Source organism: Polyodon spathula, chromosome 1 (genome assembly GCF_017654505.1).
Source record: "Polyodon spathula isolate WHYD16114869_AA chromosome 1, ASM1765450v1, whole genome shotgun sequence".
Taxonomy (NCBI): domain Eukaryota; kingdom Metazoa; phylum Chordata; class Actinopteri; order Acipenseriformes; family Polyodontidae; genus Polyodon; species Polyodon spathula.
The window spans coordinates 424,759-496,596 of record NC_054534.1 but is presented as its reverse complement, the minus strand read 5'-3'; the positions used below and the strand labels follow the sequence as shown (position 1 = coordinate 496,596).

Genomic DNA, 71,838 nt, shown 5'->3' with positions numbered 1-71,838 from the left:
GGATCAATAAGCTACTAACAACCAAACGAGCAAGATGGGCCGAATGGCCTCCTCTCGTTTGTAAACTTTCTTATGTTCTTATGTTCTTATGTTCTTATGTTAAATGAGTGAAAAACCTCCCAAAACATAAATTGAACCGTGAAAAAATGACTAAGTGATGACTGAAACAGAAAATTATTAATTTGAAAGAAACAAGAAGCATACATTAGTCAAGATAACTGTTATACTCCATTCCTGTACCATGTTGATTTTTAAATTAAAATTGATGAGCATTTCCGATTTAGCTAAAAACGCATGTCCAGATAGCTCTGCCAAGTGTCTGACCTCAGAGTTAAGTGGAATGGGTTTCCCAGCCTGGGTTCAATCTCAATGAATTCAAACTGTACACAATATGGCTGTGATTCTAGTGAGGAGTAGTGACCACAACCACAAAGCTTGATTTACACACAATATATAATTTCAGGCTTATTGCTGTATAATAGTGTGGGTAGTTTGTTCTAATTAGTGGAACATGTTTACAAATGTTTACAAATGCCAGTAAATGTCTGTGGAAAATAAGTAACCCTTTCTTGCGATGCCTGTACATCAGAAGGCACTGACAGCACCTCAGGAGCTCCCCCTACCTGAAAGAGAATTGATTGCATCAGCCAGGTTTGTACCTGTCTGTGAATGTCTGTGAGTGAGTGTGGGTGTGTGTGTCTGTTTGTGTGTGTTTTGGTATGTGTGTGTGCGTGTGTGTGTGCGTGTGTGTGTGTGTGTGTGTGTGTGGAGGATAAGGATTTTGACTTGTTCTAACATGTATTATGACTGTTTTCTTTTAAAATGACACAGAAGATACTTTTGAAAGAAGCTGTATTAAAAAGCTGTTTTTTTTTAAGCAGCTGGCTCCCTTCCAGGCAACAATCCCTCAGCCCTGTTTTAAGAAACCTTTTTTTTCTCATATGGTCCTACCTTATAAATATGTTTCTTTTTAGCTTTGATCAGTGAGTTTTCTCTTTCAAAAGATTCCCATAGTAAAAGCATGGCAAAGTGCAATAAAGGGTTGTTAAAGCAGGATAAAGCACTGGCCAGCATTGTAAAGCTCAGAAAGGGACGGTGAAGAATTTTGAAAAACATGGCAAAGCATGGGAACTGTGGTAGATGCAAAGTAAACTACAAAATTATTGGGAAATATCACCATGGTAAACTTTTATAAGGGTTACATTTATGGATTAATATTACATTGGCTATCCTGACCGATTTAATTGCAACTCTATCTCCAATATTATTATTTTACCGTATGTGGTTTCCACTGTATAACATAGAATTGGCAAAATAGTTTAGCGGATCTGTATTTACTAGTTTACAGAAAAGACCTCAAGCGCTGGTTCACTTCTCACACTACTGTTTACGAGATTTACAGCACTTGAGGGATCAACTTCTGACAAAGAAATTCAATTCACATACCCTTCTGCTGCAAGTTACAGCACAAATATAGAAGAGCAGCTTTCATCGGCTGCCACACCTACAGCTCTGGATAAAAGTTTAAGAACATAAGAAGAACATAAGAAAGTTTACAAACGAGAGGAGGCCATTCGGCCCATCTTGCTCGTTTGGTTGTTAGTAGCTTATTGATCCCAGAATCTCATCAAGCAGCTTCTTGAAGGATCCCAGGGTGTCAGCTTCAATAACATTACTGGGGAGTTGATTCCAGGCCCTCACAATTCTCTTCTCACAGCGAATGGGAGAAGTACAGGCGTGGGAAAAGTACAGAGCATTACCTAGAATTTAAAAATAATTTTAAAAGCTATATGTAATCAAAGAAACTACAAAATGATTTTGCAAAACTATACCGGAAGCCATAATAGTATATATATATCAGATTTTGACCTCTTTTGTTTCGTTTCTGGCTGCATGCAAAAAAATATGTGGAAAAAGTGTTTTTTTAACTTTTCAATTGAGTCGCATGTTCTACGCACAGGATGATATCGGCACACAGGGTAAGATGCCCTGGAAGTTTGACAAACCCCTAACAGTGATTGGTTGATTTCTCATATGTGATGTATAGTACATTATACACCATCACAGCCAATCAGATCTCTCCGATCTGTCACGATACCCCAGAGCTTTTCATTTCTGTAGTGTGTGAAATCGATCACATCCAGTTTAAGATAAAAAAAAAATCCATCACTGCAGAGCAATTTGTCTTTGAACCGTGAGGTTAGCATTCGATTCAATGAGCCGAGACAATATTACTACCACTGCAGTGAACTTGGAGGGAAACACTCCAAACTCTAAAAAAAACAACTCTGGGGCCTCATCGTTTATTACAAGTCCAAATGTTTACTTCCTCAAACACTGCACTGAAAAACATATTATCGCTTAAGGGCATCGCATTGAACTATAAAGATCACATTGCAGTATGACAGGAAGCACTGAAAACTCAAAAACATTTTTGAGTCACCTGTTATCTCATAAGAGCTTGAAGACCAGCTGATGCAACATGTCTCTCAGCCGTGGGAGTGGGAGTGAAGAGGAATAACCTGCGCCCGCTCAGAGCCATCTGTTAATACTTTGTTAAGTCTTGTTTCTTCTTGCTTGAAAACAATGGTATAGTTCAGAAAAACACCGGCACCTGAAATCTGAACTTGGGTCTGGTTTGAATCTGTGGGTGTGTGATTTGTTTTCAAACGTAAAGCCAGTGTGAGCTGCAGTTTATGAAAAACAAGTCTGCATGCCACCTGTTCAGAACAGACCTGCAGGGCAAACTATTTCAAAGGAGACAAGAACAATCCTGTAGTTTAATTTCTGAATAAAGCTTCTGTAGCTGAAAGAACTGAAAACTGATATGTGTAAGTTATTATAAATCAATCAATCAATCCGCCTTTATTTTATATAGCGCCTTTCATAGTGCTCCACCATCACAAAGCACTTTACAAGATGCAGTAACAATGAGAAAATCCATAATACTTTAAATACAGAGAAATGCATAATACATGATGTACAGCAAAAAAATAAAGAATAATACATTCAATATAACAGATGGATTGGAAAAACTTGTTTTTTTGTATTAGATATTTCTCATTACAAAACAAAGACCAACAGAAGAGCTTGAGTCTAGTGCATGCAAGGAAAACATATGATACTGGATAGCTAGCTAAGCGAGACAAAAACATGCTGAACTGAGGCTTCGAAAAATACGATGTATAGATTGATTGATTGTTGCATCTGTTACATCTGGGTTCTTCTGGGCCAGGAGGCTGCTGGAGACAGAACCTCTGAGCTGGAATTCATTTTGCCATGTGTTTCTAATGGAGCCCCGTGAGGTCGTGCGCTGCACATGCTGCCTTCCCTCCACTCCATCACACACATCTGTGTGAGTTCAACAGATACACCTCCCATCTCTGGCTGCTATGGAAAAAGAGGGATATCAGGACACACTTGCATTCTGGATTGGGAATACTGCCTGAGAGAACAGTGTTCTTTTGCCTCATCTCCAATAGGACTTTTATGTTCAGGAACATCTACACATAAAGTCATGTCAGCTTCAATCATGTTGCAAATCTTAATTCTTGACCCAGATCTTTCATTTGAACCTCACATTAGGAATGTAACCAAAGTGGGGTTTTATCATCTAAGGAATTGTGTCATCCAGAATTGATTACTGCAATGCCCTGTTTACTGATGTTTCAAGTCGTGTCTTACCCTGATTGCAGCTTGTGCAAAATGCAAAAACAAAAAAATACAAAAAACAAAACAATATGACCATATCACGCCTGTCTTAGCATCCCTGCACTGGCTTCCAGTTCGGTTCAGGATTGATTTTAAAGTCCTGCTAATAACCTACAAAACCACAAATACTTCAGTCCCATCTCATTTGAATGACTTGCTGGTGCCATATATTCCCAGATGGCCACTGTGATCACAGGACGCTGTATTTCTCACTACCACAAAGATTTAAAAAAATACAGGCGGTAGAGCTTTCAGCTATAGAGCACCTAAACTTTGGAATAAACTGCCTCGCTCCATAAGGGAAGTACCAGCCATTGCTATTTGAAAAACAAGATAAAGACACATTTTTATAGTCTCACCTATTTATCCTCATTACTTGTCCACACGTTTTATTGTTCTGTTCTTACTGTTTTATTGAATTAACTTTTTATTCCTGTTGTCTGATGGATTGTGTTCTAAACTAACAATCAACCTAGTGTTGATGGGTATGAAGGAAGCTCGGTTATTTCCCTGATGACAGTTAGGGAGAGCCAGTCAGATCTCCCTCATGCCTCTGCATGCCTGCTTTTTCCCCCACAGTGTTTACAGTATAAACCGGATAGATCCAACTCAGAAACAAACAAAAAAACATTCCTGCCCCACCCCACCCCGCTTATCTTTGAGTCTCCAAACATTCCCAGTCTGGAAACGTGTGCCTTTGTAACTCTCTTTGAACTGAGTGTACTGGGCTGTAGATTAAAGATATTCCCCTGATAAAAGTTTCCTGTAGTAAAAGCGTAGCAAAGTGTAATAAGCACAGTGAAAGCAAAGCTGAGCATTGTAAAGCCAAGAGAAGGATGGTAACAAATATTTAAAAAAACAGGGCAAACCATGCGAAACTATGGGAAATGCTTCTATAACTATGGGAAAAGCATGGAGAAACTACGAAAACTACGTGGTAAACTTTTATAAGGGTCTAACAAGTGAAGCAGCTTCCTGCTACTGTATGAGCATATTGTAGTGTTACTGAATTGTTTTTGAATTGCAGAGCTGATGTACAGACAGGGAGGTGTCAGAGTGCACACTCAATACAAGTCCTGATTCTCCCTGCTGGGACTATGATTCCAGTTGTGTTAATATATAGCTCATGAAACTTGACCACCATGCACAGCTTGCAGTACTGATGCCAATTGGCAGCTTTTACCTTTCAACCTTTATTCAAGATTGCAGGGATCTCCGGGAGATCAAGGTGCCGTTCAAACACAGTTCTTACTGTCTCCCTGGAGGTAATCAGTGCTTGCAGGGATCCCTGGGAAATCCAGATGCAGTTCAAACACAGTTCTTACTGCCTCACTGGAGGTAATCAGTGCTTGCAGGGATCTCCGGGAGATCAAGGTGCCGTTCAAACACAGTTCTTACTGTCTCCCTGGAGGTAATCAGTGCTTGCAGGGATCCCTGGGAAATCCAGATGCAGTTCAAACACAGTTCTTACTGTCTCCCTGGAGGTAATCAGTGCTTGCAGGGATCCCTGGGAAATCCAGATGCAGTTCAAACACAGTTCTGGCTGCAGTGCTGGAGGTACTCAGTGCTTGCAGGGATCCCTGGGAAATCCAGATGCAGTTCAAACACAGTTCTGGCTGCAGTGCTGGAGGTACTCAGTGCTTGCAGGGATCCCTGGGAAATCCAGATGCAGTTCAAACACAGTTCTTACTGTCTCGCTGGAGGTAATCAGTGCTTGCAGGGATCCCTGGGAAATCCAGATGCAGTTCAAACACAGTTCTGGCTGCAGTGCTGGAGGTACTCAGTGCTTGCAGGGATCCCTGGGAAATCCAGATGCAGTTCAAACACAGTTCTGGCTGCAGTGCTGGAGGTACTCAGTGCTTGCAGGGATCCGTGGGAAATCCAGATGCAGTTCAAACACAGTTCTGGCTGCAGTGCTGGAGGTACTCAGTGCTTGCAGGGATCCCTGGGAAATCCAGATGCAGTTCAAACACAGTTCTTACTGCCTCACTGGAAGTACTCAGTGCTTGCAGGGATCCGTGGGAAATCCAGATGCAGTTCAAACACAGTTCTGGCTGCAGTGCTGGAGGTAATCAATGCTTGCAGGGATCCCTGGGAAATCCAGATGCAGTTCAAACACAGTTCTTATTGCCTTGCTGGAGGTACTCAATGCTTGCAGGGATACCCGGTAGTATTTTTAAAGTGCAGCGGGCCACAGCTACAGAAGTCTGACTCGCTGGATTATATAAAATCCTGGCTAGTAAAAGGAAGTGTTGACGAGAGAGCATGAACAAACAGAAATACACATTAATATCACTGGCTAATTACAAATTTCATTTTAAATTACCCTATGTATTTGTTGCTATAGTACAGCAATATTCACATTCTTTTATCTATCGTCATACTGTCGAATATATCCGATCTACTTATTAATATAAATTATATTTACAAAATTAATTTAAATTTTTTTTTTGTTTTTAGGCTAATATTTCTGATCTACAGCAATATTCACATTCTCTTATCTAGCGTCATACTCTAGACGACATCCGATCTACTCATTTACATAAATTATACTTACAAAATTCATTGATAAGTATTCATTGTTTGTTAATATATCCAATCAATTTCTTAAGCTTGATCCACTTATTTCCCAGCCTAAGCTTGTAGACATTAGAAACAATGGAACCTCCCCTTTAAATTGTAGAGCTTGATCAACTTATTTCAATATCAACTTATTTCCTAGAACACCTGCACTGTTTTTTTTCCCATTTCAAGCACTGCCTATACACTATATAAAGTTGCATCCTAGAGTGGTACAGTGCTAATTGCTGTGTACTAACAGTTACATTCAATTCAGTTTGACCTAGAGTAACCTTGCCACTCTCTCCAGCTGCAGTTTGTCCCAAGATGCCTTCCAAGAGTAGGAGTCAGACAATTAGGGATATAATCATTTTCTTCTTGGGTTTTGACTAAAATGTCAATCACAAACACATGACAAAAAACACAAAACCACTTAGGCAAGCGCAGGCACGGGCATAAGCACAAGCACAGGCACAAGCACAGGCACAAGCACAGGCACAGGCACAAGCACAAGCACAAGCACAGGCACTAGCACGGGCACTAGCACGGGCACGGGCACAGGCACAGGCACAGGCACAGGCACAGGCACAGACACAGACACAGGCACAGGCACAGGAACAGACACGGGCACTAGCACGGGCACGGGCACGGGCACGGGCACAGGCACAGGCACAGGCACAAGCACAGGCACAGAGGCACAGGCACAGGCACAGGCACAGGCACAGGCACAGGCACAGGCACAGGCACAGGCACAGGCACAGGCACAGGCACATGAACAAGCACAAGCAGAGATTTCTTTCTTTCTTTCTTTCTTTCTTTCTTTCTTTCTTTCTTTCTTTCTTTCTTTCTTTCTTTCGTTATATACACAGTTACCAGTAAAACTTTACTTGGATGTAGTCTTTTTGTCCTTTTTTCTTGCCTGGACTCTACACCTGTGTAACCCATCTGTTTTTTTTTTACTTGTCAGGTATACTGGCAGTCTGCACCGAGCACGTGTTTTCATGTTAGCACATACATTTCGTTTTTGAAACCGTCGGTTTACTGTAAAGCAATCATCCCACACTGTCGCTAATGAACTGTTCATGGCATTTTCCAGTGGTTTGTGCTCATAAATGTGCATTGTGTTTTTGAGACACATAAGATATCAATACATGTGCTAGCTATAGTTTGTGAAAGGTGAGACAGTTATCTGTATGAGTGGGTGTGGCAGGGCAGAAGCCCTGCTGCTGAAAATGGTGTGCGTGTGGGAATGTAAGGTTGGCAGGGATGGAGTTAAATCTATCCCTGTCACAATTAGGTAATTAGTGCTAACTGGGGAGTGACCACGTGTATAAAAGGGGCCAGAGGTCGTTTGTTGATGGGAGGTGTTTGTGCTGAGTTGGTCTTTTGTTGATGGGAGGAGTTTGTGCTGAGTTGGTCGTTTGTTGATGGGAGGAGTTTGTGCTGAGTTGGTCGTTTGTTGATGGGAGGTGTTTGTGCTGAGTTGGTCGTTTGTTGATGGGAGGAGTTTGTGCTGAGTTGGTCGTTTGTTGATGGGAGGTGTTTGTGCTGAGTTGGTCGTTTGTTGATGGGAGGAGTTTGTGCTGAGTTGGTCGTTTGTTGATGGGAGGAGTTTGTGCTGTGAGCTTTGTGTTGTTTTGTGTCTGTAGTGAAGGCTAAGTCCCAGCCTACAAGTGATTATTCTTTTGTTTGAACATTTTATTTTGGCCCTCGTGCCAGTTTATTTTGCTCCTGTTTTTGTGTTGGTTTTGTTAATAAGCTTGCGCACCGGCTCTTAAACTGCATCTCTATGTCTCTGGGTCTCTTTCCTGCCAGTAACTTCTTAGGCAGTGACACTACCCCATCACAGTGGCTTTGAGAGAAAATAATAAGTCAGGTTGAGCCTAGTAGCTTAGGACATCAGGGACTCTCTTCACTGTGGTGTTTTTGCTGGGAGTGCACTGATACTCCTACATGTAATTGCCTTTACAAGTATTTATTAGCAGGTATTAATCCATTCAATAATGTGCTGATTTCGAAACAAGAAGAGCTGTCCTTTCCTGTCCTTTACAACTGAGCACCAATCAAAGGTAATTAACTTCTGCACTTCTGCAAGTGAACTGTCCTTTTATCTGGGGTGCTGGCATTTCTACTGCTGTACTACCGTGCCGAAAATAGTCATTGCCAGTAAAGTGAATTGCCATTGATTGGTACTCAGTTGTAAAGGTGAGGGAAGGACCTTTTCCTTGCTTTGAAATGAACACATTTATAAATGAAAGTATTTAATGCTTGCCAATAAATACTTATCATACTCATGCCTTTAAGCTTTAGATTAGTATTTGCTTATTTAGCAGACACCTTTATCCAAGGCAACTCACAGAAACTAGGGTGTGTGAACTATGCATCAGCTGCAGAGTCACTTACAACAACGTCTCACCCAACAGATGCAGCACAAGGAGGTTAAGTGACTCACTCAGTCACACAATGAGTCAGTGGCTGAGTTGGGATTTGAACCAGGTTTGATTACAAGCCTGTTTCTCTAAAAAAAACGGTTTCAGAGGACAGCGTGTGTTCATCTTCACAGCTGTGTAATAATATTTGTCTAAATGAATGCTAGTATATATTTGATGGCTATGTCACATTCTGCTGTTAAATACTATTTTGTAAACGATTAACCATGGAGTTCGGTGAACCTGTTCGATGATCTTGTGTTTTATTTTGGATGCTCTTGTGTTTTATTTTGGATGACCTTGTGGTGTTTTATTTTGCATGCTCTTATGTTTTATTTTGGATGATCTTGTGATGTTTTATTTTGGATGATCTTGTGTTTTATTTTGGATGATTTTGTGATGTTTTATTTTGGATGATCTTGTGTTTTATTTTGGATGATCTTGTGGTGTTTTATTTTGGATGGTCTTGTGCTTTATTTTGGATGATCTTGTGGTGTTTTATTTTTGATGATTTTGTGATGTTTTATTTTGGATGATCTTGTGTTTTATTTTGGATGCTCTTGTGCTTTATATTGGATGATCTTGTGGTGTTTTATTTTGGATGATCTTGTGTTTTATTTTGGATGATCTTGTGATGTTTTATTTTGGATGCTCTTGTGTTTTATTTTGGATGATCTTGTGGTGTTTTATTTTGGATGATCTTGTGTTTTATTTTGGATGATCTTGTGGTGTTTTATTTTGGATGACCTTGTGATGTTTTATTTTGGATGCTCTTGTGTTTTATATTGGATGATCTTGTGGTGTTTTATTTTGGATGATCTTGTGTTTTATTTTGGATGATCTTGTGATGTTTATTTTGGATGCTCTTGTGTTTTATATTGGATGATCTTGTGCTGTTTTATTTTGGATGATCTTGTGATGTTTATTTTGGATGCTCTTGTGTTTTATATTGGATGATCTTGTGTGTTTTATTTTGGATGATCTTGTGGTGTTTTATTTTGGATGATCTTGTGATGTTTTATTTTGGATGATCTTGTGTTTTATTTTGGATGATCTTGTGATGTTTTATTTTGGATGATCTTGTGATGTTTTATTTTGGATGATCTTGTGTTTTATTTTGGATGATCTTGTGGTGTTTTATTTTGGATGATTTTGTGATGTTTTATTTTGGATGATCTTGTGTTTTATTTTGGATGCTCTTGTGTTTTATTTTGGATGATCTTGTGGTGTTTTATTTTGGATGATCTTGTGTTTTATTTTGGATGATCTTGTGATGTTTTATTTTGGATGCTCTTGTGTTTTATTTTGGATGATCTTGTGGTGTTTTATTTTGGATGCTCTTGTGTTTTATTTTGGATGATCTTGTGGTGTTTTATTTTGGATGATCTTGTGTTTTATTTTGGATGATCTTGTGTGTTTTATTTTGGATGATCTTGTGATGTTTTATTTTGGATGCTCTTGTGTTTTATTTTGGATGATCTTGTGGTGTTTTATTTTGGATGATCTTGTGTTTTATTTTGGATGATTTTGTGATGTTTTATTTTGGATGATCTTGTGTTTTATTTTGGATGATCTTGTGGTGTTTTATTTTGGATGATCTTGTGTTTTATTTTGGATGATCTTGTGGTGTTTTATTTTGGATGCTCTTGTGTTTTATTTTGGATGATCTTGTGTGTTTTATTTTGGATGATCTTGTGTTTTATTTTGGATGATTTTGTGATGTTTTATTTTGGATGATCTTGTGTTTTATTTTGGATGCTCTTGTGTTTTATATTGGATGATCTTGTGGTGTTTTATTTTGCATGCTCTTGTGTTTTATTTTGGATGATCTTGTGATGTTTTATTTTTGGATGATCTTGTGTTTTATTTTGGATGATCTTGTGGTGTTTTATTTTGGATGATCTTGTGTTTTATTTTGGATGGTCTTGTGGTGTTTTATTTTGGATGATCTTGTGTTTTATTTTGGATGATCTTGTGGTGTTTTATTTTGAATAATCTTGTGATGTTTTATTTTGGATGCTCTTGTGTTTTATTTTGGATGATCTTGTGTTTTATTTTGGATGATCTTGTAATGTTTTATTTTGGATGATCTTGTGATGGTTTATTTTGGATGATCTTATGCATTATTTTGGATGATCTTGTGGTGTTTTATTTTGGATGATCTTGTGGTGTTTTATTTTGGATAATCTTGTGGTGTTTTATTTTGGACCAGCACCTTTTTGCTTATATCTGCCTGGAAATGTTAATAGGGGGTTGGCGGTCTGTTCTCCAGAATGGTGCATAATGTACCTCCATACCCTGGGTCCTTGTGAGATATCAGTTATTTGTGCAGCTGGATACAGAAGCACCAGTCAACCAAACACCCAGTGTCAGCCTTCTATCAGTATCTGCCAGAGCTTATGCTGTTTAGCCCATCATGACGGACGCAGTCGTGCAATCGGGAGATGCAGTTTTTATATTTTTTTGGAGAGGAGGGGGATTGTCAATAGGGGGCAGTGTGGTAGAGAGGAGAGGGGGTGGAGTGGAGGGGGATTGTCAATAGGGGGCAGTGTGGTAGAGAGGAGAGGGGGTGGAGAGGAGGGGGATTGTCAATGGGGGCAGTGTGGTAGAGAGGAGAGGGGGTGGAGAGGAGGGGGATTGTCAATAGGGGCACTGTGGTAGAGAGGAGAGGGGGTGGAGAGGAGGGGGATTGTCAATAGGGGCACTGTGGTAGAGAGGAGAGGGGGTGGAGAGGAAGGGGATTGTCAATAGGGGGCACTGTGGTAGAGAGGAGAGGGGGTGGAGAGGAGGGGTATTGTCAATAGGGGGCACTGTGGTAGAGAGGAGAGGGGGTGGAGAGGAGGGGGATTGTCAATAGGGGACACTGTGGTAGAGAGGAGAGGGGGTGGAGAGGAGGGGGATTGTCAATAGGGGGCACTGTGGTAGAGAGGAGAGATGGTGGAGAGGAGGGGGATTGTCAATAGGGGCACTGTGGTAGAGAGGAGAGGGGGTGGAGAGAAAGGGGATTGTTAATAGGGGACACTGCGGTAGAGAGGAGAGGGGGTGGAGAGGAAGGGAATTGTCAATATGGGCAGTGTGGTAGAGAGGAAAGGGGGTGGAGAGGAGGGGGATTGTCAATATGGGGCAGTGTGGTAGAGAGGAGAGGGGGTGGAGAGGAAGAGGATTGTCAATAGGGGGCAGTGTGGTAGAGAGGAGAGGGGGTGGAGAGGAGGGGGATTGTCAATAGGGGCAGTGCGGTAGAGAGGAGAGGGGGTGGAGAGGAAGGGGATTGTCAATAGGGGCACTGTGGTAGAGAGGAGAAGGGGTGGAGAGGAAGGGGATTGTCAATAGGGGGCACTGTGGTAGCGAGGAGAGGGGGTGGAGAGGAGGGGGATTGTCAGTAGGGGGCACTGTGGTAGAGACGGGGCAGAGAGGCGAGGGATTGTCAATAGGGGCTACTGAGATCACTAGAACCGTGGTAGAGAGGAGAGGGAAAGGAGAAGGGGCAGAGAGGAGGGGGATCAAAGGCATGGAAAGAATTCTCCACTCATCTGGAATGACTTTATGCAGTAACAGCTTCCAGGGCCTGCATGCATATAAAATATCTCCAGAATGGTGGTGGTAGGTGTGCAGTTTGATGTGATCCAGTGGCAGACACAGGCAGTTCCAGGCTGAGGCATTATATGAAGCTTGACTGGGGGCAGACTGATGTGTAAATGTTGAGAGTGATGGGCTGTAGTGTGGAAGGCAGTGGGTTTGAGTAGCTCAGTGGTTAGAGTGCAGGGCTGCAGTGTGGAAGGCAGTGGGTTTGAGTAGCTCAGTGGTTAGAGTGCAGGGCTGCAGTGTGGAAGGCAATGGGGTTGAGTAGCTCAGTGGTTATAGTGCTGGGCTGCAGTGTGGAAGATAGTGGGTTTGAGTAGCTCAGTGGTTAGAGTGCAGGGCTGCAGTGTGGAAGGCAGTGGGTTTGAGTAGCTCAGTGGTTATAGTGCTGGGCTGCAGTGTGGAAGGCAGTGGGTTTGAGTAGCTCAGTGGTTAGAGTGCAGGGCTGCAGTGTAGAAGGCAGTGGGTTTGAGTAGCTCAGTGGTTATAGTGCTGGGCTGCAGTGTGGAAGGCAATGGGTTTGAGTAGCTCAGTGGTTATAGTGCTCGGCTGCAGTGTGGAAGGCAATGGGTTTGAGTAGCTCAGTGGTTAGAGTGCTGGGCTGCAATGTGGAAGGTAATATGTTTCGGTTGCCTAGTTGGAAAAGTCTTCATTCTGACAGGTGAATGAGAGTACCAGGTACTAATGTGCACCCCGAGTGTCTGCATTACAACTTAGTCACAACAGTGTTTAAGTTTATGATCATGTACTGAGAAAGACTCCATTGACTCGGTGAGCAATATCCTGTTTTACTCTCTGGCGAAAACAAACATAGACAAATAGTTCAGATACTTGTGGTGTAAATGACAATTTGCCACAGGTTAGGGACACATACCATAAAGAAGCATGCAATACTTCCCTTGCCCGGGCTTGCCTGTTTTCCTCCATGAGCAGAGCTGGATTAACAGGGAAACATACAATTCTGAGCCCCTATCTTCTTCTATGAATACCAACAAATATATCTATAGATTAGCTAAAGCAAGTTTTTAAATTCTATATGTGGTTTTGATCAGAAATGGTCAATTATGCTCAATTCTAGTTATTAATTATGACTAAAGATTCTTTTGATATTTGTCACTACTATCACATAAGGTGTAGACATATGGCATTCAAGATGGAATTGGAAAGCCGCAAGCAATAAAAAAAATACCATTTTGAAGGAAAGCCAGACACTCATGCCCTTACTACACCTGTACACTCATGAGCTACTGTTTTGTGTAAACTGACAATATTAATAACAAAACAAATTAAAACTATTCTGAAGGTTGAGTTAGTGAATTTTTAATGACGTGGTTCTCGTTGGATTTGCAGCTACTAAGTTTAACTTATCAAGCAGCCCAAGTGGTGCATGTATAGGCAGGGATGACAATAAGCCTCATATTGCACAGCAGCTTCAAAAGCTTCGTTAATACACCTTTAGAAAGCCTATTTGTTGAAAAGCATGACCTGCTTGTGCCCTCTAGTGGCAGACAAATGCCTAACATTCTATTTATTCACTGGAGCTGTTCCTCATAACAAAAGCATAGCGAGGTGTAATAAAGCACAGTGAAAGCAGGGTAAAGCATAGTGATATAAGGGATAGAAGACGATCTGTTTCTTGTTGGGTGTGTGAGTTGTTCTATTTTGAGTCAGCACTGAGGAAGGTCTCATGAGGGACCTCTGCATTGTGCTTTGCACTGAGCAATGCTGCGTTGTATCCTGTGTATACAGGAGGCACAAATACACACTGGAAACAAAGAAAAGCTGAAATCATATTTTATAGCATTGCCACAACTACAATATTGTAATTGTATATATAATAATATAGATATTCATTTTAAATAGCTGACTAACAACTACAAGGCTTCTTATTCATTTTAAACTGTTATATTTTAATCGTATTTGCTCTGCTGAATGTGTTCAGCGCTTTGACACGACCTGTGCACTGACTAGATCTGCTCCCACTGATCTCGCTAGTGCTGAAACGAGCCCTGTCGCCTTTGCTCTCTAGTGCCACGGCAGGGTGATTACACCGTGTAACAATGTTTTTTATTTTATTTTTTTTTGTTCCTGGGTAGTAAGTGCTTTTGTGACCAGGACAGTGATATTTCAAAATATCACTATTTCCAATGGGAAAACGGGCAAATGTGTGTCTTTTCGTTCACATAAAGTAAAAAAAAAAAACAACAACATATGAATCCAAATTAACATGTATTTATACTAAAGTAATACAAAAATGACTACAAAAGATTTAGAAGTGAGTAGTTTTCGAGATGTACGATCATACTGTAAATTTACAATCTGATTAAAGAGTCCTGATATTCAGCTTCAGATAAGATGTGCTTTGAGAAGAATTAAAACAAATGTCATGGTAATCACATGAGACCTGGTGGGATCATGGATATCAACACCGCAGTCTGGAAACAAACAGACACGCTCTCCACCAGACTGTGTGAAGCAATGCCTGTTCAATTTAAACACAAGGGCTGGCTTCACACACCCCGATCAGCACTAATCTTGGACTGCTTGATGTTATTTTTGGTGAGATAGCCCAAGATTCGTTCTGACTGGGGTCTATCAAACCTGCCCTTGTGTTTAAATTGCCCTGAGGTCATTTTTGAAGAATTGGATAATTTGGCTCAAAGCCAATGAAATAAAGCGCAGGCTAAGTGACCAGCCGTGTTTCTGTATAGCGGCATTTGTTTATAAAAAGGTCAAATCTGTTTTTGCCTTCAAAGGTTTTTTTGGCCTATAAAAATAAGTAAACTTGTAGTGGTAGGGTATCAGGGTTATATAAGTTATATTATATATAAGTTTAATACTTGTTTTAAATTATGTGTATGTTGTTACTATGAAGGGCACTCACACATGATTCCATAGTATGTCTTGTCATTATTATTATTATTATTATTAATAATTCTTCAGACATCTTAAGTTAAAACTGAAACGCAAACCCTTCAAACTACAGTGAAAACGTATATCCTGTTCCAGAGCGTGTCTCCTGAGAGCCAGCAGGGGGCGCTCCCGTGTCTCCTCCTCCTTCACTGCACTGCGCTCTGGAAGCACTTCACCTCGCTTCTGACAGTCTCTTGATATGAAGGCAAAGTCCACGCAGCAGCAAAGTGCTGGTCAGAGTGCTGCTGTCCGCACGGCCGTAACCCTTGCTGCAGACACACACACACAGAATCGGTGCCTTGTTTTTCATTGTTTGCTTTGAGCGTACGAAAAGCTTTGATACATACATGAGCATCAAGTAAGTGTATCGGATTTAAACGAGGATCGCAGCATCTCTTACGGCTTTTTCAAACTTAACACAGAAAACGTACCATCATGTCTTTTTGCACAGCACAGCAGTGAAACGTTTTTTTAACTAAAACTACTAATAATACAACATTAGGGTCCGTATAGTTATATATATATATATATATATATATATATATATATATATATATATATATATATATATATATATATATATATATATATATAAAGGACATAATTAGATATGAATTAGATATGTATTATGAAGATTATTATTAGTTATTTATTATTATTATTATTATTATTATATTATTAGTATTATTATTATTATATTATTGTTAGTAGTAGTATTTATTATTATTTGTTATTATTGACATTGAACTAAGCCTTGTTCAGGAGTATTCTGCAGAGTTTAAATATTGTTATAATAGTTCACATACATACAAACATACATACATAAATAAATACATACACACATGCATTCATTAATAAATAAGCACTTTGTACATATGCATTGTCTGTACTGTGTCCTCTCTCTATATTTCGTTTTTTACGGATTTGTCAGTCAATATGAATATGAATGATCTCGTATTGATCTGATTCATTGATGTGACCCAGCATTCTCCTGTCCAGGTCCAGCATGCTTTACTGTAGCACACGGGGAGGGGTGGTGGGCTGGGACTTCCAGGCGGTGCTGTTCTCTGGCTTTGCTCCGGACGGAGGACTCTTCATGCCTGAGGAGATCCCGGTGCTGGACTCTGCCACCCTGCAAAGCTGGAGCCACCTGTCCTACACAGAGCTGGTGCTGGAGGTCTGCTCTCTCTTCATCCCTCAGCACCTGATCCCCAGAGCTCATCTGACCAGTAAGCCTGCCTCGCATCTCACACAGCTCTCCTTTGCAATATTTCACCAGCTCAGCAGGTCAGAAATAACTGAAAATGGTGAAAACTGGTATAATTATGGCGTTTAAATGAACCAGCCATTTCTTTAATGTTCTGTAGATTTCTATAAAAATATGAAGATTGTGTTTGCAGCAGTGTAGTTAAACAGTGAGTGATTCCTGTGCTCTCTCTGTTCAGTGAGTGATTCCTGTGCTCTCTCTGCTCAGTGAGTGATTCCTGTGCTCTCTCTGCTCAGTGAGTGGTTCCTGTGCTCTCTCTGCTCAGTGAGTGGTTCCTGTGCTCTCTCTGCTCAGTGAGTGGTTCCTGTGCTCTCTCTGCTCAGTGAGTGATTCCTGTGCTCTCTCTGTTCAGTGAGTGGTTCCTGTGCTCTCTCTGCTCAGTGAGTGGTTCCTGTGCTCTCTCTGCTCAGTGAGTGGTTCCTGTGCTCTCTCTGCTCAGTGAGTGGTTCCTGTGCTCTCTCTGCTCAGTGAGTGATTCCTGTGCTCTCTCTGCTCAGTGAGTGATTCCTGTGCTCTCTCTGTTCAGTGAGTGGTTCCTGTGCTCTCTCTGTTCAGTGAGTGGTTCCTGTGCTCTCTCTGCTCAGTGAGTGGTTCCTGTGCTCTCTCTGCTCAGTGAGTGATTCCTGTGCTCTCTCTGCTCAGTGAGTGATTCCTGTGCTCTCTCTGTTCAGTGAGTGATTCCTGTGCTCTCTCTGCTCAGTGAGTGATTCCTGTGCTCTCTCTGTTCAGTGAGTGATTCCTGTGCTCTCTCTGCTCAGTGAGTGATTCCTGTGCTCTCTCTGTTCAGTGAGTGGTTCCTGTGCTCTCTCTGTTCAGTGAGTGATTCCTGTGCTCTCTCTGCTCAGTGAGTGATTCCTGTGCTCTCTCTGTTCAGTGAGTGTTCCTGTGCTCTCTCTGTTCAGTGAGTGATTCCTGTGCTCTCTCTGTTCAGTGAGTGGTTCCTGTGCTCTCTCTGTTCAGTGAGTGGTTCCTGTGCTCTCTCTGTTCAGTGAGTGGTTCTTGTGCTCTCTCTGCTCAGTGAGTGGTTCCTGTGCTCTCTCTGTTCAGTGAGTGGTTCCTGTGCTCTCTCTGTTCAGTGAGTGGTTCCTGTGCTCTCTCTGTTCAGTGAGTGATTCCTGTGCTCTCTCTGCTCAGTGAGTGATTCCTGTGCTCTCTCTGTTCAGTGAGTGATTCCTGTGCTCTCTCTGCTCAGTGAGTGATTCCTGTGCTCTCTCTGTTCAGTGAGTGATTCCTGTGCTCTCTCTGCTCAGTGAGTGATTCCTGTGCTCTCTCTGTTCAGTGAGTGGTTCCTGTGCTCTCTCTGTTCAGTGAGTGGTTCTTGTGCTCTCTCTGTTCAGTGAGTGGTTCTTGTGCTCTCTCTGTTCAGTGAGTGGTTCCTGTGCCCTGTGCTCTCTCTGCTCAGTGAATGATTCCTGTGCCCTGTGCTCTCTCTGCTCAGTAAGTAATTTCTATGCTCTCAGCTCTCCTGGGCGCAGCGTTCAGCCGGTTCCCGCTGGCAGGGGTGGTGCGCGTGGCCAAGCTGAAGGACGGACTTCGTGTGGTGGAGTTGTGGCATGGGGCTACGCTGGCCTTCAAGGACCTGGCCATGTCCTGCGTGGGGCAGTTCCTGCGCTACTTCCTGAGCAAGCTCAACAGACACGCCACCATCGTGGTCGGTAAGTAGAGATCTTCGACAGCCGGGTTTCCTTCCCCGGATCCTGCTGTCCTATACTACTGGCTTATAGGTGCTCCGAATATTGATGTTGTATTTTCCTGTCCAAAATGAAATGTCTGCAAACTCCCCTTGCTTTTAAACTAGCTGCCTGGTATACTAGGTGGGACCAGACCCAATCCTGCTTCGATTCCAGCATCTGTCTGTGTTTCAGGCAAGAGCTGTGGATAGGAGGAGACCTCATAAACACATTAAGCCAGGAAGAGTTAAACAACATATTGTTCAGGAATATCCACCCATATATTATATCAGAAAAGTTTACTGTGTTGCACAAAGACAAAAGAACAGCAAAGTGCAGCGTAGTGAAAGCATTTTGAAGCACAGGAAAGACAAGTCTGGAAAGGGATTGCAAAACATGGTAAACACTTTTATAGGAAACTGCAAAAATACTGCGGTGGACTTTTCGAAGGGCAGGTACAGAGAAGCAGGGATGCCAGCACTCACTCCCACAGCTTCTCTTCATGCAGGGACATCCGGAGACACAGGGAGCTCTGCTATCGAGAGCGTGCGCGGGATGAAGGGGGTCGACATTATCGTAACCTTCCCAAAGGGACGTTGCACCCCTGTGCAGGAGCTGCAGATGACCACCGTCAAGGAGGACAACGTGCACGTGTTTGCAGGTCAGTCCTTGAGCAACTCTGAGGTCAGAGCCCTGCACTGGGCACCAGAGCAAAAAAAGATGGGTTTTAATTTAAAAATATTACATCTGATTCTAAACTAGGCTTAAGAAAGTTGTGTTTGCTCGCCTTGCCTTCCCAGTTGTCTGTTACTATTTTACTAAGTCATTTCAACCCAGCAGTGTTTTGGGGTATCTTGCTGGCTGTTATTGACAGGAAAGAAGCCATCGAAGAGGTGGACACAACTTCACCCACCGGGTGTAGCGACCAGGCCAGTGCAATACTAAGTGAAAAGCATGGCTTGCAAACTGAGATTTCTTTACCCTTGTGTAGTACCAGGTGTTCACTTGGGTTTGAGCTCATTAAAAAACAAAATCACAGTTGTAGTGAAAAACCCTTTTTATTTTTTATTCTGTAAAATCTAATGGTCAACATTGATTCCGGTATTCTTACTGCATTCCAGGATACAGGGTTACCAGACTTCACTGGAACTTGTGGGAAAAGCCCATGTAAAACAGTACCATCAGGTGCTTAGTTATTACAGATGAGGGTTAGGGGGTTAGATTTCTTCAAACATGTAAAAAATATATTTTAGAAGATACTGGGCTAAATTCTCAAAGCTATTTGCTCCAAACAGGCATTAGAACAAAGGAGAAACACACCCAATCATGTTACCAAACCAGCTACAAACAACCAAGACTTTTAGCTAAATAACATTTAAGTAGTCTTAGTTGTTTCTTGTCTGTTTTAGAACTGGTGTTTTATTTTCCTTTCAGGTAAGAATTGCTCTAATGACAATTTGGAGTAAATAGCTTTGAGAATCTAGCCCACTGCATTATGTTGGTTAGCTGCAATGTTACAGAACACCCCTTCCTCTGGGATTCTTAAACAAGGTGAATTCATGAATTAGTGTTACAGGTGCAAAGATACACTGGAAATTGGTAGAAAAGCCCATGTCACCCAATGCCATCAGGTGGTTAGTAGTGGTACTGCACTGAAAATGACAAGGTCAGGGGAGAATGGCTGTTTTTTCTCTCCCCCGCAGCTGAAGGCACCTCTGATGACATCGACGTGCCAATCCGGAAACTGTTCTCCGATGCTGGGTTTGTGGAGCAGCACGGGCTGATGAGTCTGAACTCTGTGAACTGGGCTCGGATCATGGTGCAGGTGGCACACTTCTTCTACGCCTACTTTCAGTGCGCACCGTCACTGGAGAACTCGCCACTGCCTGAAGTGGAGATAGTGGTGCCCACCGGGGGAGCTGGGAACATCACAGGTACACAGGGAGAATCCAGAGCAGAGGAATGGGAGGGAGGCAGTGTGTCTGGTGGTCAGAGCTGAGGGACTGGGAGGGAGGCAGTGTGTCTAGTGGTTAGAGCTGAGGGACTGGGAGGGAGGCAGTGTGGTCTAGTGGTTAGAGCTGAGGGACTGGGAGGGAGGCAGTGTGTCTAGTGGTTAGAGCTGAGGGACTGGGAGGGAGGCAGTGTGTCTAGTGGTTAGAGCTGAGGGACTGGGAGGGAGGCAGTGTGTCTAGTGGTTAGAGCTGAGGGACTGGGAGGGAGGCAGTGTGTCTAGTGGTTAGAGCTGAGGGACTGGGAGGGAGGCAGTGTGGTCTAGTGGTTAGAGCTGAGGGACTGGGAGGGCTAGAGGTTAGAGCTGAAGGAGGGACTGGGAGGGAGGCAGTGTGGTCTAGTGGTTAGAGCTGAGGGACTGGGAGGGAGGCAGTGTGGTCTAGTGGTTAGAGCTGAGGGACTGGGAGGGAGGCAGTGTGGTCTAGTGGTTAGAGCTGAGGGACTGGGAGGGAGGCAGTGTGTCTGGTGGTTAGAGCTGAGGGACTGGGAGGGAGGCAGTGTGTCTAGTGGTTAGAGCTGAGGGACTGGGAGGGAGGCAGTGTGGTCTAGTGGTTAGAGCTGAGAGACCGGGAGGGAGGCAGTGTGTCTAGTGGTTAGAGCTGAGGGACTGGGAGGGAGGCAGTGTGGTCTAGTGGTTAGAGCGGAGGGATTGGGAGGGAGGCAGTGTGGTCTAGTGGTTAGAGCGGAGGGACTGGGAGGGAGGCAGTGTGTCTGGTGGTCAGAGCTGAGGGACTGGGAGGGAGGCAGTGTGTCTAGTGGTTAGAGTTGAGGGACTGGGAGGGAGGCAGTGTGTCTGGTGGTTAGAGCTGAGGGACTGGGAGAGAGGCAGTGTGTCTTGTGGTTAGAGCTGGGGGATTGGATCAGAGTGGTGTAGTGGTTAGAGCTGAGAGATTGGGAGGCAGTGTGGTTCATGGATAATGAAATGGAAATGAAATGCTGATGAGCTGAAGCTATGCACATACTTGTTATTAAGTCCCCACTCCACTCTAATATTAAGTGACTCCTTGCAGCTGGGTGTGTGGCAGTGAAGATGGGCCTTCCTGTGCGCCTCGTTGCCGTCGTGAATGAGAATGACATCATTCACAGGGCTGTTCAGCTTGGGGATTTCTCCCTATCTCAGTCTGTGAAGCACACGCTGGCTCCAGCCATCGATATCCAGGTGAGGTTCTTACACAGAGAACGGCAGCCTCTGTTCATCCTTACACGCCGCTGTAGTATCATTTAATCATCAAACTTCTTCACCAGAAAAAAATGACACTAATACTAATGACAAAGCAGCGTAAGAAACGGACCGTTTTCATGGAATGGCACAGTATGGTAAAAAGTGATATTGTCCCCAAATATCAAGCTCGAGTGAATCATCTGAACAGACTGGCGCTACAAAAACTGTCAAAGTATCCACGTTTGGACTTTTCTTAACAGAAATTTGAAGTTGAAACCCTTCTGCCGAGGTTCATGGCCCGCAGTGGTGTCCCAGTGATTCTGCATCAACAACGGAGCTTGGCAACCCATTCCACACTCTACACCTTCATAGCTCTTTTCTTTAAGCTCCTGGACCGAAGTGAATAGAGCAGTGTTCTGAATGCAGTCTCACCAGTGCATTACCTCTGTTCTGCACCTGCGTGTTGGTTACACACTTCACAGATCTCTGCTGCAGGAACAGGATTCTTCTCTATTGCTGTAACCGCCCACGCTGTGTGGCTCAGTGTTCCATGCTGTGAGGGGCTCAGTGTTCCACGGTGAGGGGCTCAGTGTTCCATGCTGTGTGAGAGGCTCAGTGTTCCACGCTGTATGAGGGGCTCAGTGTTCCACGCTGTGTGAGGGGCTCAGTGTTCCATGCTGTGTGAGGGGCTTAGTGTTCTGTGTGAGAGGCTCAGTGTTCTGTGTGTGAGGGGCTCAGTGTTCCACGCTGTGTGAGGGGCTCAGTGTTGTGCTGTGTGAGAGGCTCAGTGTTCCACGCTGTGTGAGGGGCTCAGTGTTCCACGCTGTGAGGGGCTCAGTGTTCCGCGCTGTGTGAGGGGCTCAGTGTTCCACGCTGTGTGAGGGGCTCAGTGTTCCACGCTGTGTGAGGGGCTCAGTGTTCCGTACTGTGTGAGGGGCTCAGTGTTCCACGCTGTGAGGGGCTCAGTGTTCCATGCTGTGTGAGAGGCTCAGTGTTCCGTGCTGTGTGAGGGGCTCAGTGTTCCGTGCTGTGTGAGGGGCTCAGTTCCATGCTGTGAGGGGCTCAGTGTTCCATCCTGTGTGAGGGGCTCAGTGTTCCGTGCTGTGTGAGGGGCTCAGTGTTCCGCGCTGTGTGAGGGGCTCAGTGTTCCGTGCTGTGTGAGGGGCTCAGTGTTCCGTGCTGTGTGAGGGGCTCAGTGTTCCACGCTGTGTGAGGGGCTCAGTGTTCCACGCTGTGAGGGGCTCAGTGTTCCACCCTGTGTGAGGGGCTCAGTGTTCCACGCTGTGTGAGGGGCTCAGTGTTCCGCGCTGTGTGAGAGGCTCAGTGTTCCGTGCTGTGTGAGGGGCTCAGTGTTCCACGCTGTGTGAGAGGCTCAGTGTTCCGTGCTGTGTGAGGGGCTCAGTGTTCCGCGCTGTGTGAGAGGCTCAGTGTTCCGTGCTGTGTGAGGGGCTCAGTGTTCCAGTGTTCTGTGTGAGAGGCGCTGTGTGAGGAGCTCAGTGTTCCACGCTGTGTGAGGGGCTCAGTGTTCCACCCTTGCTTGGTGTTTTCCAGGACCCCTACAATATGGAACGGCTGTTCTGGCTGCTGTCTGGAATGGATAGCAGCTTGATAAAAGGGCTGATGGAGGACTTCTACTCCACAAGGAAGCTGAGATTACCACCATGTTTGCACAAGACGGTCAGTATCATGTTTTTAAATAAATGAAAATACATATTTGATAAAACGTATTTTTCTTTCAAAACTGCACATTTACAACCTACAGTGCTCCCTTGTGATAAGTGGCTCTTTCTACCATGGAAAGCCCCACAGTGGCCTCACACCAGCACGTGTTCTTGTTATAAGGTGGAACACACATTGCAGGGTCTCTTAGCTATGGCTCCTGACTACAGCCTTATCAAGAGGGAGCCCTGTACTGTATATAGTGAATGGGTGTGCAATCAAAATATCAGGCTGTGCACTATACGGTGCTGGTACTTACTAATATAAAGACTGGCTGATCTAGCAGCTTCTGTACCCATACTCAAAGCACCTTAACACAAATGAAAAACAAAATGAAAACGACATTTCAGTAACTGCAACAAGACCCACTCTGCAGGATTGCAGACATCAAGGTAAAGGAACAGTAGAACTGAATGAACTTAGTTTGAGACTGGCTCTGTAAAAAGATCCACGTGCCTCAAGTCAGTCCGTGCTGCTTCCTGACCTGGGGATGACCCCAGTGTGTTGCTATGCCCCAGATCTCAGAGGTGGTGTCCTCCCGGTCAGTGACGGACAGAGACATCGTGGAGACTATGAGGAGATGCTGGGAGGAGAACCGTTACCTGCTGTGCCCCCACTCTGCGGTCGCAGTGCAACACCATTACCAGCAGCAGCAGCTCAAACACGCCAGGTACAGCTTTACTTACAGCAGGAACTGGGGCGTCTTACCACTTAAACAAGCAACTAACAATAAAACAAACAATATTAATATTGTTGTTCAGTCTTTCCAGGTGTTGCCTAGCAACTGCCTCTGCGGCGAAGTTCCAGGATGCAGTGCTGAAGGCGGGACTAACCCCCGAGATCCCTGCTGAAATCCGAGCCCTGGAAACCATGGCAACACACTCCACCCCGATGAGGAGAGGGGAATGCTGGGAAGGAATCCTGAGAGAGAAGATTGAACTCATCTCCAGCACCTGGGAAGGAGGGAACTCTGTGTAGCTCACCTTACACATATGGGCAATAATCCAGCACTGAAAATATGTGTTTTTCAGAAATGTAAATATGACCCTTGCTTCTTAGAAAATCTGGCAACAAAAAAATGAAATAAAAACAACAACATTGTTACTGCTACTCTACTGCTTTTATTTCATCTTTTGTTTCAAAAGACAATATTGAAAAACTTTTTTTTATTATAGATTCAATTGTAGCCAAAACCTGCTGTGTTTTAACTGTCAATTAGGGGAACAGGGTAATTGTGCAAGTGGAGATCAAGGATCCAGTCTATCTTGAGGATGATACATCTGCAGGCTACTCTGTGAATATCTTAGTTCTCAGTGAAATCTGTCTGGGATTTCCCTCACACACCTGTCACAGCCAGTCATTTCTGATTTGTGCCTTTACAAGGGACCATTTCATTATCCATGAACCACACTGCCTCCCAATCTCTCAGCTCTAACCACTACACCACTCTGATCCAATCCCTCTGCTCTAACCACAAGACACACTGCCTCCCTCCCAGTCCCTCAGCTCTAACCACTACACCACTCTGATCCAATCACTCAGCTCTAACCACAAGACACACTGCCTCCCTCCCAATCTCTCAGCTCTAACCATCAGACATACTGCCTCCCTCCCAGTCCCTCAGCTCTAACCACTACACCACTCTGATCCAATCCCTCTGCTCTAACCACAAGACACACTGCCTCCCTCCCAATCCCTCAGCTCTAACCACCAGACCACTGCCTCCCTCCCAGTCCCTCAGCTCTAACCACCAGACACACTGCCTCCCTCCCAGTCCCTCAGCTCTAACCACCAGACACACTGCCTCCCTCCCAGTCCCTCAGCTCTAACCACCACACCACACTGCCTCCCTCCCAGTCCCTCAGCTCTAACCACTAGACCACACTGCCTCCCTCCCAGTCCCTCAGCTCTAACCACTAGACCACACTCCCTCCCAGTCCCTCAGCTCTAACCACTAGACCACACTGCCTCCCTCCCAGTCCCTCAGCTCTAACCACCAGACACACTGCCTCCCTCCCAATCTCTCAGCTCTAACCACCAGACACACTGCCTCCCTCCCAATCTCTCAGCTCTAACCACTACACCACTCTGATCCAATCCCTCTGCTCTAACCAACACACTGCCTCCCTCCCAATCCCTCGGCTCTAACCACTACACCACTCTGATCCAATCACTCAGCTCTAACCACCAGACACACTGCCTCCCTCCCAATCTCTCAGCTCTAACCACTACACCACTCTGATCCCTCCCATCTCAGCTCTAACCACAAGACACACTGCCTCCCTCCCAATCTCTCAGCTCTAACCACCAGACACACTGCCTCCCTCCCAATCCCTCAGCTCTAACCACCAGACCACACTGCCTCCCAGTCCCTCAGCTCTAACCACCAGACACACTGCCTCCCTCCCAGTCCCTCAGCTCTAACCACCAGACACACTGCCTCCCTCCCAGTCCCTCCGCTCTAACCACCAGACACACTGCCTCCCTCCCAGTCCCTCAGCTCTAACCACTAGACCACACTGCCTCCCTCCCAGTCCCTCTGCTCTAACCACCAGACACACTGCCTCCCTCCCAGTCTCTCAGCTCTAACCACCAGACACACTGCCTCCCTCCCAGTCCCTCAGCTCTAACCACCAGACACACTGCCTCCCTCCCAGTCCCTCAGCTCTAACCACTACACCACTCTGATCCAATCCCTCTGCTCTAACTGCCTCCCAATCCCTCTGCTCTAACCACTAGACCTCGCTGCCTCCTAGTCTCTCAGCTCTAACCCTCTGCTAAATCAAGTACAATAAACAAACACACACACACACATTCCATTCAACAAGTGTTCAATAAGACACTTCAAGACTTTATTTGGTTGACAAAATAAGACATTTGACAGATAAATACACTGATCCATTATCAGCACTTACATTGATGGCTTATCAGAAGCAGCAACACATTTTTTTTTGTTTCAAGCAGAAGTCAGGCTCCAGTTTAACTGGCCTTAAAGCTTCTGTGGGGAAACGACCGATTCCACAGCAGATCGAGCCATTCCGGGCTTCAGTTTCTAAATCAGACACTGCTTAAATTTGGGAACTCCTCTGTTTAAGACTCATAGTAAAACCTGTTATGGCTCAAACTGCAATTCAACCGGAGTTGCATTGCTCCCCCTGTGCAGCAGCAAGATGATTAAAAGGAGTGCTGTCTGAAGGAATAAGAACCCCTCTCTCAGTGCAGGTTCTTTCCAGTTGAAATGTACTGCCACTTTCTTGAAGTCCCTCAAACCTGAGGGCTATTAGTGCTCCCTGCTGATAGTGAACAGTGGGACAGCTTAAGGCTGCCCCAATGCTGCTGCTACGAAAATACAAGCCAAGGAGCTCCATGCAACACTTAACAAAAAACTAGGACATGGGGAGGGGAATGACATAAAAAAAAACGTTATGTTGCGATCACAAGACAAGTATAACAGTTCCTGAGATAATTTGTCTAGTGATCTCAACAAATGTTTCTTGTTCTTATTTTCAGATTATACTGAGATTGTAAATGAATATAGAATCTGGTAGAGAGTGGGCTGCAGTAGTAAGGTGCAGGAGGTCACGTTCAGCAGCCCAGGTTGCCGATGACGGCACGTGTGAACTCATCACAGGAAGCATAGCCCCCCAGATCTCCGGTCCGGACCTGCCACACACACACACGGGAAGAGAGAGGAACAAGCACATCTCCGTCAGCAAGGTACAGAACTGACATTTATTTTCACAGCAAGTGAAAAACAACCATATTCACCCCAAGAACAGGTCGAAAACCAAATCATTCACTGTGGTCCTGTGTACGAAACGGTACACATCGTCCATACAAGTGACATACAAGTTCATGTAGTAACCATACAGGTGATGCACAAGTTCATGCAGTAACCAGTGAACTGATTGATCCACTAAAGTATAAATCCACTTGCCCTTTTTCTAGTACTGAGGCTGTATTTCAGTAACTGGATTCAGATTCCCCTAGTGGAGAGCTGCACTGCCTGCAGATTCAGAGTCTCTGGTCACACACTAACAGTTAACCAGATCTATGTAAAAATGCAAGCAGGACATACCTACATATAGACGGCTAGTCACTTCCACATACACCTATACACTGACAGTATCTTCTTACCCAGTTAATCGATCTGGGTTTAGTAAAATTGCACAATGGTGGATGTAGTACATGAGTTTCCCTAAGCGATCCCGTAGCTGGATAACAACACTCCACAGCGCAGAGCGGCAGGAGGAGGCCCGTCACATCATGTCATTGAAGAAGCACCACAGCAAGTTGTTTTGCTTCCCTTTACAGTCAATGTGCTCTATTGTTTGTGTTCATTACAGGTCTTCTCTTGGATTTCCACCTCTGAAGTGTGCTGCTATTGAGATGCTGAACAACGTGTTCTTTCTGGATTTCTTTTTGGTTCTTTAATGTGGTTTATACTGTGCCTCATACGATGCAAACACTGGGATAAAGAAACCCTTTAAATGTGCTTCTCAGGCAGCAGAGGATCAACCTAACCCAGCCTTCCTGGAGCCCTGGAGGCTGTGAAAGTTAAAACTGTAAACAGAAATCCTAAACGACACAGTGCTTTACTAAACGTTTCGGATCTTACATTCATCTTTTCAAAGGGATGCGTCATTTAAAGCATTTTGATGCATTGCAAAATACTGCAATTGAGTACTTAAACAATGTATGTAAAAATCTGTGTAAAACTAAATAAATTCAGACTACTTTTTCCACTGAAAATGTGCACGATGGTTTAAAACCGTCTGAACACATCCTTACAGCCTTCATTTGAAATCGACACTGCTTATGTAAAATACAGTGCTGACACCCACTGACACTTTAGAATGGGCTCAACACAAACACATCAGACAGGAGAGGCACAGTGAAATGCACTGACACAGCCGCTGGAGAACCAGAGAACGAGACACCAACTGATATGAGCAACAGGAGCATGTGAGTGACCGAGAGCAGCTGGAGTGTATTAATGAATGAGAACCTCAGGAATCAACGCCTACCCGGTGAGCCGGCGCCACACCGGCAATAATTAAATACAGAAATGACCAGCATGGATTTTTCTGATGGCTTCAACTCCGTTTGGCATCTGTTGGCTGTTCCGCACAGACAGCACACACACATAGTTGTGTCACGGTAACCCTTGTTCAGATTATCCAAAACGAATCTCTTCCATTTTCACAAGTCTCTATTTTAATGTTGGACCTGGAGTAGCTGTCCCACTTTTAAACCCTGACGCTTCATTTCCTTGTCCTGTAACGAGGTGCTTCCTCAGTCACAAAGCAGCAAACAAGTGAGGTAATGAAGGGGCGGGGTTTAGAAAGGAGGTGCAACATCACCTTCCTGTCTGGCTAGCACACGCGAGGCTAGAGAAAACAAACACAATCTATTCCTACTTCTCTCTATCTCCATGTCTGGGAAACAGCACCCAAACCCCTTCAGAATAACTGAAAGCCTGACAAACACAGGGGCACGGTTTTACAGGCGGGACATGAAAGAGTTTCTAAAACACAGGGGCTTGGTTTTACAGGCGGGAGATGAAAGCATTTCTAAAACACAGGGGCTTGGTGGGAGATGAAAGCGTTTCTAAAACACACTGGCATGGTTTTACAGGTGGGAGATGAAAGCGTTTCTAAAACACAGGGGCTTGGTTTTACAGGCGGGAGATGTAATGTTCGCATTGCTTTTTTCATTCTATTGCACTCATCAGCTGTGAGGCAGTTGTCGGGGCCGCTGTCATTTTTATAAAACACCCAGAAGCTGCTGTACCAGTCCAGTGATTTCTAATGTACCAATCCAGCCAATCACAAAGCAGGAAACACGAACAGCGTAGCGGCTATCCATTCTTCCAGGAGGCAGTTAAAGGGCCATCGTTTCGGTACGTTTAACATGCCTGTCAAGGGAAAGTGTGCTTGGAAACAAAACTGCAGAGGTACTTACAGGCTTTTGATGCCATGGCAACTACACATGTATTTCTATTTAAAACTGATGTGCTTGTGATGTCAATTACCACAGTTAATGATGTAACGATCTACTGTTCCTTTATTTAAACCTTCAGGCATCGTGGTACTGAGTCTATGTATCTGTTTATTTCTCTTTATTCTTCTATAAAGAATCAAAGAAAGCGAATAGCAGCTCCTGTAATAAATGGAAGCACACTGCGAGTTGCCAGGGAAGCGTGGAGAGCAATGGGAATCCAAGCACTCTTCATCAGCAACGCTGCTCAGGCAGCACCTCGGAACACCTTCCACAGCAAACACTGTGCCACAAAAGGCTGCTAAAAGGAAGCGTCTTACTACTTTACTATTAACACATTCCAATCTATTCAAGGCTGTAAAGGTTAAACAGCAAACGGAATTAGAAAATGGATCAAAGATCTCCCTTAACCTGATTGGTCAATCTCAGGTAAAGGCCCTTGATTATTATCTTTCAAACTATGTTTAATCTCTGCTCCAAATCAATCTGCCAGTAAGTATCTAAATATAGTATAACAGTTATGTAATTTACCTTTTTTCTGCTTGATAAAAGAACATGCCCCCTGAATAGTGTCTTTCAAAGTAGACTAAAGTCTGCTTCCTCACTGTCCTCTTTATTAAAAAATTCAGTATAGCAAATAAATACACAAATAGACAAACGTGTACTCGAACTCTAATTCAAAAATAAAGTTCCAGGTCCTTGTTTTCTTTCAAACGTTTTACATTAAAGAGGTAGATAAAAACCAAACCACAGTTTACAAACCGCGTTCGCTTTTGTGTTCGAGGCACCTGAACTGAAGAACCTCTCCACGGAAGCAGAAGATTGTTTTTTGTATTAAGTTATTATTTAGGATTCTGAAAATACCGGCAATGTGACATCGTCCACCGCTGGTAATTTAAAGCTTTAAAAGACACAGCCACGACCCCGAGATTATCAGTCTAGAAAAAATATAGGTCAAATTCAGAGGAGGTCAATTTTAATATTGTAAAGCACTTTGAAGTAACAATTTAAAGTGAGATATTGAAGCCTGAAGGCTACCAGAGCACACGTGTAATTCTGAGACTGTGTGTGACAGTTTACATGGTAAACGCCAGCAGAAGGGTTAAACAGAGCTTTAGTCTGACAGTTTAAGCACTTGAAAGTCTGGACTGGCAGCTGTGCATCTGAGTGGAAAGCGGTCAGGTTTGAGAGGCGTCAGAAGAGTCAGCACAGGCAGAGGATTCAGCAGGCATGAGCGGAGAGCAGCTCCGGGGGTCCTTAGGGCAGGCGCCGGGGGTGCAGGTTGTCAATAACAGACTTGACGAAATCGCTGGTGGTGCCGTAACCGCCCAGGTCTCGGGTTTTCACCTGGTACACATGCAAGGAGGGGAGAGGAAATGAGCAAGACTCAAAACAGAGAAGAAAAAAGTAACTAAAAACGAGAGCCAGTCTCACACTCGCAGGAGAGCGATGAGAGGGAGGAGTACAGGGCTTACAGTGATGGGGGTGCACATCTACAGACTGGCCAAGCAAGCAAACTGGCCTGCTAACACACAGACACAGCTCAGCCAACCAGCTAACACACAGACACAGCTCAGCCAACCAGCTAACACACAGACACAGCTCAGCCAACCAGCGAACACACAGACACAACTCAGCCAACCAGCTAACCAGCTAACACACAGACACAGCTCAGCCAGCCAACCAGCACACACACACAGCTCAGCCAACCAGCTAACACACAGACACAGCTCAGCCAACCAGCTAACACACAGACACAGCTCAGCCAACCAGCTAAACACACAGACACAGCTCAGCCAACCAGCTAAACACACAGACACAGCTCCACCAACCAGCTAACACACAGACACAGCTCAACCAACTAAACACAGAGACACAGCTCAGCCAACCAGCTAACACACAGACACAGCTCAGCCAACCAGCTAAACACACAGATACAGCTCAGCCAACCACAGCTCAGCCAACCAGCTAACACACAGACACAGCTCCACCAACCAGCTAACACACAGACACAGCTCAGCCAACCAGCTAACACACAGACACAGCTCAGCCAACCAGCTAAACACACAGACACAGCTCAGCCAACCAGCTAACACACAGACACAGCTCAGCCAACCAGCTAACACACAGACACAGCTCAGCCAACCAGCTAACACACAGACACAGCTCAGCCAACCAGCTAACACACAGACACAGCTCAGCCAACCAGCTAACACACAGACACAGCTCAGCCAACCAGCTAAACACAACACAGCTACCAGCTAAACACAGACACAGCTCAGCCAACCAGCTAACACACAGACACAGCTCAGCCAACCAGCTAACACACAGACACAGCTCAGCCAACCAGCTAACACACAGACACAGCTCAGCCAACACAGCCAACCAGCTAACACACAGAACACACAGACACAGCTCAGCCAACCAGCTAACACACAGACACAGCTCAGCCAACCAGCTAACACACAGACACAGCTCAGCCAACCAGCTAACACACAGACACAGCTCAGCCAACCAGCTAACACACAGACACAGCTCCACCAACCAGCTAACACACAGACACAGCTCAGCCAACCAGCTAACACACAGACACAGCTCAGCCAACCAGCTAAACACACAGACACAGCTCAAGCCAACCACAGCTCAGCCAACCAGCTAACACACAGACACAGCTCAGCCAACCAGCTAAACACACAGATACAGCTCCACCAACCAGCTAACACACAGACACAGCTCAGCCAACCAGCAAACAGACACACAGCCACAGACACAGCTCAGCCAACCAGCTAACACACAGACACAGCTCAGCCAACCACAGCTCAGCCAACCAGCTAACACACAGACACAGCTCAGCCAACCAGCCACACACACACACACAGCTAACACACAGACACAGCTCAGCAGCTAACACACAGACACAGCTCAGCCAACCAGCTAACACACAGACACAGCTCAGCCAACCAGCTAACACACAGACACAGCTCAGCCAACCAGCTAACACACAGACACAGCTCAACCAACCAGCTAAACACACAGATACACCTCAGCCAACCACAGCTCAGCCAACCAGCCAACCACAGCTCAGCCAACCAGCTAAACACACAGACACAGCTCAGCTCACCAGCTAACACACAGACACAGCTCAGCTCAGCCAACCAGCTAACACACAGACACAGCTCAGCCAACCAACAAGGCCATAGATCCAAAGCAAATGAGAAAGCATGGATACCTGCAGAGATGGCAGGTCACTAGCAGTGGTGTCACATGTTTTCTCCTGATTTGAAGAGACTTAGGAAGCGGGGCTTTGGGGAAAGCATTAGCTGATTGTGTTAGAGCAACAATAAAGGTATGTAGCATGTCAGTACCAAGAGAAACAACCCAGCCCTGATCTGGGTCTGACAGAGTGCAGCAGGGAATCTCAGAACACAAACGAGACCATGAGAGCCACAGCTCTGCTCCATTTCAACAAAGACCTTCATTTAAAACTATCTTCACTTGAAAGTTGTGATTGAGCAGGTTAAAGAAAGGGGAACAGAGACAGAAAGAACGAAGCAGCAGAAAGCAACAGCGCGGTTATGTTTGGAGGTAGGTAAAGCTACAGGACTAGGCACTTGTTCTGGTTCCTGCCATTTCCAATGAAGGCTGTGGCCTGAAACCTTTGTTTACTCGACTTGATTTGACAGTTTCTCCTCCAGAGATTTACAGCAGGTTTAGAGCACCCATATCCCACGTTAACACAAGAGTCAGACAGACAAACAGTGAAACAGAGAAGAGTTAGTGTGTGAATCTACTGGGTTTGGAAGGGATACAGGGCATCTGCAGAGAAACAGGAATGCCTCATTGAGACAGCAGTGTTGGACAGCAGCAGCGAATCAAGATGCACGTTTCCATTGGGACTCCATTGAAACACTGAAGCACTAAGATCAGCACGGTGTTCATCCTCTCTGTGGATCACGAAACAGCCATACAGCAAATCAACCCTACAGCCTCCTCCAGCCCCGACCACAACACTCAGGGCAAGCACACTGCATGCCAAGGTACCAGCAGGAACAGAAAACAAACGCTTCCAACTGAAGTCTTTCACAATGTCTTCAACTGAAGACAACGAGAGAAACTTGCAGTTGAAACGTTTGTCACAGAATGTATTCAGTTTCTTTAAAGATCTCTAAAAGAACAGAAAACAACCTTTTCAACGACCCACCTCACACTCATACTGGGGGGGGGGGCAGATTCTGTTTAAGTTCGTTTGAACTACAGACCTAAACACGTTTCAACTCATTAGGAATTACTCAAGTTCAGCTTGTGGGTATATATTGTAGGCTGCAGACTTTGAATTAATATTGAATAAATAGCCTTACACAGCACACACCCTACTATATAAACACTACAGCTGACCTGTATATTTGACACAGGGGAACTGTTTAATGGCTTAAATTCTAAACTATTAACAATGCAAACTCGCACTCTCCAGAGATGGAAACAAGACTACCATTGCATAGCCATTTCATCCATTCCTGGTTTTACTATGAGTTTAATAAGACACACCTGAGCTTGACATCTACACACAAGGCTAATCAAGCTCGTAGTAAAACCTGGCACGGGTAAAACTGCTTTGCAACAGGAGTCTTATTTCCATCCCTGCTCACACTCACACTCAGAGGGTTGTTACCTTGCCCAGTTTGATCACTCTCTTCACTGCCTCAGAGATCAGGTTGGAGTGATAGTCCAGGCTGCAAACAACAAACACGAAGAGATCAGTCCAGGGTGGGGGGGTCTTGGGTGACACGCTTGCTATCTACTACCTGACAATTTGACTATTTTTCATAAAGCAAAAAATATTTGTAATATTTCTTGCATTTTTTTTTAAAGCTTTTTAAATCTTAACTTGAAATCATTTTTTTGTAAGATTGCACCTTTAATAAAGTAAATACTAAACACAAAGACACTTCGAAATTCGAAAAACTATCACATACATTTTCATGGTATTGCTTAAAAATGTCATTCAATAATATAATAAAATACAAATGTATCCCTTTTAAACCACTTTAAAAACACATTTACTAAAACAGCTGTCCTTCAACGGGTATTTTAAAAGTTCAATTGAATTTAAAATAAATGTTATTATTTTGGGGACTATCAAACAGAACCTTGTCAACAGAATTCATATGCTTGTCCAGAAAATAACATTATAAACCAATCTTCAATCATTTTTAAAGCTGTGTACTTCAAGACTAAGGTTAGACTAATTTTCATTCTAAAAGGTTTATTTGTGTTTTTGGAACCATACTGAAGTTGTTAATGTGTTGGCATCCTCCGGCCAGCAGGAGGCGACTCACTTGAGGTGGTGCAGCATGTTTGCGGAGCTGAGCAGCATGGCAGTGGGGTTGGCGATGTTCCGGCCCACTGCCTGAGCGAAGGGGTGCCGAGCGCCCTGAAACGAGACAGGAGGAGGAGGAGGATGATGATGATAATATAATGACAAGCACGTCAGTAACACACACCCCCTGCCACTGCTGGACATTCACATGAGAGGAAACCACAACTTATATCAGCACTATGTACAGAATAAGAATTAGCAATGAAATGTTTCAATCGCAATTTGATCAGCAGTTCTCCAGATAGATGCAATAGTGCTGCACAGACCGACTATTCGGACCAAGCTCTCCTCAGTGAAGGGTCGCTGGTGTTGATCCAAGCAGCTGTTTGTTCACTTGTTTCTCCCGAGTTGGTAAATTAGCCCAATCAACACCAATGACCCTCACCCGATTTCTGTGGAGCGCTCAATCCCAATGATCGGTTTGCGCAGCACTAAGCGTCGTGTGAAAACCTCCACTGTACCCCCTTCACAGGGGCTCACCCCCAGCGGGGGACGACACTCACGCCACACCAGGTCCTCTGCCGTTTCCACAGGCTGCAAACCGTTAAAGGGTTAAGTGAAAATAAAAATCTAAGCAGCGTGGTATTTTTCTGAAAGTTTAACTGAAAATATCCTGCTTTTATGTGGATACTGCATTTATTTAATAATAAAATAACTGTTAAATTAACTATTGTTAACAACCAGCATTGAAAACTGTGTGTAAAAAACGATTACAATTTGAAATAAATACAAAACTACTTAGAATAAAGATGAATGTAACTGCTATATCAAGTGTGCTTCATTGAAAGCGTGTCTGATAGTTTAAACGGTGAACAAATGACCGTCACTGACCGTCTCGAAGACAGCGTACTCCGCGCTGTAGCTCTCTCCAGGCACCACCCCAGCGCCCCCCACCAGACCAGCCGCCAGGTTGTCAATGATGTTCCCATACAGGTTGGGCATCACCAGCACGTCAAACTGGTACGGGTCCTGCACCAGCTGTGGAGAGACAGAGAGTGAGCAGTTAGGCTACAGTTCCTTATTGCAGCATCTCTAACACAACACTCACAGCTCCACAGTACGACACGCGCTGTGACATGCAGCTTGCGATCTGACATGCCTCATGAGATGATTGTTCCGATTGGCTACTTGTGTGATGCATAGTAAGTTCAAATGGTCATTTAATAAGGGAGCATTTTGCTTAAAGATTAAATGACAGAGAGAGTACAGTACACTCTCGCTACAACGCCCTTCATTATAACGAACCTGGCTGCTGGACTCCAAATAACAAAAACAACAAAAGATAATATAATGTATGAGAAGTCTATGAAGTGCAGGAGCGCTTGGAGGAGGAGGGGCTGTGTTTCACAGCAGTTGAACAGCCTATGGGCGACAGACACAGACCACAGGAGCTGCTGGCGATTGGGGCTGGGGCTAAAAACCAGCGAGAGGGGGAGTGTTTTTTGTTGTTGTGAAGCAGACAGAAAAGCAAGTATGCAGAAGAATAGTTCCACCCTGAGATTCCTTTAAAAATGAATTAAGCAGCGTAGGTCGTGGCCCCCAGCGACCTGTTAATTGGCAGATTGTCTTTGTGTAATAAGATCGAGTTTGGCCCTGAATCGTCTGAAGACTCATTCTTATAGCGTTAAGGATTTTTGTTTGTCTGTTGATTTGGAATAAAAATTCAGTTTGGGATTCTTTCATGTTGGATTAAGATTTGCTGCACTTTGAACTGACTTGGAATAAAAATTCAGCTTTAATTCGGGATTTGTGCTTTTTTTGTACTGCGTTTTCTTTTTTTTATTATTTAGTAGTTGCTAATGATTTTTACCCCAGTTTTTCTACCCAAGTTGGAATTGCCGACTGTCGTCATTAATCCTGGTTCACCGCTGCAACCCCCTGGGACACGGAGTCTGAAACACGCGTCCTCTGTAACGTGTTCCTGCCAAGCCATCATTTTTCACACTGTGGATCCACCAGACCCATAGTGCCGGAGGACAACACAGATCTGCAGACAAGCAGGGGTCACTGGTGCGCTGTGAACCGTGGACTGCCACGAGAGGGCACTGTGCTGATTGAACACAGCCCAGATCACCCAACTGCCAAGAGAACACAGCCCAGGACCCCTTTCACCACCCTCACTCTCACACTCTGGTGGCAGGTCTGGGCTACCGCTGAACACAGCAACACCCTAGATAATTCTGGGGTGCCTACAGCTTTTAAAACAGCATCACACTTGACACCAATACAATATATAAAGTGGAAAGAGTACCTGCATGCAGCAGTTGTCGATGATGATGGTCTCAAACTTGATTTTTGGGTACAGTTCACCCACCTCCTGGCAGCTCTGCAGGAACAGACCATCTGCTAGCTTCCTATGAGAGAGAGAGAGAGAGAGTGAGATAGGGAGTGAGTGAGAGAAAGAAAGGAGAGAGAGAGTGAGTGAGAGAGATAAAGCAAGAGAGAGAGCAGTCAGGAGGGGAGGAATGACATACAGAGTTGCAGTCTCATCATAATGGAGCGGAGGAGCAGGGGTAGGAGCTGTGCTGCTAGAGGAAAAGGTGATGGCTTTACTTTCTCACTAGATGCATTCAACTCTCAATACTTGGTAAGTGGATTTTGAATAAATGTACTCATTTTTCAACAGGATGAATCTGTATTCTACCACAGTGCTACATTTCTACAGTGCTATTCACTGACTCGTGAGCTGGGTTCCTTCACGGTTCCGCCACGTTGACATTTAATTGCACTAGATTACTAGATTAGATTGTGCAAGGGCCCTTCAATATTCCAGGAATGGAAATAAGACTCCTATTGCAAAGCAACTTCACCCACTGTAGGTTTTAAAATAAGCTGGATTAGTTACAGTGTAGCGAGAACAAGCTCAGGTGTGTCTTACTAAACTATTAAAACCAGGAATGGATCAAGATGCTCTGCAGTCGTGTGTCCATCCCTGTATTCACGGTTTTAAATATTTCATGATGCAAGTCCAATGCATCATTTTGCTCTGGTAAACTATGTTTACTTTATTAACAGGGCTGTACTCAACATCAGTTGCTAATTAGGATCTTAGTGCAAGTCAATTGAGCGTCTCAGTCCCACTCTAGCTGACTGACGGACAGACAGCCAGACAGAGCTGCCCTGCACTCACATGATGTTGGCCTTGTGCACGGCGGTGACCTTTGACCGCCCATTCTTTGTGGCGTAGTCGAAGGCGAACTTGGCGATGCGCCGGGACTTCACTCGAGTGATGATCTTGAGACACTCGACCACGCCCGTCACACTCTGCAGAGAGAGAGAGAGGGAAACTTCAGCCGCGAGCAGCTTTTAACACAGTTATAGAAGTGTACTGTAGCGGAAGCAATAACGCCAAGTAATAATGCAGGGATGGAAACAAGACTCCTATTGCATAGCAGTTTCACCATGAACTTGATTAGCCACAGTGCATAGGTAACAACATCCAGGCATTGTAAAGAGCAGAGAGGTATGGCAAAGGATATTAAAAAACCCGGAACACAGTTTCTCGGACAGCACGGTAAACTTTGTAAGGGTAAGCGTGTTACATTTGAATTACAGCTCTTGTTAGCATGTCAGGGGGTACAGAAGGCGGTACCTCGTGCTCCAAAGAGCTGTACTCTCCCTCAGTCTGCTCCCGAATGATCACCAGGTCCAGGTTGTTGTGCCGAGTTTTATACCCGGGAAGACTGTTCACACGAACCACATTGGCAAACAGGTCCAGCTTCCGTCTGGCAAACAAACAGGAGACAAAAACAAACACAGCTCGGTACTACAGAGGGCATGCAGGCAAGCCAGCCAGCTTACCCTCCATCAGGACAGCTTGCAGGGGGCTGCAATTTATAAACACCTGCACTCACTCATTACTGAGTCACAGCACAGGGATGGAAATAAGACTCCCACTGCATAGCAGGTTGACACACTCCTGGTTTTACTAGGAGTTTAATAAGACACACCCAAGCTTGTTTTGGGAGTACTTCCAAAGTGTGTAAGATTTGAGGATCACTTGAAACAGTATTTCCTTTGTGGTAACTTAATGCAAAACCAGTCATGGAAATGGTGACTTCAGAACTTTTTCATGTTTTTTTTATGGTAAAATGAAGAACCCCTTCAGAATGGAATAAACCCCCCACAGAACTCAGATCCACTGTGTCACTTCCTCAAGTTTAGATGCTATTGCTTGATCATGTGAAGCAGTCGTGTGATTGCACGTGACGTGATGTATATACAATAACAGACGGATTGCGTAACTGTGTGCTTGCATGTAGCTGTAACTCGCTCCTGCCTTCCCCCTGGGATGCCTTTGTAAACAAGCTGATTGTAGATCACATGGTTTTCCAGCACTGCTACATTTAGGGTGCCACTGATTATTCTGTAAGCAAGGGAAGCGACTGTGGTAAAAGCAGAGCCCCACTTGGTCTGCATTTCTTAACCGGTCCCATTAGTCTCAGTTGTGTGCAAGTGTGTGAGTCTTACCTCAGTTTCATCTCATATGATGCCAGCTCTCCCTTGTACTCCATGGGGGTGTGGATCTTTCCTGCAGTAAAATACCAAAGCCGGCTTAAAATCCCACACTGCTTACAGAAGAGATACAAGCCTGTGTCTAGAGGCTTTTCCACAAAGCGTCTCTTACTCAGAACACAACTGCTGCCATGCTAATTGACATCATTTTAAAGTAGCTAATGTTACAGGACTATAAAACTTGTACATGGTCCACAGTGCGTCTCTCTCTCTCTCTCTTTCTCTTTCTCTCTCTCTCTCTTACCTTTGATGGCTACCCGGTTGCTTCTCATGGAGTTGAGGACCTGCTCCAGCTTCTCCTCTGATGCCGTGTTCTGAACCTCACTGAGGTGAAACTCCTCAAAAACCACGGGGACATCGCCTGCCTGAGAGAGAGAGCGAGAGAGAGACAGAGAGCGAATATAAATTTGTGAGAGGAAAAATCAAAGATAGGGGGGAGAAAGGGAAAGAAATTAAAATTGATGAACAAGAGGAGGCGATTTGAGGTCTGTCCAGGTTTCTGTGACGCACTTGAAGTATCCCTGTGATTCAGCATCAGCAACGTGGTAACTCATTCTACACCCTAAGCCCTCTCTGTGTGAAGCAACTCCTAACCTCTGCCTCTTAATTTCCGATTTCCAGTCTGTCTCCGAGGGGTCCAGGTTTCTGCGACGCACTTAAAGCATTGTTTAGGGTTAGCTTTGTTGAAGAGCAGAGTAGAGCCCTTTAAGCACATCTTGTCTGACTCATTTCAAACAAGTGGGGTTTCTTTTGCACATTTTCTACATTCACTTTGGCAATGCTGGTATGACTTGTCATGTCAATAAAGACTATTTGAATTTGTATTTGTTAACTTTGTCCAGTTATTGTAAGATTTTAAAGACTTCAGTCAAGCCCCGCCCACCCCTGTAATTGCACTTTGCTGGAGAGATAGGGGGAGAACGCAGGGACGCTACCTTGAAGACCTCCTTGACGGCAGTCATGAGCTCAGGTCCCACTCCATCCCCAGGGACCATCGTTACCTTGAACTGCACATCCGCCCGCACAGGGTCACCCTGCACAAAGGAGGAGGAGAGGAGGAAGGTTAGTCTTCTTCACGGATACCTTGCCCTGTCCCTTGTTCCCAGTGTTCAGCTCCCACCTCACTCCTCACCTGGCTGCCTGTAGGGTGCTGGAGGCAGGGTGTGGTCCCGAGAGCTCTGGAGCTGATCAGTCCCCATGGAGCAATGAACCCCTAAAAGAGAGAGAGGGAGAGACAGAGTTAGTGGCATCCAGCTCTATCTTCTGTACAAGCACAGAATGGAGGTGTTGAACCCCTAAAAGAGAGAGGGAGCGATACAGAGTCAGTGGCATCCAGCTCTATCTTCTGTACAAGCACAGAATGGAGATGTGTGGTTTCATTATTTTGTATTTATTTTTTTGCTCAGTGAAGAGTTGTGCAATGATGAAAGTCTGCTAGAGTCCAAATATAAAACTAACCGTTTATGCTATAAAAAAGATCTGCAGAGAAAGGTCAGTCCCGTACACTGCACAGGTGGTTATGAAGATGGTGATTACTAGTCGTAATATTACATAAAGATGAAATCAAATGGAAACGTCAGAGCAACCGAACACAAGAAGCACACACGCGCTGAATGGTTACTATAGTAAACACACACTGTGTGTGTTTGTCAGATAGATAGATAGATAGATAGATAGACAGATATCCTGCATCAACATCCAACAACCTTCACTTAAATGGTATGGTCTCGTATTGCAATCACACACAACGTTAGCTAATCCCTGCTGGAAAATTGTAAAGGCTGCGCTATTTCGTGAGCCGAATAAAACCACGGAGTAGAACGCACGCCCCGTGTTATTCCCACATGTATCTGGGTTTGAATCAGACCTTGGACACGGCAGAAAGCGCTCCTCTCACCGCTGCAGACATCATACACGATCATCAAAGTGACCCTGCCGCGGCAATGACACCACAAACTGCTACTGCACCACGCTCATCTGCTTCCGGGGCAATGAGGCTTTTTATTCGCTTACAGGCATTGCCACTTACGGGTGGTTGGCGGAAGAAGTTGTACATGCCAGGTGGTAAAGCAGTACCTATTAGTTCTGTTTTGGAAAAAAATAAAACAAAGTGAAATCAAATCAAATTTAAAAAAAAAAAAAATAGTTATGTTTTGGTGTAAATTAATTTGCAGTCTTTTATTGTCCTGATTGCTATAATGTTATATGGTGACTTTTATTGTTGTTGTAATAAATATATCTCAGAAATGTTGTCGACCACCAATCATCAGTTACTATCGTTAAATGACGTGTCTGTGTTATTTAATATTTCATCAGATCCCAACGCAAGTAGTAGTATTGCTGCACAATAGGTTTTGTATTGCCCAGGCGGTGCAGTATTTCTTTTAAGTAAGTTTTAAGTGTGTAGTAATGTGAATGCTTATGTATATAATGCAGTGCAAGTTATGCCACTAGAGGTCAGTAGCGCCCTACATACGTACCCTCTGCCTAGGATACCGGGGGGGTCGAGGAGGGGGCTTAGAAAACACTAACGCGTAGGTTTCAACAGAGATTGTTCTAGTAAAGACACTGATTAAAGTTATACTCATGCATCTTGGATCTCGGGTTATTACATATGGCGACGAGGAAATCGGGCAACTTGTCTTAGGTCGTTGAAACCGAGACAACGAAGGAGAAGAGACAAGTGTAGCTGCATAGCTTCGGCCCAGCCTGCTAACGATAGCGGGAGCGCTCACAGGCAACGCAACGTGGCTGCCACTGCAGGAACCACCGCGCCGTTTCATAGTCAACCACAGACATGGGAGGAATATCGCGAAGTGCTGTCGCATTTTTTTGAAGCAAATGAGGTTGACAACGGCAATAAAAAAAGGGCGATTCTCTTAAGTTCGGTGGGAAGCCAAACATAGAGTCTGATGAGAAATTTGTTAAGCCCAAATAAGCCAGGGGACAAATCGTTTGACGATTTAGTTGAACTGTTGAAAACGCACTACAACCCAAAGCCCAGCGAAATAGTTAAACGCTTTAAATTTAACTCGAGAAACAAACAGGCGAATGAGAGTGTGACTGAATATGTGGCAGTGCTAGGACAACTGGCTCAACATTGCAACTATGGAGACAGGCTAGTCTGTGGTATAGACGATGATCGTATTCAGCGCAGGCTGTTAGCAGAAACCGAGTTAACATTTGAAAAAGCACTGAAGCTTGCTCAGGCATTGGAGACAGCGATCAAAGATGTTCAGGATTTACAAGAGCAAAGCAAAGGAAGCAGTGGTGCTAACTGGAAACACGCTAGCCAGGCTACAATGCAAAAGCTAAAAATGTGGAGGGAACCACGAACTGGCAGAACTATGAGGGCATGATAGATGCGGTGGTGAGCACATGGCGAAGGACTGTTGTGTGGACAGGTAAAGATTCCATACTGTCTAGGGTGAGAGTACGTTTTAAGGGGGTGGCCACAGCAGGGGAAAGGAACAGATTTTACACCTTATTCTGCTAGGAAGACAGAATTGAGTGTGCAAGATGGTTGTGTCTTGTGGGGGGCACGTGTCATCATCCCACAGCGAGGATGACAGGCTGTGTTGGAACAGCTGCATCAGTGCCATCCAGGGGTTTCGCGCATGAAGGCTCTGGCCAGAAGTTATTTCTGGTGGCCCAAACTAGATGAGGAGATAGAGACACGGGTAAAGGCACGTAGCAAGTGTCAGGAAAACCGGAAAGCACCAGCCACAGCCCCGCTACATCCGTGGGAGTGGCCAGACAGACCCTGGAAGCGATTAGACCTAGATTATGCAGGACCATTTATGGGGCAGATGTTTTTGATACTCATAGATGCTCATTCCAAATGGATGGATGTTTACCCGGTAACTTCAACATCAGCTGTTACAATTGACTGTTTGCGAAAAAGTTTTAGCAATCAGGGATTACCAGAAATGGTAGTTTCTGATAACGGCACCTGTTTTGTCAGCTCAGAGTTCAAGGAATTCATGAAAAAAATAAGAACATGAGAAAGTTTACAAACGAGAGGAGGCCATTCGGCCCATCTTGCTCGTTCGGTTGGTAGTAGCTTATTGATCCCAGAATCTCATCAAGCAGCTTCTTGAAGGATCCCAGGGTGTCAGCTTCAACAACATTACTGGGGAGTTGATTCCAGACCCTCACGATTCTCTGTGTAAAAAAGTGCCTCCTATTTTCTGTTCTGAATGCCCCTTTGTCTAATCTCCATTTGTGACCCCTGGTCCTTGTTTCTTTTTTCATGTCGAAAAAATCCCTTGGGTTGACATTGTCAATAACTTTTAGAATTTTGAATGCTTGAATCAGGTCGCCGTGTAGTCTTCTACAGACTGAACAGATTCAATTCTTTTAGCCTGTCTGCATATGACATGCCTTTTAAGCCAGGAATAATTCTGGTCGCTCTTCTTTGCACTCTTTCTAGAGCAGCAATATCTTTTTTATAGCGAGGTGACCAGAACTGGACACAATATTCAAGATGAGGTCTTACCAATGCATTGTACAGTTTTAACATTACTTCCCTTGATTTAAATTCAACACTTTTCACAATGTATCCGAGCATCTTGTTAGCCTTTTTTATAGCTTCCCCACATTGTCTAGATGAAGACATTTCTGAGTCAACAAAAACTCTTAGGTCTTTTTCATAGATTCCTTCTCCAATTGCAGTATCTCCCATATGATATTTATAATGTACATTTTTATTTCCTGCATGCAGTACCTTACACTTTTCTCTATTAAATGTCATTTGCCATGTGTCTGCCCAGTTCTGAATCTTGTCTAGATCATTTTGAATGACCTTTGCTGCTGCAACAGTGTTTGCCACTCCTCCTACTTTTGTGTCGTCTGCAAATTTAACAAGTTTGCTTACTATACCAGAATCTAAATCATTAATGTAGATTAGGAATAGCAGAGGACCTAATACTGATCCCTGTGGTACACCACTGGTTACCACACTCCATTCTGAGGTTTCTCCTCTAATCAGTACTTTCTGTTTTCTACATGTTAACCGCTCCCTAATCCATGTACATGTGTTTCCTTGAATTCCAACTGCGTTCAGTTTGAGAATTAATCTTTTGTGCGGGACTTTGTCAAAAGCTTTCTGGAAATCTAAATAAACCATGTCATATGCTTTGCAATTATCCATTATCGATGTTGCATCCTCAAAAAAATCAAGCAAGTTAGTTAGACACGATCTCCCTTTCCTAAAACCATGTTGACTGTCTCCCAGGACCCTGTTACCATATAGGTAATTTTCCATTTTGGATCTTATTATAGTTTCCATAAGTTTGCATATAATAGAAGTCAGGCTTACTGGTCTGTAGTTACCTGGTTCAGTTTTGTTTCCCTTTTTGTGGATCAGTATTACGTTTGCAATTTTCCAGTCTGTCGGTACCACCCCTGTGTCAAGAGACTGCTGCATGATCTTGGTTAGCGGTTTGTAAATTACTTCTTTCATTTCTTTGAGTACTATTGGGAGGATCTCATCCGGCCCAGGGGATTTGTTTATTTTAAGAGCTCCTAGTCCCTTTAACACTTCTGCCTCGGTTATGCTAAAGTTATTTAAAACTGGATAGGAACTGGATGACATGTGGGGCATGTTGTCCGTATCTTCCTTTATAAAAACTTGTGAAAAGTAATCATTTAATATATTTGCTATTTTTTTTCTTCATCTACGATTTTGCCATTTGTATCTCTTAGACATTTAACCTCCTCTTTGAATGTTCTCTTGCTGTTGTAATATTGGAAAAACATTTTGGAATTGGTTTTAGCTCCCTTAGCAATGTTCATTTCTATTTCTCTCTTGGCCTTTCTAACTTCCTTTTTGACTTGAGTTTGCAGTTCCGTGTACTCTTTCTGGTCCTTTTTTAATGCTCTGTAAAGTGCCTTTTTCTGCTGAATATTTTTTTTAATTGATGTATAGATTTGTCTACTTTAGGAATGTAATTGTTTTGCGCCTCTAGTACTACATTTTTGAAGAACAACCATCCTTTTTCTGTGGATGTTTTCTCTATTTTACTCCAATCTATTTCTGTTAGTCTCTGTTTCATACCTTCATAGTTTGCTTTTCTAAAATTGTAAACCTTAGCTTTAGTCAGTACTTTTGGGGTTTTAAAAAACTCTTCAAATGAGACGTGTTGTGGTCTGAGTTTGCTAGTCATTCTCTGACCTCTGTTTTAGTTATTCGAGGGTGTGCTTAGTTAGAGACCACTAATGTGTAGGTTTCAAGAGAGATTGTTCTAGTAAGACACTGTGATTAAAGTTATACTCTTGCATCTTGGATCTCGGGTTATTACAAAGTGAAACTTGTTTTTACTATAAATAAATGAAGCAGCAGATACTTCTAGGAATAAGAAACTGTTTCTGCTGAAACGCTGAGACGGTGCATCCCGCATCGTCTCAGCTCCGCACTACACACACAGATTGAGTGTAACACAATTGATTTAACACAGGTAATGCATTTCAATTACTCATTACTTAAAGCTCATAATAAAATATAAGATCCAGAAACCAAACAGGTGGTATAGAACTAGAGCAGGCTCGATAAAGGAGCTCGCATTGTTGTAATAATAGACTCAGCCGTCAGCAAACAATCAAAAAAGAACACAATGCTTAGGGTAAACGTGAAGAATACGAATCCTGGGAGGGTGTTATGATGAGCCTGTATAATGCAATACTGTGTCCAATTCCGGACACCGCGACACCAACGGGACACTGTGGACTCGGAGAGAATCTGAAAAAGAGCAAACAGATGAGTCCCAGGATTTAAAGGACTGAGCTGCGAAGACAGGCTGGAAGAACTGCATCGATTTAGCAAAGAAGAATGATGAAGGATGTGGTTGAAGTCTTTAAAATCAAAAAAGGACTTGACAAAGTTTACCTGAAATAATACTTTAAGTGCAGCACAGAAACCAGGACCAGAGGACACGGTTGGAAATGAAGTGGAAATAGGACCGAAGGAAGGAGACGCTTCTTTACACACAGCGTGGTTGGTGAGGGTGCGGAATGGGTGACCAAGGATCCTGATATTGGGGAAGATGCTTTACTGTCGGTCAGAGGCAATGGGAAATACAATGTTTTACAAGCCTTATACAGTACTTGTATAAATGAAACCGTACATAATACTGTAGCACAGTTATAATGCTTTTACTGTGGTCCCTCCGCCCTGCTGTTAAAATAAGTGCTCGGATGTAACGAAAACCAGAAAGAAAACAAGAACTGAATCATGAACGATACGTAGATGAGAGAATTATACAATTGTGTACATCCTATTTTACCTTTTAAGGTTATAGGATAGAGTTATCCCATTAGAAACGTCTCTCCCCTCCCTCTCCCCATTCAGAAGTAGGTCACTGGTGTGGGTAAGATGAAGCCCCCCTACATACAGCTCCACAGTCTGCGTGCAGATCGACATGTCAGCAGGACTGACGCCTCCATTCATACTGACAGAGCGAGAGAGAGCAGCAAATAAGAGGAAACGGGAGGCACAGAAAGGGAGATGTAATAAAAATTTGAAGAACCATTGCCTAACAAGCGCAGCATTGCCCTGGGCCTCCATGTTATGTAACACTGCAAGACAGTTATATTTTGCAGTATTTTCATTGGTTATTAGTTACCATATTTGACGGCAGTATTTTAAATATGGGTGTGTTGCCCTTTCAGTAGAGAATAAAAAACCTCCAGCACTACAGCAGGCCTACATCTCACCAATGGGGGTAGGAACATATAAATACACTGCATCATACAACACCACTCACTACACAGCTCTGTGCTACCTTACCTCGTACCTTACACCACAACTAAAGACACATATGCATGTGGGCTGCTGATATTATGTTCCGTGTCCCGACTAACGCTACAAATGTCATTTATATTGCAAATTAAGTTAAACTGCAGGGAGGAAAAAAAGACATGTGGATGTGTGAAACAGAATAGATTCAAAGAGAAGATGAGGAAATATGTCAGAACCTAAAACAGCATAGAAACAAAGAAATAATAAAAAAGTATATTTCTTGTGTCCACCTGGCTCTGTACTCTATTCCCAGTAATGTTTTTGTCATTAAATAAAACCGATTCAAACCCTGCTATCTCTTGTCTCTGTTTACCTGGAGAAGAATGTGAACGCTGTGAGGGGGTTGAATGTGCTGTTTAAAAATACGTTCACGGGTGGAACGAAAAACAGAAAGATAACAGGAACTGAATCATGAATGCTACGTAGGTGAGAGAATTATTCAATTGTATCCTATTTGTTTTACCTTTTGAGGTCAGAGGCTGGAGTTACCCCGTTAGAAAGGTGTGTACAGAACAAACACCTTCCTTACGGAGAAGTGTACCCAATACTGACACAGCACAGATCAAGCAGTACAATAGGAGCTGCCACATTGCTCCACCGCCGCGTCACGGGACCGGCACTTCTCTGGGGAGTTTGTTTACTCCTCAGCTGCTTTGTGAATGGCACATTGTGTCCACATTGCACTCAGTGTTCCCACCTTTTCAGAAAATATTTTGAAATATAATCCAAACAGCTGTCCTCTTTCCAAAGGGCCCCTCCCGTCACTATGCAGTTGCAGCTGAGAAGGAAGCACAGCAATGCCCAGCGATACACAATGTACGCTGTGGCAAATCAAGCTCGTAGTAAAACCTGGGATGGGTGAAAGTGCTCTGCCACAGGAGGACTCTCACTTCCATCCCTGCGCTGTCTACATGTACAGCTTTGTGAGCAAACTGACGGTGCCTCTCCTGCTCAATCGCGCATTCCTTTATGAATAGGAAATGAGGGAGGGAGTGAGTGCAGGGAGTCTGTGCGCAGCTGCAGGCACCGTGCGGATCTTGACGCCGTCACGGGCAGGCCAGCCAATCGCTAGCAGGAGCTCACTTTGTTTACCTCCCCGAGCACGACGCGGGCACGTGATCTGGGAGCGGCGCTGCCATTGGCCTGTGGTACCCGATAGCGAGAGGGGAGGGGCCAGATCATCCCATAATTGCACCAAAACACCCCGTGTACGTGCAATAACAATAAATACAGAACCAGCAACAGAAAGAAAGAGGATTGCTATACACAGGTCCCATCATTACTGAAGAACTGAGCCAGCAATAACAATAAATACAGAACCAGCAACAGAAAGAAAGAGCATTGCTATACACAGGTCCCATCATTACTGAAGAACTGAGCCAGCAATAACAATAAATACAGAACCAGCAACAGAAAGAAAGAAAGAAAGCGTATTGCTATACACAGATCCCATCATTACTGAAGAACTGAGCCAACAATAACAATAAATACATCACCAGCAACAGAAAGAAAGAAAGAAAGAGCATTGCTATACACAGGTCCCATCATTACTGAAGAACTGAGCCAGCAATAACAATAAATACAGAACCAGCAACAGAAAGAAAGAAAGAAAGTGCATTGCTATACACAGATCCCATCATTACTGAAGAACTGATCCAGCAATAACAATAAATACAGAACCAGCAACAGAAAGAAAGTGCATTGCTATACACAGGTCCCATCATTACTGAAGAACTGAGCCAGCAATAACAATAAATACAGAACCAGCAACAGAAAGAAAGAAAGAAAGAGCATTGCTATACACAGATCCCATCATTACTGAAGAACTGATCCAGCAATAACAATAAATACAGAACCAGCAACAGAAAGAAAGAAAGAAAGAGCATTGCTATACACAGGTCCCATCATTACTGAAGAACTGATCCAGCAATAACAATAAATACAGAACCAGCAACAGAAAGAAAGAGCATTGCTATACACAGGTCCCATCATTACTGAAGAACTGAGCCAGCAATAACAATAAATACAGAACCAGCAACAGAAAGAAAGAAAGAAAGTGCATTGCTATAGACAGGTCCCATCATTACTGAATAACTGATCCAGCAATAACAATAAATACAGAACCAGCAACAGAAAGAAAGAAAGAAAGTGCATTGCTATACACAGGTCCCATCATTACTGAAGAACTGATCCAGCAATAACAATAAATACAGAACCAGCAACAGAAAGAAAGAAAGAAAGAGCATTGCTATACACAGGTCCCATCATTACTGAAGAACTGAGCCAGCAATAACAATAAATACAGAACCAGCAACAGAAAGAAAGAAAGAAAGAGCATTGCTATACACAGGTCCCATCATTACTGAAGAACTGATCCAGCAATAACAATAAATACAGAACCAGCAACAGAAAGAAAGAAAGAAAGAGCATTGCTTTACACAGGTCCCATCATTACTGAAGAACTGATCCAGCAATAAGAATAAATACAGAACCAGCAACAGAAAGAAAGAAGGAAAGAGCATTGCTATGCACAGATCCCATCATTACTGAAGAACTGATCCAGCAATAACAATAAATACAGAACCAGCAACAGAAAGAAAGAAAGAAAGTGCATTGCTATACACAGGTCCCATCATTACTGAAGAACTGAGCCAGCAATAACAATAAATACAGAACCAGCAACAGAAAGAAAGTGCATTGCTATACACAGGTCCCATCATTACTGAAGAACTGATCCAGCAATAACAATAAATACAGAACCAGCAACAGAAAGAAAGAGCATTGCTATACACAGATCCCATCATTACTGAAGAACTGATCCAGCAATAACAATAAATACAGAACCAGCAACAGAAAGAAAGAGCATTGCTATACACAGGTCCCATCATTACTGAAGAACTGATCCAGCAATAACAATAAATACAGAACCAGCAACAGAAAGAAAGAGCATTGCTATACACAGGTCCCATCATTACTGAAGAACTGATCCAGCAATAACAATAAATACAGAACCAGCAACAGAAAGAAAGAGCATTGCTATACACAGGTCCCATCATTACTGAAGAACTGAGCCAGCAATAACAATAAATACAGAACCAGCAACAGAAAGAAAGTGCATTGCTATACACAGGTCCCATCATTACTGAAGAACTGAGCCAAGCAATAACAATAAATACATCACCAGCAACAGAAAGAAAGAAAGAAAGAGCATTGCTATACACAGGTCCCATCATTACTGAAGAACTGAGCCAGCAATAACAATAAATACAGAACCAGCAACAGAAAGAAAGAAAGAAAGAGCATTGCTATACACAGGTCCCATCATTACTGAAGAACTGAGCCAGCAATAACAATAAATACAGAACCAGCAACAGAAAGAAAGAAAGAAAGTGCATTGCTATAGACAGGTCCCATCATTACTGAAGAACTGATCCAGCAATAACAATAAATACAGAACCAGCAACAGAAAGAAAGAGCATTGCTATACACAGGTCCCATCATTACTGAAGAACTGATCCAGCAATAACAATAAATACAGAACCAGCAACAGAAAGAAAGAGCATTGCTATACACAGGTCCCATCATTACTGAAGAACTGAGCCAGCAATAACAATAAATACAGAACCAGCAACAGAAAGAAAGAAAGAAAGTGCATTGCTATACACAGATCCCATCATTACTGAAGAACTGAGCCAGCAATAACAATAAATACAGAACCAGCAACAGAAAGAAAGAAAGAAAGTGCATTGCTATACACAGGTCCCATCATTACTGAAGAACTGATCCAGCAATAACAATAAATACAGAACCAGCAACAGAAAGAAAGAAAGAAAGTGCATTGCTATACACAGGTCCCATCATTACTGAAGAACTGAGCCAGCAATAACAATAAATACAGAACCAGCAACAGAAAGAAAGAAAGAAAGAGCATTGCTATACACAGATCCCATCATTACTGAAGAACTGAGCCAGCAATAACAATAAATACAGAACCAGCAACAGAAAGAAAGAAGGAAAGAGCATTGCTATACACAGATCCCATCATTACTGAAGAACTGATCCAGCAATAACAATAAATACAGAACCAGCAACAGAAAGAAAGAGCATTGCTATACACAGATCCCATCATTACTGAAGAACTGAGCCAGCAATAACAATAAATACAGAACCAGCAACAGAAAGAAAGAAAGAAAGTGCATTGCTATACACAGATCCCATCATTACTGAAGAACTGATCCAGCAATAACAATAAATACAGAACCAGCAACAGAAAGAAAGTGAAATGCATTGCTATACACAGGTCCCATCATTACTGAAGAACTGATGTCCAGCAATAACAATAAATACAGAACCAGCAACAGAAAGAAAGAAGGAAAGAGCATTGCTATACACAGATCCCATCATTACTGAAGAACTGATCCAGCAATAACAATAAATACAGAACCAGCAACAGAAAGAAAGAAAGAAAGAGCATTGCTATACACAGATCCCATCATTACTGAAGAACCAGCAATAACAATAAATACAGAACCAGCAACAGAAAGAAAGTGCATTGCTATACACAGATCCCATCATTACTGAAGAACTGAGCCAGCAATAAGAATAAATACAGAACCAGCAACAGAAAGAAAGAAGGAAAGAGCATTGCTATACACAGATCCCATCATTACTGAAGAACTGAGCCAGCAATAACAATAAATACAGAACCAGCAACAGAAAGAAAGAGCATTGCTATACACAGGTCCCATCATTACTGAAGAACTGAGCCAGCAATAACAATAAATACAGAACCAGCAACAGAAAGAAAGAAAGAAAGAGCATTGCTATACACAGGTCCCATCATTACTGAAGAACTGAGCCAGCAATAACAATAAATAAGAACCAGCAACAGAGGATGAAGAAAGAGCATTCTGTGGAAGGGATTTTAACAGTGTCGGTTGTTAAATCAAAGGAAAAAAATCCCATTTGTGATTTCAGCTTGTAACGCAACAAACTGAAAATGTCCAAGGGGAATGAATACTTACTATAGGCACTGTATATTGACTTGCCTTTGCACATTCTAGCCATTTTTATGCTCTGTACTGCAGCTCTGTATTGTGCGATGCTCCTGAGATCTTACACTGTTACACCAGGTCACTCTGCTCTGAAGAATCTGAAATGTCACAGCCTACCCAGCAGTAATAGACATCACAAGCTAGCTCTGTCAATGACCCCAGTGTGTTTGTGTCCCCAGCCCTCCCCTGGCGATGAAGCCAAAGACAGCAGCCCCTCAAGCAGCACCCAGCGAGTCTGGGAGCAGCGCAGACCACACCAGCACATAGGTACCAGCGACCACCACACATTACACACACTTCCCAGCTCACCCACTAGTGCAGCCTGGCCCATTGAGCACATGTCAGCAATTAAATTATATCCATGTGACAGGGGCGTGCTATAAGTTACAGCCCACTGGATGGAGAGATGCTTTATTGACATGCTTTCGACTGGGTTATGTATTGGTACAAATATGCATGTGTTCATTACATACTGCAGCCAGGCAATGTGCAAGAGCTTCTGTGGAAGGGATTTTAACAGTGTCGGTGTTTAGGACCATAGAGCAGTGATCTCTGGATATGCGAGCATGTGCTGGAAGGGATTTTAACAGTGTCGGTGTTTAGGACCATAGATCAGTGATCTCTGGATATGCGAGCATGTGCTGGAAGGGATTTTAACAGTGTCGGTGTTTAGGACCATAGAGCAGTGATCTCTGGATATGCGAGCATGTGCTGGAAGGGATTTTAACAGTGTCGGTGTTTAGGACCATAGAGCTGTGATCTCTGGATATGCGAGCATGTGCTGGAAGGGATTTTAACAGTGTCAGTGTTTAGGACCATAGATCAGTGATCTCTGGATATGCGAGCATGTGCTGGAAGGGATTTTAACAGTGTCGGTGTTTAGGACCATAGATCAGTGATCTCTGGATATGCGAGCATGTGCTGGAAGGGATTTTAACAGTGTCGGTGTTTAGGACCATAGAGCTGTGATCTCTGGATATGCGAGCATGTGCTGGAAGGGATTTTAACAGTGTCGGTGTTTAGGACCATAGAGCTGTGATCTCTGGATATGCGAGCATGTGCTGGAAGGGATTTTAACAGTGTCGGTGTTTAGGACCATAGATCTGTGATCTCTGGATATGCGAGCATGTGCTGGAAGGGATTTTAACAGTGTCGGTGTTTAGGACCATAGATCAGTGATCTCTGGATATGCGAGCATGTGCTGGAAGGGATTTTAACAGTGTCTGTGTTTAGGACCATAGAGCAGTGATCTCTGGATATGCGAGCATGTGCTGGAAGGGATTTTAACAGTGTTGGTGTTTAGGACCATAGAGCTGTGATCTCTGGATATGTGAGCATGTGCTGGAAGGGATTTTAACAGTGTTGGTGTTTAGGACCATAGAGCTGTGATCTCTGGATATGCGAGCATGTGCTGGAAGGGATTTTAACTGTGTCGGTGTTTAGGACCATAGATCAGTGATCTCTGGATATGCGAGCATGTGCTGGAAGGGATTTTAACAGTGTTGGTGTTTAGGACCATAGAGCTGTGATCTCTGGATATGCGAGCATGTGCTGGAAGGGATTTTAACAGTGTCGGTGTTTAGGACCATAGAGCTGTGATCTCTGGATATGCGAGCATGTGCTGGAAGGGATTTTAACAGTGTCTGTGTTTTTGTTGCCTCCTCGGAGAGCAGAACGGTGTTTGGGTTTGTAGCGGACATGCTAGCCTGTTAACTGTCCTCTCTCTCTCTCTCTGTCTCTCTCTCTTCAGGATCTACATTGGGAAGAGGCTGGCTGCATCGACAGCCAGCAGGCTGTGAGCGCCTGCACCCCCTGCAGGAACAACATAACAACTCTGAATACTTGAACCAATACTAATGTAGCGTCGACATCTCCATCCAATAGGAACGTAGCGTCAACATCTCCATCCAATAGGAACGTAGCGTCGACATCTCCATCCAATAAGAACGTATCGTTGACATCTCCATCCAATAGGGACGTAGCGTCGACATCTCCATCCAATAGGGACGTAGCGTCGATATCTCCATCCATATGGAACGTAGCGTCGACATCTCCATCCAATAGGAACGTAGCGTCGACATCTCCATCCAATAGGAACATAGCATCGACATCTCCATCCACTCATCTCACTGTAGAGGACAGCAGCTCCTTCTTCCTGAGAGGAGGAGGAGGAGGATTACGTGGGTTTTCTGTTTTTTTTTTACTTTTAAAGATAATTTGTACTTTTATTTTTACTTATCTTTGTCTTTTTTTTTTTTTACCCCGATACTCAAATGAAGTAACAAAAAGAGAGAGAGAGAGCGACAGAGAGATTTGACCTAGTGATACACAGACCTGAGAGAGAGAGATTTGACCCAGTGATACACAGACCTGAGAGAGAGAGATTTTTCCCAGTGATACACAGACCTGAGAGAGAGAGATTTGACCCAGTGATACACAGACCTGAGAGAGAGAGAGACCCAGTGATACACAGACCTGAGAGAGAGAGATTTTTCCCAGTGATACACAGACCTGAGAGAGAGAGATTTGACCCAGTGATACACAGACCTGAGAGAGAGAGATTTGACCCAGTGATACACAGACCTGAGAGAGAGAGATTTGACCCAGTGATACACACAGACCCAGTGATACACAGACCTGAGAGAGAGAGATTTGACCCAGTGATACACAGACCTGAGAGAGAGAGATTTGACCCAGTGATACACAGACCTGAGAGAGAGAGATTTGACCCAGTGATACACAGACCTGAGAGAGAGAGATTTGACCCAGTGATACACAGACCTGAGAGAGAGAGATTTGACCCAGTGATACACAGACCTGAGAGAGAGAGATTTGACCCAGTGATACACAGACCTGAGAGAGAGAGATTTGACCCAGTGATACACAGACCTGAGAGAGAGAGATTTGACCCAGTGATACACAGACCTGAGAGAGAGAGATTTGACCCAGTGATACACAGACCGAGAGAGAGAGATTTTTCCCAGTGATACACAGACCTGAGAGAGAGAGATTTGACCCAGTGATACACAGACCTGAGAGAGAGAGATTTGACCCAGTGATACACAGACCTGAGAGAGAGAGATTTGACCCAGTGATACACAGACCTGAGAGAGAGAGATTTGACCCAGTGATACACAGACCTGAGAGAGAGAGATTTGACCCAGTGATACACAGACCTGAGAGAGAGAGATTTGACCCAGTGATACACAGACCTGAGAGAGAGAGATTTGACCCAGTGATACACAGACCGAGAGAGAGAGATTTTTCCCAGTGATACACAGACCTGAGAGAGAGAGATTTGACCCAGTGATACACAGACCTGAGAGAGAGAGATTTGACCCAGTGATACACAGACCCGAGAGAGAGAGATTTGACCCAGTGACACACAGACCTGAGAGAGAGAGATTTGACCCAGTGACACACAGACCTGAGAGAGAGAGATTTGACCCAGTGATACACAGACCCGAGAGAGAGAGATTTGACCCAGTGATACACAGACCTGAGAGAGAGAGATTTGTTTCCACCACACTGGCAGCACTGTAGTGCTTGGTGGGAGGTGGGTGCTGTTTATGACAGTGGAGATTGTCTGTTGCTGGCAATTTAAGATTTTTTTTTTGTTTTGCATTTAATTTTGGAAATCAGTCCTAAACCTAATGCAATAATACAGAAAGCTGTCTCACGGTACTGTGTTGTCTGTCTCCTTGTTCCAGCACTGTGAGGTAATGTACTCACAATGTATAAAGGCACATTTGAGAATTTCTGACGGCCAGGCTAATGGAGTCATTCCTTCAGCCCCACCAGAGCTGGATTGCATCCTGTACCTTAAGTACTTTCTCCTTGTGTTTTGAAAATATTTTTATTTGATTCCGCAATTATAATTTAATTAAAAAAATCTAAAAAAAAATTACAATTATAAAATACTTTAAGCATTCAAACTACCCCAGATTTCATACACTTTAAATTTGTTGTGTGGGATCTAAACTGGAGTTAAACTGGGGTTTTTCTACCTGTTTTTCAGAAAACGTTTTTTCAAGAAGACTGATTGGCATGTTTTTGCAGAGATCTGCTCCGCTAGTCTCAGTGATAGAAAGAAAATTCTTTCTGTCAGAGTATCGTCTCTATAATTGCACTGGATTTAGCAAACTCCAGCCAGAGGTGAAACTGCGCCCTGCACTCTACACTCCAACTACGCTGAGCTGCTTGCACCTGTGTCCCTCTGCACTGCTGCAGCCCACTGCTAGAACTTCTGAGCTACTATAATAATGCTCGGAGCAGCACAGCGCTCTAGCCTGCAGATTCACTGGTAAACAGCTGGGTTGTGAAGTGTCTAATAAATTATGGAACACAGTAATTTAGCAGAAGCAGTGGCATTTACAAGCAGGGAGGATACAGTGCAGCACAGCAGTGGCATTTACAAGCAGGGAGGATACAGTGCAGCACAGCAGTGGCATTTATAAGCAGGAAGGATACATTGCAGCACAGCAGTGGCATTTACAAGCAGGGAGGATACAGTGCAGCACAGCAGTGGCATTTACAAGCAGGGAGGATACAGTGCAGCACAGCAGTGGCGTTTACAAGCAGTGGCATTTACAAGCAGGGAGGATACATTGCAGCACAGCAGTGGCATTTACAAGCAGGAAGGATACATTGCAGCACAGCAGTGGCATTTACAAGCAGGAAGGATACATTGCAGCACAGCAGTGGCATTTACAAGCAGGGAGGATACAGTGCAGCACAGCAGTGGCATTTACAAGCAGGGAGGATACAGTGCAGCACAGCAGTGGCATTTACAAGCAGGAAGGATACAGTGCAGCACAGCAGTGGCGTTTACAAGCAGGGAGGATACAGTGCAGCACAGCAGTGGCGTTTACAAGCAGGGAGGATACAGTGCAGCACAGCAGTGGCATTTACAAGCAGGAAGGATACAGTGCAGCACAGCAGTGGCATTTACAAGCAGGAAGGATACAGTGCAGCACAGCAGTGTAGTGCAGTCGGCATACAAGTCATGCACTGCATGACCAATCAGAAAGAAAACGTGATAATACTAGAATAGAAAATGTGTCTTTTTATATAATTTTCTTTTATGCTTGTTCACTGCGCAGAGCCCTCCATTCTTTGTGCTGTGTTCGAGTCATGCTGCATTAGCTCTGCACAAGTCTGGCACTTAAAACAGTAGCAGGCTCTCTGAGTGACATCACAGCCACACGTGCATAGTGGAGCTCAAGTCATGCTGTATTCATGACAGTCTGCACTGCGCGCTGTGGTTGGCTCTTACTGGTTTCATTTTGTTTGCACCTTTAAAGCGCCCCATAATGCACTGTGCACAAACCAAGGCGGGCAGGTGAGCTTTTTCACTGGGTTCTAGTGCCACCCAAAGTACTGGCTTATGGTATATGAAAAAATTACTGAGAAAAATAAATAATCAATGGCATATTTTCTCAAATTAATAAATCAATACCCGGGTAGTGAAAAGGTAATTTAAAACCCGATGGGTACAGTTTTTGGCTACCAGTGCCGACCTCTATCTAATGTTACATTCATATAGTCTTGCTACATGACCTACTGAGAAACCCACTGCACGCCACTGCAACACAGGACCACTAAAATAGCTCAACCTTTCTTAAATGTGAATGTATCCAGCTTGTATATCTATCTATCTATATTTCAATGTTTAAAAAGTAGAATGTTCCAGGCACCGATGCCTTGTTATTTATATAAGAAGTAAGGGTTCTACACCTGGGTAGTAAAGCAGATTTCTTTACTTGGACTCTTTAAATGTTACAGAAAATATTGTGTGTGTTTCTTTTTGATTCATTGCATCTCAAACAGCATTTGGATTTGCAGGACAGCCTGGAGCAGGCTTGGCATCAGAATGTGCAAGTGTCCTGCAAGCCGTCAGGTGACACTGGTCCATGATCACAAGATCTGGTTATGTCATCACAATAATAGCACTAATGAATATCACATTCTGCAAGACACGCTGGCTAATTGTACAATGACTGGCCCAAACAATGAGCGAGCAGTCTCAGAAGCCCTCTGTCTATATATCCTGGCACAGTGTTGAGCAGTGGTTACTGTGCTTTGGGCCACTGAAGCATCTGCTTGTTATGATTCGATGCACAGAGCTGCAGGCTCGACTCGTCATGACCTGCCTGGACCGCTGGTGTGCTTTCTTGATACGATGCACAGGGCTGCAGGCTCGACTCGTCATGACCTGCCTGGACCGCTGGTGTGCTTTCTTGATACGATGCACAGGGCTGCAGGCTCGACTCGTCATGACCTGCCTGGACCGCTGGTGTGCTTTCTTGATACGATGCACAGGGCTGCAGGCTCGACTCGTCATGACCTGCCTGGACCGCTGGTGTGCTTTCTTGATTCGATGCACAGGGCTGCAGGCTCGACTCGTCATGACCTGCCTGGACCGCTGGTGTGCTTTCTTGATACGATGCACAGGGCTGCAGGCTCGACTCGTCATGACCTGCCTGGACCGCTGGTGTGCTTTCTTGATACGATGCACAGGGCTGCAGGCTCGACTCGTCATGACCTGCCTGGACCGCTGGTGTGCTTTCTTGATTCGATGCACAGGGCTGCAGGCTCGACTCGTCATGACCTGCCTGCGACCGCTGGTGTGCTTTCTTGATTCGATGCACAGGGCTGCAGGCTCGACTCATCATGACCTGCCTGGACCGCTGGTGTACTTTCTTGATACGATGCACAGGGCTGCATGCTCGACTCCTCATGACCTGCCTGGACCGCTGGTGTGCTTTCTTGATTCGATGCACAGGGCTGCAGGCTTGACTCGTCATGACCTGCCTGCGACCGCTGGTGTGCTTTCTTGATTCGATGCACAGGGCTGCAGGCTTGACTCGTCATGACCTGCCTGCGACCGCTGGTGTGCTTTCTTGATTCGATGCACAGGGCTGCAGGCTCGACTCGTCATGACCTGCCTGCGACCGCTGGTGTGCTTTCTAGTTTAAAACAAAAACTAAACAAACACAATATAATGTAACACTTCCAGGCACTTTTATCTTAGCTGGGAAACCTGTACTGTATATTCTTTATCTCAGAACAAACCCCTGAAGGCAGGTTTGGGGAATGACTTTATCTTTGTAGCTTTCATCTGCATTGAACATTGTGTAGTGCTTGTAGGGAGATTCCTGATGACAGTGTAGGGCTCTATGAAGCAAGGGAGGGAGGGAGGGAGGGAAGGTGTGTTGTCAAAAAATAAATACAATTCCCTTGAAAACCTTTGAAGACGTGTCTTTATTTTGTGTTTTTGTTCCACTCTCTCTGTCGTGTTTAAGGGGTGTGAAATGTTGGCCAGGTACTATACTGCAACACCCCATTAGACATTTTTGTTAAATGTTTAATCATTTATAAAAGTATATGCTGAACGTGTTGAGTATTGCACACGTCAAAGTCACAGCAGTATAGAAGCCCATCCGGGTCAGAAATGTGTCATTTAGAACTTGTTTCAAATATTTTAGTACATGTATTGATTTGCTGTTGACCACTTGAGACAAACAATGTTGACCATGACACAGTTCAGTTTGTATTAACAATGTACACAATCAGTTTTTTATTTTCAAATTATTTTTATTTCAGTTTTACACTAAAATACTGAGTTACCATAGCTAATATTGGATTCAATTTCAGATCTTTCAACACTTTCAAATTACATATTAACTCCAGAGGGGTTACCACTGAATTAAAATGATTTCGGAGGCTCTGAACAGTCAGCTGATGCTCGTCCCACAGGGTCCAGGTCTGTCCACCTTTCACTAGGCTTTTCCCAATGCCAAGTCCATGTACCACCATGAACTGGGCAGGAATGGCAGATGTAAGGCAACTTTTAATTGGATCATTTATTACACATAATATATTTTTTTTAATTCATTGGTTCTCATTTAGTTTTCAGTGATCTGATTGGCCAAATTAGAATTACAACACGTGCTAAAGTAAAATTAGAATGTGTGCTAAATATCTGAAACGTGCTCTAAGTAATGCGTTTTTAACCTGGGTGGCCTTCCATACAGCAGCGGCACCACAGTAATGTCGTCGACGATTTGTATTTGCCGTCGTGATAACCTACGGTAGAGTACTACCCGACAAACTAACCAATGTTGTCCACGGTTACGCCAGGTTCCCAATTTGTCCAAATAGTACACATTTACACTCCCACTGTCCCAACAAACATAAATAATGTGTGTGTGTGTGTGTGTATATATATATATATATATATATATATATATATATATATATATATATATATATATATAAAAACAAGCAGTTTCCTGCTTACACTAAAAAGCTGAAACTGCAGAACTTGTGGATGAACACTCAGTCCAGCCCACTGCTGTGGAACTGTTTTTAACCAAGGCTAGTACCGTAGTTAAAAGCTACAGCAGATCAAGGAACTGATTTGTTTCCTTTCAGTGCAGTACCCCATTTATGCATCAGGGGTCAGTCTTGCACTGACTGATACCTGCACCACAGTTTGGGTTTATTTATTTATTTATTTATTTCAAATAATGACAAAAAGAACAACTTTGGATTGTTATTATAAATGAGCTTTATTCAAATCACAGTTATAGAGCAGGACACTCTTTACCAGCTGAAGGTGTGTAGAGAGAGAGAAAGCACTGTCTCAATGGCACTGGACAGCCTGCAGACTGAGCTGAGGTGAGGTACAAATCCCACATGGGTTAGACACAGGGGGAGGAAACCCTAACCATGTCCTTAATGAATTGATCTTTTGCAGGGTCGATTACCTGATCAAGGCATCTGCAATGGAGTAGACTGGAGGGGCTGAGGTTACCTGCCGCTGTAAAGTCTACAGAATCCACATGGTATTATAACTGCTGTAAAATTCTTATTCACTAACTAAATAAACACGTCCATAAAGGTGTCAACAAATGAGATGTGGGGGGATCATACTGCTTCAGGTTCACCAGGCTGGTGCTATCAGGGTGGTGTCAGGGAACATAAAAGGTTTCCTCCATCATGTAGTTTTAAATGACAGTGCATGCTGGTAGTTGTAGTCCTGTGTCTGTTAAAGTAAAGGACAGGTAAAAGGTGTTGGATGCAGTGGGATGTGAGTTAAAAACCTAATGTAATATGATCCCTGTACCTTTTATGCACCGTGCAATTCTTATGAAATAAACAGAACTGTTAACAGATGAGGTATGTAGGAGTTGTGTTGCTTTTCTCGTAATTGAAGGCGATTGTTAATAAGTTTGTCCTCAATCTCCGGCTCATTGCCTCCCTGTCACTGTTTGCACACAGTGCTGTTCAGGAAATGATTAAGGGACACCTGGTCAGCCTTTCCTAGAGCAGCAATTACAATGCAATGTGGGTATTAGAGACCCTACCAGATGCAGGCAACCCTCACATATTGAATGACTGTACTGTTGCTTTCTTAATCATTGGGATTGAAAAAAACATAGGTGTGTAATTTTAGCAGAGATCGTGTTAAGCAGTGAGCTCCTTTTTGTCTGTATGCCATCCGGTGGACATCTCTGGCTGCGTAAAACCTGGTAAAATCTTTGGTTGTGTTACACTTACCAGCAATAAGACCTGTGCAAGCATTCCTCTCTGATTGCAGCTTTCTGGATAAAGTGCAACAGTGAAGGGGTTCAAATCAAATCGAGCGGCTGCCATTCACTGTGTGTGTCCTTTTATATGACATGTGGAAAACTAAGCAGCTGTTCTGTCAAAACGTTTCAAACTAGGTATCAGGTTGGATTTCGAGCTGCATTGTCCCACAATCATGTTCCTTTTTAACACCAGATTCATTGATCTCCTGCTCTATACTGCATGCAAACCTTCTGGTGACCTCTGCTGTATCAACAAGAAGATTGTGCGACTGAAGATTAGACAGTAAAAAGGGCATCTGTTGTGCTGACAATAATTTTACAGGAAACAGCTATTTAAAAAAAAAAAAAAACTTTTGGTGGGGAATCGGATTTTTACATGACATGAAGCCACATGACCCCTGCTGGCCGACTGTATTAACACCAGATAAAAAAAAAACATAAAACCAGTTTTTGCAAACCTGATTAGATTTAAAGGGCTAACCCATAATCCTGAACTCAGGCAGCCTCATGGGCCATGCTGCTGTTTCAGCCCTTTAAAGACAAGGCAGTGTGGATGTATAGTGCAGTGCTCCTTCATTAAAGACAAGGCTGTGTGTATAGAGTGTGCTGATGCAGTCCTTCATTAAAGACAAGGCTGTGTGGATGTATAGTGCAGTGCTCCTTCATTAAAGACAAGGCTGTGTGGATGTATAGTGCAGTGCTCCTTCATTAAAGACAAGGCTGTGTGGATGTATAGTGCAGTGCTCCTTCATTAAAGACAAGGCTGTGTGGATGTATAGTGCAGTGCTCCTTCATTAAAGACAAGGCTGTGTGGATGTATAGTGCAGTGCTCCTTCATTAAAGACAAGGCTGTGTGGATGTATAGTGCAGTGCTCCTTCATTAAAGACAAGGCTGCGTGGATGTATAGTACAGTGCTCCTTCATTAAAGACAAGGCTGTGTGGATGTATAGTGCAGTGCTCCTTCATTAAAGACAAGGCTGTGTGGATGTATAGTGCAGTGCTCCTTCATTAAAGACAAGGCTGTGTGGATGTATAGTGCAGTGCTCCTTCATTAAAGACAAGGCTGTGTGGATGTGGATGTATAGTGCAGTGCTCCTTCATTAAAGACAAGGCTGTGTGGATGTATAGTGCAGTGCTCCTTCATTAAAGACAAGGCTGTGTGGATGTATAGTGCAGTGCTCCTTCATTAAAGACAAGGCAGTGTGGATGTATAGTGCAGTGCTCCTTCATTAAAGACAAGGCTGTGTGGATGTATAGTGCAGTGCTCCTTCATTAAAGACAAGGCTGTGTGGATGTATAGTGCAGTGCTCCTTCATTAAAGACAAGGCTGTGTGGATGTATAGTGCAGTGCTCCTTCATTAAAGACAAGGCTGTGTGGATGTATAGTGCAGTGCTCCTTCATTAAAGACAAGGCTGTGTGGATGTATAGTACAGTGCTCCTTCATTAAAGACAAGGCTGTGTGGATGTATAGTGCAGTGCTCCTTCATTAAAGACAAGGCTGTGTGGATGTATAGTACAGTGCTCCTTCATTAAAGACAAGGCTGTGTGGATGTATAGTGCAGTGCTCCTTCATTAAAGACAAGGCTGTGTGGATGTATAGTGCAGTGCTCCTTCATTAAAGACAAGGCTGTGTGGTGGATGTATAGTGCAGTGCTCCTTCATTAAAGACAAGGCTGTGTGGATGTATAGTGCAGTGCTCCTTCATTAAAGACAAGGCTGTGTGGATGTATAGTGCAGTGCTCCTTCATTAAAGACAAGGCTGTGTGGATGTATAGTACAGTGCTCCTTCATTAAAGACAAGGCAGTGTGGATGTATAGTACAGTGCTCCTTCATTAAAGACAAGGCAGAGTGGATGTATAGTGCAGTGCTCCTTCAATAAAGACAAGGCTGCGTGGATGTATAGTACAGTGCTCCTTCATTAAAGACAAGGCTGTGTGGATGTATAGGCAGTGCTCCTTCATTAAAGACAAGGCTGTGTGGATGTATAGTGCAGTGCTCCTTCATTAAAGACAAGGCAGTGTGGATGTATAGGCAGTGTAGGCTGTGTGGATGTATAGCAGTGCTCCTTCATTAAAGACAAGGCTGTGTGGATGTATAGTGCAGTGCTCCTTCATTAAAGACAAGGCATTAAAGACAAGGCTGTGTGGATGTATAGTGCAGTGCTCCTTCATTAAAGACAAGGCTGTGTGGATGTATAGTGCAGTGCTCCTTCATTAAAGACAAGGCTGTGTGGATGTATAGTGCAGTGCTCCTTCATTAAAGACAAGGCTGTGTGGATGTATAGTGCATAAAGACAAGGCTGTGTGGATGCAGTGCTCCTTCATTAAAGACAAGGCTGTGTGGATGTATAGGCAGTGCTCCTTCATTAAAGACAAGGCTGTGTGGATGTATATAGCAGTGCTCCTTCATTAAAGACAAGGCTGTGTGGATGTATAGTGCAGTGCTCCTTCATTAAAGACAAGGCTGTGTGGATGTATAGTGCAGTGCTCCTTCATTAAAGACAAGGCTGTGTGGATGTATAGTGCAGTGCTCCTTCATTAAAGACAAGGCTGTGTGGATGTATAGTGCAGTGCTCCTTCATTAAAGACAAGGCTGTGTGGATGTATAGTGCAGTGCTCCTTCATTAAAGACAAGGCTGTGTGGATGTATAGTGCAGTGCTCCTTCATTAAAGACAAGGCTGTGTGGATGTATAGTGCAGTGCTCCTTCATTAAAGACAAGGCTGTGTGGATGTATAGTGCAGATAAAGACAAGGCTGTGTGGATGTATAGTGCAGTGCTCCTTCTTCAAGGCTGTGTGGATGTATAGTGCAGTGCTCCTTCATTAAAGACAAGGCTGTGTGGATGTATAGTGCAGTGCTCCTTCATTAAAGACAAGGCTGTGTGGATGTATAGTGCAGTGCTCCTTCATTAAAGACAAGGCTGTGTGGATGTATAGTGCAGTGCTCCTTCATTAAAGACAAGGCTGTGTGGATGTATAGTGCAGTGCTCCTTCATTAAAGACAAGGCTGTGTGGATGTATAGTGCAGTGCTCCTTCATTAAAGACAAGGCTGTGTGGATGTATAGTGCAGTGCTCCTTCATTAAAGACAAGGCAGTGTGGATGTATAGTGCAGTGCTCCTTCATTAAAGACAAGGCTGTGTGGATGTATAGTGCAGTGCTCCTTCATTAAAGACAAGGCTGTGTGGATGTATAGTGCAGTGCTCCTTCATTAAAGACAAGGCTGTGTGGATGTATAGTGCAGTGCTCCTTCATTAAAGACAAGGCTGTGTGGATGTATAGTGCAGTGCTCCTTCATTAAAGACAAGGCTGTGTGGATGTATAGTACAGTGCTCCTTCATTAAAGACAAGGCAGTGTGGATGTATAGTGCAGTGCTCCTTCATTAAAGACAAGGCAAGGCTGTGTGGATGTATAGTGCAGTGCTCCTTCATTAAAGACAAGGCTGTGTGGATGTATAGTGCAGTGCTCCTTCATTAAAGACAAGGCTGTGTGGATGTATAGTACAGTGCTCCTTCATTAAAGACAAGGCAGTGTGGATGTATAGGCAGTGCTCCTTCATTAAAGACAAGGCTGCGTGGATGTATAGTACAGTGCTCCCTTCATTAAAGACAAGGCTGTGTGGATGTATAGTGCAGTGCTCCTTCATTAAAGACAAGGCTGTGTGGATGTATAGTGCAGTGCTCCTTCATTAAAGACAAGGCTGTGTGGATGTATAGTGCAGTGCTCCTTCATTAAAGACAAGGCTGTGTGGATGTATAGTGCAGTGCTCCTTCATTAAAGACAAGGCTGTGTGGATGTATAGTGCAGTGCTCCTTCATTAAAGACAAGGCTACAGTGTGGATGTATAGTGCAGTGCTCCTTCATTAAAGACAAGGCTGTGTGGATGTATAGTGCAGTGCTCCTTCATTAAAGACAAGGGTGTGGATGTATAGTGCAGTGCTCCTTCATTAAAGACAAGGCTGTGTGGATGTATAGTGCAGTGCTCCTTCATTAAAGACAAGGCTGTGTGGATGTATAGTGCAGTGCTCCTTCATTAAAGACAAGGCTGTGTGGATGTATAGTGCAGTGCTCCTTCATTAAAGACAGTGCAGTGCTCCTTCATTAAAGACAAGGCTGTGTGGATGTATAGTGCAGTGCTCCTTCATTAAAGACAAGGCTGTGTGGATGTATAGTGCAGTGCTCCTTCATTAAAGACAAGGCTGTGTGGATGTATAGTGCAGTGCTCCTTCAGTGCTCCTTCATTAAAGACAAGGCTGTGTGGATGTATAGTGCAGTGCTCCTTCATTAAAGACAAGGCTGTGTGGATGTATAGTGCAGTGCTCCTTCATTAAAGACAAGGCTGTGTGGATGTAGTGCAGTGTAAAGACAAGGCAGTGCAGTGCTCCTTCATTAAAGACAAGGCAGTGTGGATGTATGGCAGTGTAAAGACAAGGCAGTGTGGATGTATAGTGCAGTGCTCCTTCATTAAAGACAAGGCTGTGTGGATGTATAGTGCAGTGCTCCTTCATTAAAGACAAGGCTGTGTGGATGTATAGTACAGTGCTCCTTCATTAAAGACAAGGCTGTGTGGATGTATAGTGCAGTGCTCCTTCATTAAAGACAAGGCTGTGTGGATGTATAGTGCAGTGCTCCTTCATTAAAGACAAGGCTGTGTGGATGTATAGTACAGTGCTCCTTCATTAAAGACAAGGCTGTGTGGATGTATAGTGCAGTGCTCCTTCGTTAAAGACATTAAAGACAAGGCTGTGTGGATGTATAGTGCAGTGCTCCTTCATTAAAGACAAGGCTGTGTGGATGTATAGTGCAGTGCTCCTTCATTAAAGACAAGGCTGTGTGGATGTATAGTGCAGTGCTCCTTCATTAAAGACAAGGCTGTGTGGATGTATAGTGCAGTGCTCCTTCATTAAAGACAAGGCTGTGTGGATGTATAGTGCAGTGCTCCTTCATTAAAGACAAGGCTGTGTGGATGTATAGTGCAGTGCTCCTTCATTAAAGACAAGGCTGTGTGGATGTATAGTGCAGTGCTCCTTCATTAAAGACAAGGCTGTGTGGATGTATAGTGCAGTGCTCCTTCATTAAAGACAAGGCTGTGTGGATGTATAGTGCAGTGCTCCTTCATTAAAGACAAGGCTGTGTGGATGTATAGTGCAGTGCTCCTTCATTAAAGACAAGGCTGTGTGGATGTATAGTGCAGTGCTCCTTCATTAAAGACAAGGCTGTGTGGATGTATAGTGCAGTGCTCCTTCATTAAAGACAAGGCTGTGTGGATGTATAGTGCAGTGCTCCTTCATTAAAGACAAGGCTGTGTGGATGTATAGTGCAGTGCTCCTTCATTAAAGACAAGGCTGTGTGGATGTATAGTGCAGTGCTCCTTCATTAAAGACAAGGCTGTGTGGATGTATAGTGCAGTGCTCCTTCATTAAAGACAAGGCTGTGTGGATGTATAGTACAGTGCTCCTTCATTAAAGACAAGGCAGTGTGGATGTATAGTGCAGTGCTCCTTCATTAAAGACAAGGCTGCGTGGATGTATAGTGCAGTGCTCCTTCATTAAAGACAAGGCTGTGTGGATGTATAGTGCAGTGCTCCTTCATTAAAGACAAGGCTGTGTGGATGTATAGTGCAGTGCTCCTTCATTAAAGACAAGGCTGTGTGGATGTATAGTGCAGTGCTCCTTCATTAAAGACAAGGCTGTGTGGATGTATAGTGCAGTGCTCCTTCATTAAAGACAAGGCTGTGTGGATGTATAGTGCAGTGCTCCTTCATTAAAGACAAGGCTGTGTGGATGTATAGTGCAGTGCTCCTTCATTAAAGACAAGGCTGTGTGGATGTATAGTGCAGTGCTCCTTCATTAAAGACAAGGCTGTGTGGATGTATAGTGCAGTGCTCCTTCATTAAAGACAAGGCTGTGTGGATGTATAGTGCAGTGCTCCTTCATTAAAGACAAGGCTGTGTGGATGTATAGTGCAGTGCTCCTTCATTAAAGACAAGGCTGTGTGGATGTATAGTGCAGTGCTCCTTCATTAAAGACAAGGCAGTGCTCCTTCATTAAAGACAAGTGGATGTATAGTGCAGTGCTCCTTCATTAAAGACAAGGCTGTGTGGATGTATAGTGCAGTGCTCCTTCATTAAAGACAAGGCTGTGTGGATGTATAGTGCAGTGCTCCTTCATTAAAGACAAGGCTGTGTGGATGTATAGTGCAGTGCTCCTTCATTAAAGACAAGGCTGTGTGGATGTATAGTGCAGTGCTCCTTCATTAAAGACAAGGCTGTGTGGATGTATAGTGCAGTGCTCCTTCATTAAAGACAAGGCTGTGTGGATGTATAGTGCAGTGCTCCTTCATTAAAGACAAGGCTGTGTGGATGTATAGTGCAGTGCTCCTTCATTAAAGACAAGGCTGTGTGGATGTATAGTGCAGTGCTCCTTCATTAAAGACAAGGCTGTGTGGATGTATAGTGCAGTGCTCCTTCATTAAAGACAAGGCTGTGTGGATGTATAGTGCAGTGCTCCTTCATTAAAGACAAGGCTGTGTGGATGTATAGTAAAGACAAGGCAGTGCAGTGCTCCTTCATTAAAGACAAGGCTGTGTGGATGTATAGTGCAGTGCTCCTTCATTAAAGACAAGGCTGTGTGGATGTATAGTGCAGTGCTCCTTCATTAAAGACAAGGCTGTGTGGATGTATAGTGCAGTGCTCCTTCATTAAAGACAAGGCTGTGTGGATGTATAGTGCAGTGCTCCTTCATTAAAGACAAGGCTGTGTGGATGTATAGTGCAGTGCTCCTTCATTAAAGACAAGGCTGTGTGGATGTATAGTGCAGTGCTCCTTCATTAAAGACAAGGCTGTGTGGATGTATAGTGCAGTGCTCCTTCATTAAAGACAAGGCTGTGTGGATGTATAGTGCAGTGCTCCTTCATTAAAGACAAGGCTGTGTGGATGTATAGTGCAGTGCTCCTTCATTAAAGACAAGGCTGTGTGGATGTATAGTGCAGTGCTCCTTCATTAAAGACAAGGCTGTGTGGATGTATAGTGCAGTGCTCCTTCATTAAAGACAAGGCTGCGTGGATGTATAGTAAAGACAAGGCAGTGCTCCTTCATTAAAGACAAGGCTGTGTGGATGTATAGTGCAGTGCTCCTTCATTAAAGACAAGGCTGTGTGGATGTATAGTGCAGTGCTCCTTCATTAAAGACAAGGCTGCGTGGATGTATAGTGCAGTGCTCCTTCATTAAAGACAAGGCTGTGTGGATGTATAGTGCAGTGCTCCTTCATTAAAGACAAGGCTGTGTGGATGTATAGTGCAGTGCTCCTTCATTAAAGACAAGGCTGTGTGGATGTATAGTGCAGTGCTCCTTCATTAAAGAGGCTGTGTGGATGTATAGTGCAGTGCTCCTTCATTAAAGACAAGGCAGTGTGGATGTATAGTGCAGTGCTCCTTCATTAAAGACAAGGCTGTGTGGATGTAGTAGTAAAGACAAGGCAGTGCTCCTTCATTAAAGACAAGGCTGTGTGGATGTATAGTGCAGTGCTCCTTCATTAAAGACAAGGCTGTGTGGATGTATAGTACAGTGCTCCTTCATTAAAGACAAGGCATTAAAGTGTGGATGTATAGTGCAGTGCTCCTTCATTAAAGACAAGGCTGTGTGGATGTATAGTGCAGTGCTCCTTCATTAAAGACAAGGCTGTGTGGATGTATAGTGCAGTGCTCCTTCATTAAAGACAAGGCTGTGGATGTATAGGCAGTGTATTAAAGACAAGGCTGTGTGGATGTATAGTGCAGTGCTCCTTCATTAAAGACAAGGCTGTGTGGATGTATAGTGCAGTGCTCCTTCATTAAAGACAAGGCTGTGTGGATGTATAGTGCAGTGCTCCTTCATTAAAGACAAGGCTGTGTGGATGTATAGTGCAGTGCTCCTTCATTAAAGACAAGGCTGTGTGGATGTATAGTGCAGTGCTCCTTCATTAAAGACAAGGCTGTGTGGATGTATAGTGCAGTGCTCCTTCATTAAAGACAAGGCTGTGTGGATGTATAGTGCAGTGCTCCTTCATTAAAGACAAGGCTGTGTGGATGTATAGTGCAGTGCTCCTTCATTAAAGACAAGGCTGTGTGGATGTATAGTGCAGTGCTCCTTCATTAAAGACAAGGCTGTGTGGATGTATAGTGCAGTGCTCCTTCATTAAAGACAAGGCTGTGTGGATGTATAGTGCAGTGCTCCTTCATTAAAGACAAGGCTGTGTGGATGTATAGTGCAGTGCTCCTTCATTAAAGACAAGGCTGTGTGGATGTATAGTGCAGTGCTCCTTCATTAAAGACAAGGCTGTGTGGATGTATAGTGCAGTGCTCCTTCATTAAAGACAAGGCTGTGTGGATGTATAGTGCAGTGCTCCTTCATTAAAGACAAGGCTGTGTGGATGTATAGTGCAGTGCTCCTTCATTAAAGACAAGGCTGTGTGGATGTATAGTGCAGTGCTCCTTCATTAAAGACAAGGCTGTGTGGATGTATAGTGCAGTGCTCCTTCATTAAAGACAAGGCTGTGTGGATGTATAGTGCAGTGCTCCTTCATTAAAGACAAGGCTGTGTGGATGTATAGTGCAGTGCTCCTTCATTAAAGACAAGGCAGTGTGGATGTATAGTGCAGTGCTCCTTCATTAAAGACAAGGCTGCGTGGATGTATAGTACAGTGCTCCTTCATTAAAGACAAGGCAGTGTGGATGTATAGTGCAGTGCTCCTTCATTAAAGACAAGGCTGTGTGGATGTATAGTGCAGTGCTCCTTCATTAAAGACAAGGCTGTGTGGATGTATAGTGCAGTGCTCCTTCATTAAAGACAAGGCTGTGTGGATGTATAGTGCAGTGCTCCTTCATTAAAGACAAGGCTGCGTGGATGTATAGTGCAGTGCTCCTTCATTAAAGACAAGGCTGCGTGGATGTATAGTGCAGTGCTCCTTCATTAAAGACAAGGCTGCGTGGTGGTGCAGTGTCATAAAGACAAGGTGCGTGGATGTGCAGTCCTTCATTAAAGACAAGGCAGTGTGGATGTATAGTGCAGTGCTCCTTCATTAAAGACAAGGCTGTGTGGATGTATAGTGCAGTGCTCCTTCATTAAAGACAAGGCTTCAGTGCTCCTTCATTAAAGACAAGGCTGCGTGGATGTATAGTGCAGTGCTCCAGTGCCCCTTCATGTTCATTAAAGACAAGGCAGTGTGGATGTATAGTGCAGTGCTCCTTCATTAAAGACAAGGCAGTGTGGATGTATAGTGCAGTGCTCCTTCATTAAAGACAAGGCTGCGTGGATGTATAGGCAGTGCTCCTTCATTGTGGATGTATAGTGCAGTGCTCCTTCATTAAAGACAAGGCTGCGTGGATGTATAGTGCAGTGCTCCTTCGTCATGTCACAATTCGATGATTCAGCTAATTTGGCTAATTTGTGGTTTGGCCATTTACGACAGTAAATTGGCATGAGCTATATTTTACAGTATAAGTCACCAATTCACTGTTTTCAAATGTGATGATTTTGTGATGCAAGTCAGATAGTGAAATAAAGACGGAACGCTGGAGCAAAGGATACCCCATAATGCTGCCTAAAGCAACAGCAAACACAGGCTGAGGCAGCAGGCAAGGCACTGGGTCTGACTCGGCTCTGAGTGAGAGCTCACCTGATATGGTGGGGAGAGAGGAGCTGATGGTCTTACCTCGAGGAAAGGGTCTCTGCTCATCCATCTTATCTAGCAGACTGTCGCTCATGTTTCGGGACATCCTCGTCCCCACATCCTGAGTGAGAAAAGAAAATAATAAATAAAAAATAATCTTTCTTTTTATATAGCGCCTTTCATAGTGGACCACCATCACAAAGCACTTTACAGGATACGAGACTAGGGTGTGTGAACTATGCATCATTTGAAAAGGGCATTACAGAAACTTTGGAAGAGTTAAAAAACAAAACAGAGAAAAGGAACTGCCACCAGGTAATATTTATAAGACTTTCTTCTGTGCCTGTCTCCTGTTCTATATCAATTCCTCTATACCTACAATATCTGTTATAGCTTAGATATGTGTTATTCACACACTGTAGCCCAGGTCAGTCATCAACTGTGCAATGAACCTGACAGAGCCCTCTGCATACATCCTGAAACTCCACCGGAGAACTCTTCAAACAAAAATCATATCCTTGTGGCTTGTTAAAGTAATGGCTGTAAGGGGAAGTTGTTATTTGGCTGTTCTTGTCAGTTCTGTGGTCATTCCACAGCAGTACATGCACCTTATTATGGCATGGCAGCTCAGCAGATTGATTACTAGAGAGGCAAGGGCTGGAAGCAAACCACTAGCATCACTATTCAAAGATGAATGGCTTAACATTCCACTAAAGAGCAAGCTCTAGTTGAGAGGTCAGTAAGTCTCATGCTGATGTCAGTATTCATTACATTGTTTCTTTTCTTAATCAAAGCTGGTCCTCGAGCACATCCACCCAGGCTCAGGGTTT

The 71,838-nt window shown here is 43.9% G+C and overlaps 2 protein-coding genes across 5 annotated transcripts; one reads left to right on the top strand and one right to left on the bottom strand.

The window, feature by feature from the left end:
- Window positions 1-15,319: 15,319 nt before the first annotated feature.
- On the top strand, window positions 15,320-24,129 carry thnsl2 (threonine synthase-like 2). 3 transcript variants are annotated; one of them, XM_041235499.1, is made up of 9 exons: window positions 15,320-15,549; window positions 16,176-16,420; window positions 17,919-18,113; window positions 18,637-18,789; window positions 19,832-20,062; window positions 21,149-21,297; window positions 22,852-22,977; window positions 23,520-23,689; window positions 23,781-24,129. In XM_041235499.1, the coding sequence occupies exons 1-9, from the start codon at window positions 15,539-15,541 to the stop codon at window positions 23,995-23,997; spliced, it is 1,497 nt and encodes a 498-aa protein (XP_041091433.1). In that variant the 5' UTR covers window positions 15,320-15,538; the 3' UTR covers window positions 23,998-24,129. The 3 variants fall into 3 exon arrangements, with proteins under 3 accessions (XP_041091433.1, XP_041091521.1, XP_041091589.1); XM_041235587.1 differs by having other exon boundaries at window positions 15,321-15,549; window positions 16,191-16,420; XM_041235655.1 differs by having other exon boundaries at window positions 15,331-15,549; window positions 23,538-23,689.
- Window positions 24,130-25,849: 1,720 nt separating this feature from the next.
- On the bottom strand, window positions 25,850-40,886 carry LOC121304240 (isocitrate dehydrogenase [NAD] subunit beta, mitochondrial-like). Of its 2 annotated transcripts, none has more exons than XM_041235379.1 (12): window positions 40,779-40,886; window positions 40,044-40,124; window positions 39,847-39,945; window positions 39,156-39,276; window positions 38,867-38,927; window positions 37,989-38,121; window positions 37,527-37,660; window positions 36,648-36,750; window positions 35,228-35,374; window positions 34,356-34,450; window positions 33,689-33,749; window positions 25,850-26,682 (listed from the first exon to the last, which is right to left on the bottom strand). In XM_041235379.1, exons 1-12 carry the CDS (start codon window positions 40,821-40,823, stop codon window positions 26,605-26,607), a joined length of 1,158 nt encoding a protein of 385 aa, XP_041091313.1. In that variant the 5' UTR covers window positions 40,824-40,886; the 3' UTR covers window positions 25,850-26,604. The 2 variants fall into 2 exon arrangements, with proteins under 2 accessions (XP_041091313.1, XP_041091235.1); XM_041235301.1 differs by lacking the exon at window positions 25,850-26,682 and adding an exon at window positions 29,979-30,366.
- Between the last annotated feature and the right edge of the window lie 30,952 nt (window positions 40,887-71,838).

Coding starts and splice junctions, on each gene's coding strand:
- thnsl2 (XM_041235499.1), top strand. Junction 18,114..18,636: donor ACACGCCACCATCGTGGTCG/GTAAGTAGAGAT, acceptor CTCTTCATGCAG/GGACATCCGGAGACACAGGG. Junction 21,298..22,851: donor CTCCAGCCATCGATATCCAG/GTGAGGTTCTTA, acceptor GGTGTTTTCCAG/GACCCCTACAATATGGAACG.
- LOC121304240 (XM_041235301.1), bottom strand. CDS start 40,823: ATGATGTCTGCAGCGGTGAGAGGAGCGCTTTCTGCCGTGTCCAAG. Junction 37,661..37,988: donor ACAGCTCTTTGGAGCACGAG/GTACCGCCTTCT, acceptor CTCTCTCTGCAG/AGTGTGACGGGCGTGGTCGA. Junction 36,751..37,526: donor GTGCACAAGGCCAACATCAT/GTGAGTGCAGGG, acceptor TCTCTCTCATAG/GAAGCTAGCAGATGGTCTGT.